We start from the raw sequence: 55669 nt of genomic DNA on the forward strand, positions 1-55669 counted from the left end.
TCTGGCCCGGGGCCTGCTACTGCGGGGGCTCTCCATGGCCCGCAGCCTCCTCCAGGCCACATCCACCTGCTCCACCGGGGGCTCCTCCACGGGCTGCAGCGTGGAGATCTGCTCCATGTGGGAGCCATGGGCTGCAGGGGGACAGCCTGCTCCACCAGGGGCCTCTCCACAGGCCGCAGGGGAACAACTGCTGCTGCCTGCCTGGAGCACTTCCTGCCCTCCTGCTGCACTCACCTGGGGGGCTGCAGGGCTGCTTCTCACTCCTCTCTCCAGGCTGCTGTAGCACAGCAGGTTTTTTTTCCCCTTTTCTTCAATCTGCTCTCCCAGAGGCCCAACCAGTGTCTCTCCCTGGCTCTGCTCTGGCCAGTAGCGGGTCCCATTGGAGCCAGCTGGAGCTGATGCTGGTCTGACATGGGGGCAGCTGCTCACAGTGGCCACCCCTGCAGCTGACCTCTATCCAAACCTTGCTACATAAACACAATACATGGTTTATGAGTTTTTTTTTTTTTTCTTCCCTGCAGAGCTAAGGAAGCACAACAGCACTACAGCATCGTTGTCCTTTTCAGTGATGCCCCCTCAGCAGCAGTCCTGAGAAAGTTGGCCCTGCTGGCAGCATCAGTCTTTGTTCTCACTGTCAGCCTTCCTTCTGCAGTTTTATTCTGCTTTGTCTTCATGCCAGACTGGAAGACTCAGCTGAAGCAAGCCATGAATCTAGGGAGTATCCAAGGATTACATCAACCAGTAATCTGGGAAGTGTTGCTCTGTATTCATTTCAGTGCCACGAGTCTGATAGGTTTGCTTTCCAATGTGTATGTATGTGATCCATTGGGTTCATAAAAAGTCTAATTAATTGTACTTTAAAAAGAGGAGCTAGACATGCTGTTACACATCTGTTACAGGCTGGCAAAAATAAAAATCTGGCCCTAGCATCCAGGACATCTCTCTTGCCTATTTGTCCCTTTTTATATAGAGTAGAAGTCAGCATTCTCTTGTTCTTTGGGTCATGGCAGTAACAGCTCCAAGCTTTTGATTCCCTGTGCTAACGTCCTGCTTTCTACACAAGAGTGGTGCTGGCCATGTTCTTGGATTTGCTGCTTTATTAGCATCCTCTGGAGGGTGAGGGCACAGTGTCTTTTCCTTTAGCCTGTTCCTTCATCACCTTTACTGTACTGCACAGCCACTGCAGTGCAGATAATGCAGTAGCCATGCAGTTTCAAGAGGGAGTATGAGTAGACCATGTGCACCACCTTAAAACACGGATGCCTGCCAAGAGAAGGCAGATAACTGTTTTATGCTTGAAAAGTTAAAGCCAACATGTTTAACTCAAGATCAATACTGTATTAAGTAAGAGAAGAATTTCACTAATGTGCATGTCTTTAATTCAGTTCTTGCTTGAAAAACAGCAATGTAACAGTGATGAAGACAGAGCTCCATATAACTGCTTGGGATTTCTTGTAACTCATTTTTCTGTTAGGAGGGATTTCGCTTTTTTAAAGATAGGAATATCCTACAAAGTGCTTGGAGAGCACGTACTCAATTTTTCCTTCTGCCGAGCAAGTAGCAGTACAACAAACCGTGCCCTACAGGGGCACACAGCCCCATGGTGCTCAGTGGAGTAACTGGGAATGAGGACTTTCTTTCTTTGACTGGTTAATTGAATGCCATCTTCAAGGGACTGAGTTTAAATTCTCATGCAGTAATTTTTAAACAAAACCAGCAATGTGCAAACCTGCCTGCCCTGATTAAGCAGAAGAGATACTTCAGGGGTGAGTAAGGCCCAAAGTATGCTCTTCCAACATGAATATTTCATGCAGTGGAAGTACTGTTGAGATGCTGTTTCTTTCTTGGGATCTCCAGGGTCCAGGAGCCTTGGAAGAGTATCTGGAAGAAAAGCATACCATTTTCCCACCACAGAGATGCAGGTGTCCTGGGAATCCCACGCTTTGAGGAAATGCCTGATTTATTGCTCTTTAATTGCCCAGGTGATCCACATGTGACCAGCAAGCCCAGTCTATGCAGGCTCCATCGAACTTATCAAATCTGTGCAAAAATAACTGCAGACCCACACAGCAAAGCTGAGTCTTGCTACATTGCAATCACAGAACATAGTATCAGTTTCTGCTTGAGAAGCGTATAGTAGAAATATATGGCCCTAAGCTAAGATGCAAACTTGAACTTGGGCTTAGTGACGTGTTTTTTTTTCTCCTACTCCCCCACTACCCCTGTCTCCCCAAAATGTTACTATTTAAGCCCCCAAATCCGCTTCCATGCCCTAGAGAGTAATGCCCTTTTGTACTTAGGGTAGACTATTTATGTATTCCTGTGTAATTCTGCTATGATTGAACCTCAGAAAATTCTTTACCTGTCTGAATACGTTCTTTGCTTTGAAAGGAAAGTCTTCACTTTGTACTTTAAATACCGATACAGATTATTTCCTAAATTCTACCAATCATTTAAGTTATTTGCAAATCTAGTTGCACATTTTGCACATAGTATTTTTATTAATATTTGTTTAAGAAAAACAAACAAAAACAAAACAAAAACATAACCAAACAAAAACCAAACAAACAACAAAACAAACAAAAACAACGACAACAACAACAGCAAAACAACAAAAAAACCTTCATGGTTAAGATAATGATACTAGTAGCTACTAGATAGCCAACGTGGGACTCCAACACCAGTGGATGCTGTTGGAGCAGCATGCATAGCTCTCTCCCTTGTCAGCAAGTATTCAGAGCTCGTTTGTATTCAGTCGTGTTCCAAAGGTTATAATTCATTCTATAAGTATCATTTTTCAGTATTTTTTTTTTCAGAAAAGCAGACAGACACATATCTAAAATACAATCACAGACTATGTAATCTCTTAAATTCACCTCAAAATGTAGTTCTCTTCTTTGCAGTTGATATGCAAATAAGAGTTGTGGGACTACACGTGCGCCGTGCATTCTGAGCCAGGCTCATGACATGGTGTGAGATAGGTTTTCACAACATCACAAGGTTGGTCTACACAAAATAACGCTCAAATGAAGGTCTCCTTTTGCCAGCCCCAGCATTGAAAGTCACACTGGTTTATTTGTTCAGCAGAAGCCAGTTCTCTCCTGTAGCTGCTTTGGCCAGGGGTCCAGCTCTCCATCCCTCACTCCTTGGTAGTGTGGTAATGTTTTGGCAGGTTGAAATTCAGCTGACCACTGTCTTAGCTGTGTACGATAAGCTATGGGCTATTTCCCTCTCTGCTTGCAGCAGTGCTTCTCCAAGGCTGAGAAAAACATGTTTTAGAAATACAGTGCCTTTGTAATACAAGACCTGAAAAGGAAGGTGTCTTTCTACACAGACATTTTCCAGAGTGGAACTGCACTTGAAAATACACATATCTTAACTGTTGATAAAATCATTGTAGTGGAGATCTCCTCCACCTCCTTCCAGGCTGTGCTTGTGCTCCAGGAGATGCCCTGCAGAGTGGTCCCTGACCAACAAATGCTACTTTCCACTATGGCAGAAAATCGCCAAACTCTACATGAAAAAATGAAGATACTTTTCTACTCCCATCTCCCTGCCACAGCACATGGCTGGAAGCAGAAGAGACACTCTCACTTCCTTGCTGGCTGTGTAACTATCTGAGCATATTAGCTTTTTGAGAGCTAGCAAATCCTTCAGCAAAATGAAGATAATGCAGTAGCGATTCTAGCACAGAATGTAGTTTTCCAAACCCAATTTAAACCTCAATACAGCAGAGGTCCTATTTATTATTCTGCAATGAGAACAGTTCAAAAAGATCATAACTTTATATTACTCTAACACCCATTGCTGCGTACCTATTCAAACCGCTGCTGATAGAAATTGTTATTCACATGTGCATCACAGACAATATCACAGTACCGTGGATTTAGCAACAATTTATTGGTAGTGTGCCTTACTGGGTATATGTCTTACAACAGCTTTAGTGATAACATGTAATTAAGCTCCACAATAGTAGTATTGGGAAGGGGGAGGATGTTCTTAACTTCTAAAATAAGGCATCAGGGGACCACTTTCAGTACAAACATGTTTAAATTTTAGTGACACATCCCTTTGTAAAAAGGGCTCGCATGAGAGCAAAGTTGTCCCTGTATGCAGGCACAGCATGTGCCCTCTGGTTTACAGATACATGGCCAAGCTCCTCTGCCTGATGTTGCCAGGAAGCATTAAAATCTTTCTGGAGCAGAAAGACCTAAGCAGGATTTGTGGATCAATACTACAGATACTAGCAATATTCCAGCCTGGCACTGTTTTGACAGTAGAAATCAATGTTTCCCTCTTACAGCCAGGCCTATATTCTCATTTCAGAGCTTGATGGTTTATGAGCCTAATCTAAAACCCACTGAAATGAAATCTTTCCTTTTAATGTAATATGTTTCAGATCATTCCAAATATTTATTAATAATAATTGCAGTGGTAGGTATCTACTTCCGTACTTTCAGAATGAAAATAAACCCCCAAATATTGGTACTCATTTATGGTTTTTTCTCTAACTCTTAAAATATAATCCTATGTATTTCTAAGCATGGACTGATGATCAGACAGCATACACACACTACATAACTCTGCCAGCATTTATACAAAGGCTTAGCTACTATTAGCCAAGCTAACGTCCTCTGCTGGAAAGTAAGTCACACAATTTTTAATATATTTCTAGTGCTAAATTCATGAAGTGCAGGAAAAATACAGTGACCAGGAGTTGTTTGCCCTTTTTTTCTCTGGTGTGTGGCTACAAACTACAATGTCCAGGAAAAATGGATGCAACAAGTCTCAAAATCTCAGCTCATCTGAACGGAAAGTCAGACGGACTTCACTGTTATATTCAAATGTTCAGGGATAGATACCCTCTGGAAAGTGAGTTCCTGAATGGTGCCACTTCATGCCCATCAGGTAAATAAAAAATAAGAGCAGATGTACCTCTAGGTTTTCCAAGGGCAGGAGAGTTTGCACCGTATATTATGATAACTAGCAGCTTGATTTTGGCTTTCAGGATCTGCTTTCCTCACTAGTATGATTTTTCTGCCTAAACCAAATCTTAAGTCTCGCATAGTGTTTTTTTGTTTACTATACACTGTCTTCCATCTCTCCAAACCAGGATCCTGTCTCCAGGCATTACTTTGCTTGACATGGCTTAGTGCAGACCAGATTTAGAAAGTCAAATTAGCTTTTTTAGGGTTGTCTTCAGTGACATTTTAAACTCCAAATCATTTATCCAGCTTTCACGTAAACATTAACTACAGTTTTTGATACTACCCAACCAAAAATCTGAGCCTTAAATAAAAGTTGGGAAGAAAACAAAGCAGGTATGTTTTTTTGTTGTTGATGGTGGTGTGGCTTTTGTTGTTACTGTTGTTGCTTGTTTGTTTGTTTTTCAGAATGAAATACATATTTCTAACAATGAGGTGCTTTCAAAAACAAATTTTGCCAAGCTGAAATGTTCTGGTAGTTCCTGAGTAGCAATGTGTGGCAATAGTTGAAGCCTTAGCTTTTTGTGTTAAAACCACAGTTTACTAATACACAGTTGTGTTTGACAAGGCAATTGCTTCTTGCCTTAATTGAAAATCTACCCAAATAGTTTCATGTCATTTTGTTCTCCTTGCTCTCTGCCCCCTCGGCAATATGTCATGTTCGTGTTGGTGAAGCAATCCCACCCTTGGGACAGCAGCAATCAGGGAGGGGAGAACACAGATACAACTGCCCCAATGCTGGGATTTTTCAGATTTGGTTCAAAGCCCCTTGTTAAGCTCTTGAGATAGCCAAACCTCTGGTGAGCTCAGTGGTGGTGGGAGCCTGAGGAACACACGCTGCTGACACCACTGACCTGACACTTAGTTTTTTACCATCTGCTCCGTGTGAGCTTCCGTCCTGCTTTCTGCCTCCACCTCCTCAGGCTTCATGATAACATTGCCCCCAATACCCTTGCTGTCTTTCTTTTCCGATTAATCCTGGACCTTTTTCTCACCATTCTCCACACTGCTACAAAACACCCTTTTGAGCCAATAAGACACTACCCTGCTTTTTGATTCCCTTCTCTCCCCAGCAAGAACTCGGAAGTGGCGCTTTTTAATTGAAATGCCAAAAAGAACTCTGGCTTAAGATAAATGGTCACAGGATCTTGTTTATCTTGCCTCAAACATCCCACCCTAGCCTGCTGTGACACTTAAAGAGTGTGCCTTCTCTGGGACACTGAGCATGTCTCATTAAGCAGGTTAAAACACTCGTCTAGGTGGTGTTATACCATAAATTAAACAGCAACAGCAGGCACCTCCTCTGAGCATAAAAAGCAGAAGCCTTATTGTAACCCACTGAAGTTCTCTCTTCAGAAGCAAACCCTTTCTATTAGGCTCTTGAAATCTGCTTTTCTTCAGGGAGTACGGCTCTTCAGCTGAGCGCAGAAGTGAGTCTGGCAAAGCAGTCCCCTATGGCAGAAACTGCCAGAGCAGGCACAGCATTAAAACAATCACCCACGTTCCCTAAGATTAATTTCTGACCAGCATTCACTGGAGTTTGGCACCACTGGCCCTCATGTGTTCTGCCTTTTGGGCAGGCAGGAAGAAAGCAGTACCACTGATTTGTGTAGTGCTTTGAAATTTGGTTTGAACAAGCCAAGGGGAAAAATCAGCATTCTATTCCTCTGCTGGCATCAACCATACTCAGCCTGCCTTGTTCAACCCCCCTGAAACATTGCATCTTGCTGATGTGGTTCTGGTGCTGGTGTGGATAACTGGGCAGAGCACAGCAGGCTCACAGAAATGTCCACAAGCCTGAAATTAGAAGCATCAAATCTGCAAGTGCAAAGGCAAGAAGCAGCGATGGAAAAAGGGCAATCCACAAGAAGGTTCCTGGTAATTTGACTGTTCTCTAAGGTCCCAGGTGGCAACCTCCCCTTCACCACTGAAACCATTCACTCAACAAATTGAGGATGAAAAACATGGGAAAAGATTTCGACACTGATGTTATGTTTCCTCATACATGTTTTTCATGAGTACCTATTTACAGGTACAGATATTTACTGAAACACAGTTGGGTTGCTTCTGTTAGTCTGCTGTGAGCAGGGTAGGCACGTGTTGTATACTCAAACTTCACACGACTGATGTGGAGACTACTCTGGGATTCACTTGTTTTGCAAACAGACAGATTTCTAAGTTTCCAAGTTTTCTTGTGTATTTAAAGAAAAGAGTTGGTCAATAATAACACACGATATATTAACCTGCAAGATGTTGCAGTTATTGAAAGTTTTGCACATTTTTCAAACACATCATCTTGGATTCGGCTCTGATTGTCCTGGCAAATGATGAAATGATGTTTTTTTCTGACAAAAGAAGTCATGTATTGCAGTGAGAGACGCATTTATTTCATACACAGGCTCATCATCAACTTTAAAAAGACAGCAAGCACTGTCATTATCTTCACAGGGAAAGTACATTTCCCCCCCTCTTAAAGCTCATATCTAACAAATCATTTTTTCCTCCTCCAAAGTACTGCTGTGTATATCACTAGGTGTACATTCCACCTGAAGGTGCTGTTTTCTCTCTGGGCTCAAGGTGATTATGTGGCTGAGCACTAACTACAATTATTGACGATGTGAGGGAGAGCCATGCACATAGCATTCATCAGAGAAAACTTGACATCCCTCCCTGACTATCCCCTTTCCCTCCCTGACCCTAACACTGTAACTGTTAGTATTCCTGAGAGTGTGAAGCAGGGAATTAGCTGTGCTTCACAAACTCTGGCAGCTCCATTCCTGTGTGCAGGGTAAGCACTCCAGCCTTCTCCAGGGCAAAGGCCGGGTGAGCAGCATCAGTAAATTTGTGCCTGATGGCAAACAGCACCAGTCCTCTCTCTGCATTGAAGAATAACAGTCTGCCACCACTGTAATCCAACAGAATGCCGATCCTGGCTGGCTGTTCTGTCACATGGACATCGCTCATCATGCCCGTGTGAAAAAATCTGTAAAGAAAGCTGCAGAAAAATGGAAATTAAATACAGTGAGCCTCCTCATTGTGATTTAACAGAAATAATGTACCACTTAATTCCCACCTATTAACAGCGTATCACATGGCAACAGAATTTTGCTCAGTGTATAACCTGCCTACCTAAGCAAATACGGCATTGCTTCAAAGCCCTGTCCAGCATGTTGATGAGTCTTTTCATTCAGCATCTTCAAACTCTCATGCTGAAATCTGACTTGCTAAAATTGTATTCATCTGTATTTTTCTTATTATATGTCTTTGTGGGGATTTAAGCATGAGCAATGCTATGGCAAAGCCCTTCATATCTCAGGTGTTTCGTTTAGCTGGTTATGTTCATGCATTCACATGATCTCACACCAAAAAACCACACTTGTTTACATCAAGAGTACCTTCACATCATTAAGAGACTCACAAACCTCCACTGGCCTCCTGACACTGGCCTACTGAAGACTACCCTGCAGTCCTGCCTCAGTAGCAGGTGGGTCCGTGTTGCTGTGAAGGGCAAGGCACCAGAAGGCATTCCCTATAGAGGCTTGAAGCTGGAAATAGACTCTGTAAAGACTGTGCTTAAGGACTATGGTGACATTTTGTGAAATGGTTCAGGATATGATCCTGGAAAGACAAAGCAGTAATAAATGGGATTTCGATTCATTGGCTGGGTAAAGGGAGGTAAGTTGGCCTGGTTGAGATTTTTTTGAAGGTGCACTATAAGATTTTTTATTAAGAGGAGGAGGTTTTAAGATACTTTGTAGTTGTCCTTTTCTTGCTACAAAATTTTCAGAAAGAAAGCAGACAGGTCCTTTATGCTCTTGACATTCTTGAAGCTCGCCAATTTTGTTTACAGGACAGACAACTTCCCAAGCAGCCAGACTCACTCAGGCTTACCTGGTTTGTGTAGGACAGCAGTGCATGCACCAGGAAGTATCACTCAGTCCCAGGACACTGCTCTGAGGTGTTGTCTCATAGCAAATCCCAATCCTGTAGCTTCTGCAGGCAGAGACAACAGTTTCCCAGTAATGACGTCCCCGAGCAGGCAGCGGTTCACCCAGGACTGATGGAAACCTATTTGTGGAAAAGGCACAGGGTAGAGTGTGGTGATAGACCAACCATATTGTGATATTTGTTATAGTTACATCATGAAGCATCACCTAAAATTACTAATGGATTACAAAGTGAGGAACAAAGTGAAAGGAGAGATTACTTCTAGCCACAACATATTCAAAAATAAACCAACAAATCTCATCTTTTCAGTGCAGGAACAAGTTTCTTTGAGACTATAGTGCACTCAAGGATTAAGCAGTGACCAAAGACCCAGGCAAACTCAGCTGTCCCAGTAGGTAATTTCTCTCTGACCATTGCCTTTGACTTTCTGTGGAGATTCCTCAGTTCAACATTGAACTCTGCCTAGCACCTACATCACTGCTGCTACCAGCGTTATTGAAGGATTGCAATGTTTGAAAGGAGGTCTGTCACATAAGGTACAGGGGCTGCATGACTGAAAAATTCAGTGCTTCTACAAAATTAGTTAGTGATGTGTGAAAGCTGCCTATAGAGAAAAGCAAGAGTTTTGCCCATCCAGAATCCCCCAGGCTGGCTGCGCTCGGCATGCTGCTACTCACCCAGTGAATTTGGCTTTCTCGGGAAGGCAGATCACAGTTGCATCAGGGGAGATTTGCAAAGCGGGATGGGCTGTGCCACTCAGTATGTGAAATCGAGTTCCTGGTATAATTCACAACAAAGAAACGCCAGTTCAGAGAGGCTACCAACATCAGCATGAGATGAACCATAATATATTAAATAACAACTACTGTCACCTTAGCTGGACAGAGTTGGGCCTGCTGGCAGGTAGGAGTAACAGAAAGCTGCAACAATGCAAGGACTCTTCTGGAAACCAGGCCCAAGGATTGTAACAAGTTATACTATCCAAAAAAATAACTAGTTAGGTGACAAAGAAGTCTTTTGTGTTAAAGATTGTTGAATTTTCAATGAATTGCTTTTTCAGAATAGCAAATTTGTATTTTGAGGCTGGTTTGGAAGAACGATGGATGATTTAATCATTTCAATCTCTGACAGAATTAGAGAATTCAACAGTTTTGCTTCTGAGGTCAAAACACTTTTAAATTGACAGACAACTACCAACTTCAAGTAAAGTAGTCTCAGATTGTGCTAATTTTAAGGAGATAAAATATGGTGCCTTTTATCTCAATAGCTTTCTTGCTCCCATAACGGAAAGTTCAGTTATGATTTCTGGAGGAAAATTATATACTCTATATGACTGCTTTGCCCACTTACCCCATTGTTTTGACATCAAAAAATGGTGATATACCTTTAGTTGAGATGAGAGCAGCTTCACTCTGTTCACTTGTCCCAAATGTGTTGACAGCCCTCAAGTAGAAGAAATAGTTCACATTGGGCTCCAGGGATACTTTCAATTCATTCCTCTTTATACCAGAAAAAGATCTGCAAATATTTAAGGTTTTCATACATGAAAATGCATGCAGATACACAAAAAAGGAAAGACTAATCTAAGCCACCTAAACATATTGTTGACTATTGAAGCGGGCACCATAGAGAAACTCCAAAACAGAAAGGTGATCACTGTTTTCTAAAACAAACAGGTTCTGCAGGAGCTTTGCAATTTTACTTGAGGTATCCTGACTACTTTGTCTGATAAATTTTCAGACCTTTGTTCCTTAACTCCTTTGCGCTCAGTGTAGTCATTTGGTGCAACACTGACTTTATGTTTATTTTGCAGGATAAGTCATCACATAAAATGCTAGCAGCACAGCATCAAATTCTCATCAACCTCCTGTACAAAGTCTGCATTACAAAATGAACAAGCTTATGAAGAAAAAAAGCTTGTAATTAATTCAGCTGCATGATTATGAACACTCTTGTTGTGTTTGTATTGTCGGGGCACACGCTCTAGGTCCAAAAGAAGGGATACCCTTTTCGAAGACCACATAGAAACCTTGCAGTTCTTGTTATGAATGCCTTGCTCACCAAGTGTTCTTCAACAAAGTTTTGGCTCTGTCTCCCTCGCTGTGACATGCGCTCTAACAGGCTGGTTTTGAAAAAGGCAGCAGCAGGAGAACTGCCTTTGCACAGTGCCCTGCTTTGCCTCCTCTTTGAGGTGTCTAAAAAGCTCAAGCCCTCGCATCCTCAGCCACTGAAGTATTGACACACGGCAGGGAAATGAGAGTCAGCACCCACTCAATCTGCTTCACAGGCACTTTGAAGCACCAGTGAAAGTACTTTGGATGGTTGGAAAAATGCCAATTTTATTTTATATATTGTTGGGAATATGAAAGATTGGCTTAACAGATTCTCACACAATGGGTCCTGCTTTTCCTCATTTTTGCATCACATGGCAAAGCCAGACGGTGTATACCCAGTGCACTGTATGCCTGTTGGTAAAGACTGTGTATCTGTAGAGATTAGACAATTTCCTCCAACAAATGCGTATGGAAGTCTTCAAGGCACGTATTTAATTTTCAAGCATAATACATGTCTTTTGAGATAACCTCCCTGTCCTCCAGGCTGAAAGACAATAACCTCAGTGGTAAGAGGGAGAGCTGAATGCAGGAGTGTTGCTCTGCACTCCAGCAAATTCACAAGCAGGAGATTTGTCTCTAGCGAGCATGCAAGGCACCTTCCTTTCCAACCAGGGTTTGAGAGCAGAGCTCAGGATTGTCTGCCTCCTGCAGGTAATATCTCCACGGGGAGCCAGATTAAACAAATCACCTTTACCACCACTAATTACTGTGACCCCAGAGGAGGTAAGGCAGGCAAGTCAGCTGTGAAGTAAGATCATTGCTATTCATTTGTTGTGAATGTTTTTCCCCGTATGTCCCACCAGAGAGCAGCACAATCTGAAGAATAATCAGTGCTCATCCATTAGGATTTTTAACACGCCTCCCTCTGCTGCATTTATCAGACAAAGCTAAAATCTCACATACAGTCCTACATACAGCGTATTCCTGTTAACACCACGTAGAGCTCTGTGTCTAGGACAGCATCCTGGGGAAAGGCTGGTGCCTCATCCTTATTAGTCTGTAACATGTATTTTGTACTGAGAGCTGACATTAAAAGTGATTGAATACATTGAGAAAAAGTGCTGGATGCCTCTGTGATCTTTCTGATTTGAAAGAATTTCAGACAGTTTGGAGCTCTTGCACGGTCAGCACTGGGCCTTGCTGCCTTGGGGAATGTGTTACATTAGTGCTAGAACTAATGCAGTAAACAAAAGAAGTGGGTTGCCCAAACATGGAAGCAATTGCACTCTCGCTTCACCCCTGTAATTAACCAAAGCCCTAACCATGACAGCACTTCAGCAAGGCACTGGGAGTTAGGCAGGATGATCACTTCTTCCTGGAAGGTTCAGCGAAGAGGCGCAACCCTCATGAGTGAACTTCACACATGAAACAGGAAAAAGGCTTTGTTTGTGTACAGGGAACACGAGAAAATGGAAAGATGAGTTGAACAAAAATACAACATAGGAACTGAGCAAGGAGGCAAATATAGAGGAAGCAATAGAAAGGAAAATGGGGGTGGAAGTGAGGTATTGGAAAAGAAGTGGACACCCAGGCTTTGAAGAAAGTTTCCATGCTTCCTAGATAAGTCTAGTCCAATCTTCTCTTTAAGAGCACCATCTTGACATCTTTGGTGTGGATCTGAAGCACAAATCACCAGAAAGAAGTTTGAGCAAGTAGTTGCAGGTGAGATGAGATGAAGGTACACTAAGCTATTCCTTGAAAGCTTTTTCTGGCAACGTGTAGATCCATGTGTCTTAAGCACAGTGATGCTCTCTTTGTGGTGCCTTTTTCTGTCTTCTGGAAAATGTTATGTAAGCCATTGCCCTTGCAACGAAATTAGGAAATATTTTCTTTTTCACTATTAGCTAGTTAACTGATGGCTACTTAGTAAAACAAAAAAATGCTTTTTATTCTAAGTAGGCATGTACATTTTAGTGCAAGAAGCAGACCTGGGATATTAATATTCTGAAGTGTGGATACCAGAGCCTGGATATTTAGAAAAGATTTGGGGTCCAGCTGATTGAAAACAGGGTCAGCCATCAAAGTTCAGTCTTGTGTTTCTTTCAAACCTGAAATTCTTCAAAGAAGAATTTGGTTGCATGTTTAAATATGAGAGCAGTAACATGCCTCTTTTCAGCTGTAATAGTGGGAAGGAAATGCCTGAACTTTAAGCAGGTCTGGTCAGTAAAACAGTGATTGGGTTTTCAAATAGTGTTCTCTGCTTGGCAATCTTTTTTAGCCGTCTCTAAGCTGCCTAAGAGTAAGAGTCCATCATTTTTAGCTATGATTAAAGCTTAAAAAACAGTACTGCTGCTGCCAACTAATGAAACTGTATATACCAACAAGAAGGAATTTCACTTGCAACACTGAGCCAGCTCCAAGCTCATGAAAAGCTGAGTGCAAAGAAGAAATAGGTTTTGCTATTGCCTTTCTGTCTAGAGGATAGGGTGAGGGAGGAAACTGAATACTGAGGGCTTCTCAGGCTCTTAGCAATTACTGTTGTTTGTCAAGCTTCAGGTTAACCATGTAATCAGTAATGAAAAAGTAAAGAGGAAAAGAAGGTATGATTACTGCCCAGCTTACAGCAATAGAGGACAAGCATGGGAGAAAGGAAGGGAAAATGCATTTCTAATATCCTGATTGTTTTGGATAAAAGCCTGTTTCATTTCTGAGTTCTTGTAACAAGCATTACAGGTAGGTCTTTCTCAAACTTGCCTAAAGTATTGAAGCATGTAATTTTGGCCATGAAAGAAAAAGAAATGCAACTGCAACCTTTTTTTTTTTTTTTTTTTTTTTTTTTTGTGTGGCACCTATTTTCTGCGTAAAAAATACTTCATAGTATTTTCATACTTCATACATAGTATTTTCATACTTCATAGGTGATTGGAAAAGTAATAATGTATTTTCGTACTTCATAGATGATTGGAAAAGTAATAATGTTATTGTCAAAGCATGATGCATTCTGGCCTTTAGCATAAATATTATCACATTTACACTTTCCCCACAACATCTTGGTATCATGATAAAAATTTCAGAGCACAGAAATTCAAGAAACATTGAATTTAAATATTTTATGTATCTCCTCTTTATCTTCCCAAGAATAATCTGTAAGTTTCAAAATGCAGGCTCCAAATTTCAGGTATTCAAAGCAGAGCAGAAAGGAGTTACATGCTTCTTCACCTTTAAATTGACAAGCAGAAACTGTCTCCTACATTTGTGATTTCCCTGTTTTTAGGAAAACCTGATGCTGTGTTTTGATGCATGTTTCTCTCATCAGCATCCTCATTTATTTCAAGAAAGCAGCATCTAGAGGATATTTCTTAATATTGCATAAACCCAGCAAATGATATGCATCGTAGTGATTCATAACACCCTCTGTGTTGTCATTGTAATTCCCACCCCCAATATCACACTGAAACAACACCTCCAGACCTGTGCAGGTACCACTGATACCAAGTCATAGCTGAAGGCATGCAGGCTTCCAAAGACAGATGCAGAAGCACACAAAAGAGGTACACCATGAGTGCAAAAAAGCCCTAGAAGCTAAATATAAAGAGCAAATTTCTCTGAGTTCCCTTACAGCTGTGCTGCACGCTTCATTTCCTCTCCTCTCTCCTGGCTCTGTCTGTCACAGTGTTAGATCAACAAAGCACCATCTGCAATGGTCTTCATCTCTACCTAAGATGTCAAACTCAGAACAGTCAGAGAGGAGGAAGATACCCTATTTTCTACACATTGCTTCCTGAGCTGGCTGGAGAGTGACGGGCAAAACAACAGGAGGGAGGTTTGCTCTCCTGTTTCCAGTGTTAGACCTGTTCTTGGAGTAGACAGAAAATTTCAGTCACTAGTGGTGTCAGTCTCCCATTAGTGGAGAGGATGACATTCAGTCACTTCCACTTCTATGAACTCACCGCATAATGTACTAATTTCTGTCTCCTTGAGTCTTACATATTTCTCATGATGTGATACATGGCTTCCATCTGAACAGCCCACACACCTAATCCCTGGACTACACTTCTCACAGTTATCCATCTTCCACCCACAGTTCCATTGACTTCTCAACAGAAAGAGTCTGAACAGCAAGAAAATAGCAGAGCTCTGGTAACTGAAAGAAACATTGCAAAGCTTCATAAAGATTCTGGAAAAGAATCAACCCAATGAGGAGCTTTAAAACCACAGCAGCAGGCCAGGGACCTGTGGTTGTAGAAGGTTTAACACCTTTTTATACAAAACCGTGCCAAGCTGGCAAAGAGAACCCAGAAAGGAAAATCTAGATTTTCTGATGGTATGTAGAAGAAAACATTTCATGAGGATTTATTTCTAGAGGTTCCTCAAGTTTTCTCTCTGGGGAGCTGGGATTGCTCAAGAACATACTGAAGGCTACAGTGGGCTAGTCCCATCCAGGGGCTCCACACACAGCCCCAGCTGTTTGATGGGGGCATTTCACCCTGCGTGCTCCCTTGGCAGTGTCCCTTGCTTCATGTGGGCTGCCAGAACAGCATGCATGAAAACAGCCATGCAAGCTGAGACTGAGTCGCTTTCTCCAAGTGAAGTTTGTGAGACAACTGAACATTATTGCCCACAAGTTCTCTAGGTGGCCTTCCCTCACTGCTGCTTACCTGCTGTGCCCCTGAGAACAGCTGTATGAACTTTACAGGGCTGCTGGAAAATGTGTTTGAACTCCCACCCAGTGATGGGGGAACTGCTCAGCTAAGGGACCAGGGCAAGCATGAGAGGCACAGGCTGTTTGTCAGAAGGCTGTGTGTTTGGCAGGTCCCCAAGACGAGTGTTACTCAGGAAATGGGGGAAGGACAAACTCCGAGCTTTCAAGGAAAGTAGCCAATAGAAACTATAGTATTTCAAGGCTCAAATGCTCCTAGGTGGGTATAAACACTATTTTATTCCACCTAGTATAGGTACTTGACAGAGTAACTCAAAGCTCCTTACATGTACTTCCAAAAGGCAACTCAGCCCATCTAAGACCTGACTCACCACCTGGAGCTATGTGTCTCACCGATCAGCTACATGAGGAATTGATTTCTAGTCCTAACTTGCACATCAATGGTGTTGGGAGCAATACAAGCAGTATGCTCCATCCACAAACTTTCTATTTTTTACACAAAAAATTAAACAGAAATTAAAAAAATAAATAAATTCTCCGTCCTTGAAATATCCTGTGCCATTATGGACTAAGCTTTCCAGGTTAATCTTAGGGGGGTTGCTTTTGGAATAGTAAAGAGAGGCAAATACGAGGGAAAATAAGTGGTAAAAGGTGGTGTTTGACACTGTAAAAAGATGTCAGAACCCTTCCACAAACACAGAGATTTTCAACTGAAGCAATTCTGAGAAAAGTCATGATTTTGTCCTCTGTGAATTTTTCATAGTTGTCACAGTAAAAGGACAGCTGCTGCCCACATAAAGGCCAAAAAGTCAAATGTGATTCCATATAATTATAAACATTTTAGATTTTGCACGAGCTTACTCGAAAAAGGGAATGGGTCAGTTCTGGCAGCTTGTTGCAACAGTTATCTCCACACTAGCAAATGGCTTGGTGTTAACAGCACTTCTCTCACAGATTACAGAAATGGACACACTTACTGGTTCAGTTTTGAGAAAAAGAGGCAATTGCAGTTAACAGCAAAAAAATTTAAGGACAAGTACACAGCCCAGATTTGGGGAGCAGCTACATTATCCCTGACCGACAGTGACTTTGGCAGTTTGACAGCAACCTGATGGCCTCATGAAATATGTATAAAACAGAGGAGGTCATGGCTGCCCTCTCAGAGAGCAGGAAATCTGGGCAAAATGCCTCCTCCTCCTCTTGTTTGCATTAACACAGCACGCTGGTACTGGGTGAAACAAGGTCTCCCAACCCTGCAGAAGCTTCTTCTTTCTGTTTTTAGTCTACTTTTCTAAGGAAAAAGATACACACAAATGCATTTACTTGTCTACTAGAAACTTGTGAACTCTTTAATCCACTTAACTAATTTTTATTGCAGGGGGAATTTTGTTGCTGTTGTTTTTTTTAAACAAACAGCAACAACAACAAAATACAAAATAAGGACATACAGACTACCATATAATTTTTTCTGCATTTCAACACAGCCAATGGTTTCACTGCTTAATGGTATCTTTGTACCTTCTTGGCTTCTCCTGTATGCCACCCACACTTAGTGTAGGGGAAACCAGAGAGAGTCTCACATAAGAGCATGCCACCCTGAATTTCAAAGCTGTTCTTTGAGTTGCTGCAGGCTCCTATGGTATTTTTGCAAAGAGTGGTGCAGACACACACATGCAGAGTAGGACAGCACTGGGATCTGTTGTGCTCTGAGAGGGATCTGCACAGGCACAGATGGGTCACCAACATTACCGAGATACCAGTATTGTCCTTCCTGTGTTCCCCAGCTGGCTCCTATCTTGTTCCCCAGAAAGCAGACAGCACACTGGGCTGGACTCCTCCATCCCACTCTCTCCAACAGAGCTCAACTGCCCTTTCCTGCCCTGGCTGGGGCCATCACAGCTGTGGGGGAGTGATTGCTTCCCCAGCCAGCACAGCCCTGCAACTTCTGGTTGATTGCAGACAGTGCAACATCTCCAGGGTTTTGACCCCAAATGAAAGGGATTGTCTGGTTAAGCAGAATAAAAAGGAAGTATTTTTATGCCTCTCAGCCTAATCTCATAGATTAGTATCCAGCCACTAAGTTCTTCAGCATGCAGAAGCTGATTTCTTTCTTGCACAGCTGAAGACAGAATAATCTCTTGCGTAATGACCCGCAGTCTGGGGAGCGCTCATTAACATCTGCCTAATCTGATTGAGCAACATTTGCAACTGCAGCACTGACCTGAGACCCTCTCCTTCCGGCGAGTGCTGTCGGCAGTACTCCAGGGTGAAGGACTCCGCTGCTGCTGAGCCGTCATGCCAGCGTATGGTGGCTGTATCCCAACACACCATGCAGTCTTCAGCCTTGATGGTGGGGATGGCGGGTGCTGCGGACACGGGAACACATTAGCTGCACTGCAAGGCGGGCACCAGCAGCTGCTTAGAAGCTGTCAATGGAAAAGAAGACTCATCTCCCCCCAAAACACCCAAAGGACAGTTAGCTTTACCTGTCCAGCGATGATCTTTTGCTTACTTGTGTTTCAACAGCAGAGGGTTACATTACAGGGGAAAAAAACATGCTGGGAAAGTCACTGTGAATATATGTGCATACCTTCACATCCTTAGAATGTCCAAGGAGATTTTTATGCCTTTACTCAAGCACATTTTTACCATTTCCACCGTTCTTTATGGAGCAGAGCATCAAGACTCTGCTATGTATAGCCCTGCCCAGGTTACCTCAATCCTGTCCTCAGCAGTTTCTGTATGAACTGCATCAGAAAGAAATGTACTGCGGCAGAACTGAGGGGTAATGATGAGTTTCTGCTTAATTATGTCCTGTTTATTTTTGCAATGCGGATTCTAAAAATTGGTCCTGTAATTTCTCATTTTTAGAGCCTTGGTTTAAGAACTGCAAGCCCTACTGCAAGACAGAAAACTGAATGTAAAGCAGTGCACTGAATGCAAGTAATCAAAAGCTATTGTGTAAAATAGCACACCCAACATCACAGACTGAAAATTGTTTAGTTTTATTCACTTACTCTATCTCTTTCCAGGGAACAGCAACATATGAACATTGCAGTTTGTTGTTGACTCTCAGATAAACAGTCTTAACACTAATCATTAAAATAAACGTTTTTAATTTAAAGATGTCATAGGAAGTTGTCTTGCTTTTAAAGTAATTAAGTTTCAAATAGAAGGCCTACTAGGTAAAAGATGGAAAAAGGACAATTTTGTGACAAGATAATCTTATAGAGGTGCAGTGAACGTTCAAGATGCGCTCTGTTTTTTAACAAAAATAACTTCTTATTATCAGAAAAGGAAACAAACAAACAAAAAACCAACAGAAGTACATATTGATTTCCTGGTCTAGTGAAAATCAGGTTCCAGGTTAAGATGCAATTTTGATGTTTTACTACAGGAACAGCTAATCTAGATACTCACCAGAGCAAAGAATCTGTGGGATAGATTCTTATTGACTAATAAATCTGTGCAGTTCCCTTGGCAATAGTCCTTTAATTCTCTTCTGACATACATGATTACTGTCTATTTTTAAAAGTATCTATTTCTAGAGAATGAAAATTAATAGCTAAATCTCCAAATGCCTGCATTCAGAAACGGACACACATACTCACATTAATGGATATGCAAACAATACATCACAAGATCTCACACATTTTTTATCTGAAATTATCTGTCTAGAGAATAGATGGAGTCAGAAAGCCAGAAAAAGTTGTTATTGTGCTTCTGAGTTTTTTAGCAAATTAACTGTAGTTACTCAAGCTGTTCTAATGAGAACACATATCTGATTTCCTGGTAATATTCCTGCACACTCATAAGTGATCTTACAAGATGCAAAGAGTGGAAATGGGTTATGTTCTTGCTCTGTCTCTCAGATACAGGATAAGTATCAGATAAGTTTTGAAAGACAAGTTTTGAGTTTAGGATTGCAGAGTTATCATCCAAATATCCCTTTAGATCATAGAATCATAGAGTCATTAGGGTTGGAAAAGACCTCCAAGATCATCTGGTCCAACTGTCCCCCTACCACCAATGTCACTCACTAAACCATGTCCCTAAGCACCGGGTCCAACCTTTCCTTGAAAACCTGCAGGGACAGTGACTCTACCACTTTCCTGGGTGGACAGATAGAAGGGGTGTAGGTGGATATTTGCTGCCCTCACCATCATTCCCTCACTGAAAATATTTCTAGGAAACAACGTGTTCCCAAGGAGAAAAGGCTGCTAGTCTGGGAGGTGAAGGAGCCAGAGACAGGGGAAGCTCCTCCTGCCTTTTCCACAGGCCTGAGAGTGCAATCCCAATGCACTGGGGGAGTTCCCAACAACTGGAAGAGACACAGCTTTGATCCACTATTAATGTTCCCATAACTGTATGTACCAGCAAATGGTTTTCTCCTACAGACTTTTCATCTGAAACACTGAAAATAAACACCTTAAATTCTTGCTTTTGAGTTCATATGGCTAAGCGGGCTATCTGAGGTACCAAAGTTTTGGGTGAGACGGGTGAGAACCTCTTTATAAATAATGACTTAGCTAGCAATGATTCATTATTGTTTGACCACTTCAAAGGAATTCTGCACCATGCCCACAACTACATTGTTGATGTCATAACATTTGAATTTCTACTTTAAATTCTTTGGAAAATCTTTGCTAAAAATATGAACAGCAAATTGAATATCATGGAAAATTAACAAATTTGATGTCTAATGGAATAAGCAAGAGGTTTGAAGTTGTGGTTGTTGCCAAGTGATTTCAACAATACACTCAATGTTGTACAAAGTTATTACATTATGAAAATGTTGAGTATCCTTGTCTTTATTTTGTAAATTCAAGTGCAGAATGATTTTTTTTTTTTTTTTACCCTCTAGCACTAGAAAAATCATCTGGCATGAGGGCCTCAGATAAAGTCTTGAACACAAGATGCTTCATCTTGCTCGTAATTTAAGAAGCAACAGTTTTGTCAATACGAAATTAAAACTCAGGAAAATGAATCAGTCAAATGAAGCTCATAAACAACACTTGTCTAAGTACTCATCCCAATTTACACCACTTAAACAGCAGCAGAGCCTCTCACAGCCACACCTGAGATTTGTGTCCCACAGAGCTAGACGTGGCATGTAACCTCTGCAGAGCAGGCCTCCCCGTGAAAAGCTAATCATTTAATCAATGCAACATAGATGTACTTGGGAGGATAGCAGAGAGGCAAAAACATGCAGCTGCTGCCTCCATTTTCCACAGGAGAAGCAGTGGCAGTGAGCAGCAGGGTGGATTTCCCAGAGCTGCACTGGAGCACTGCAGCCCACTCAGAAGAGAAGTTCATAATGTGCTGCCCCAATGCCCCAGTCACAGGACCTGAGATCAGAAACATCTTCAAATCTGAATACTTCCAAATTTCCTCTCAGGAGCAATTATGTTGCCATCTTTTAGCAAAATGACTGTGAATTGCCTGCTATCCACCAGATGGACTAAACAAATCAGCTTTATCTGCTTTAGTAACAATATGGACAAAAATTTCCCTAGGAACCTGAAGCTTACCGTAATCAAATGCCAAACTATGTACATACCTGTTTTAAAAATGGCTTTTTCACTGGGCAAGCTACATCCTGTACAGTTCACAGCCATGACCCACACACTGTAAGTGCGATCTGGCTCCAGGTCCTCCAAAATGCAGTGGCTTTCCTTCACTGTCACTCTGTATTCTTCCACCAAAGCTAGGAGAAACATACACAGGCTGTTACACCTATGCATTTCACCGGTAGGGGCCTATAATTGCTACTTTCAACTCATATGTAAAAAACAGTGTGTTAAAGTCCAGAATGTGATACTAGCCAAGATCTCAATATTTTACTCCAGCTCAGTTTTGACAGAAAACTTTCGACATGCTCTTGAGTTGAGTGCATTCTCAGTCCTACCGAGGACTGAGCTGCAAACTGGGACATACAATCAACAATTATCAACCCTGGTTTCATTTCTTTAGAGAATAACCATTTCTTATAGTGGAATTTACATCCCATGCATCCTTTAGTGTGCACACACATATGCACATGCACACATGGATATGTGTAGCACCCAGGTGTTTTAAGTGACTCTGTGATCAGCCTGTGCTTTTTAATGAATGAGCATTTGAATCCTCTTTTCTCAATTTCCATATTTAATCTTTAAATAATGTAATGTCATTTTGAAAAAAAAAAAAATCTGGAACATGGAAATACTATGGAAATACTGATTATCTTTTCCTGTATTTTTTTTTTTATTAGGACACATTTCCGAAGTACATGCAGAGCCCTAAAAACCTAATCAGGTCCATCCTTTTGGGACCTCTGTCTGCAGTCCCCATTACTACCCATGGGGCAGCAGGGACACATCCTCTCTGAAGGTCGGGTTGCTTCATAAAAGCACCTAAATACAGATGGTGCTGTTTCTCTATGAACAACTGCCCTGCACTATGCAGACCAGAATATTAACTTGTATTTGGCATGAAGGAGAGAAGAAATGTCATCTACCTCATGCTCTCCTCCACTGTTATCTGTCCTATGTATGATTTCCTCACTGCATCCTGGGCCCTCCCTTGTAGCTCGGCCTCCCCTCTGCTGACCTGAGATCATTGGAGAAAGGGCTGCTGCTGTCATGAAGGCAAGACTTGACGCACCTGCCTCATCTTTGCTGGCTTGTGGCTCCTCCATACAATACACCTGGAAGCAATCAATGGCATCCCCTTCATTCACAGTCCAGTAGACGGCAATGGAGGTGCTAGTAGCTGAGTTTTGCTCCTGAGGTATTACACTCGGTGTCTGTGGGACTGAATGGAAAGTCTTCAGTTGTTACTCACACCCCTGTATATTCAGGTGAATTTACTACATGTTCAAGAGGCAACAAAGTTGCTTATTTTCCCAATGGTTGTTATTTTCACAGAACAAATACATCAAATATTTGAAATATGGACGATACTGGTGAAATTTTGGAGCAATAGGTCTGTCTGAACTAGAGAGGAAAGAAATTAATTGCTCAGAATAGAATCTGATGGCCCATTTCCCTCACAGTCCCAGCAAATTAAGATCCAGTTCTGGGACCACTTGAATCCAGCACAAAGCTTGCGTTCATGCATTGTGCAGATCTCAATGTCCTTCCCTACAGGACCATTGCACAGATGAGTAATTTCTTCTCATTTCAGACTTCCAGCAGGGTGAGGGGAGCAGCAAGCTGCCTCCTGGAGCACCACACCGCCTCCCAGGCCTGTGGCAATCATGGACATGCAGAACTGTCACAAAACCCCAGTGGCATCAAGGACCCCTCTCCTTTCCCCAGGAGACCTGCTCCCTCCAATCACAGAGAGAGCTTTCCACCTCTGCACTCCACTTCACAGGCACTCTACAGGCACATGCGCTGAAGAAACCCCAGGAGACGCCTATTACCTTCAGGCCGTCTCCTCAGATGGGCCGGGAGACCCTGGACCTCAGTGCAGGCTCCGTTGGGCGACTGCCTTCTACATTATCTGACCTCACCAGAGGAGTGAAAATCGTATGGAAAGGATGCTTGTGGAAGTGGGGACTGAAAGCACTTGTTTGCAGCAAGCAGCACAGGATAGATCACTGATGGGGAGAGGGAGCTTGCAAAAACAGACAGCCTCCTGCAGAGATGGACATAACTGACACCAGAAACACAGGCAGGGGAAAGGAGCTACCACACTGGGGTGGGATTCATGCAGAGTCTCAAATCCACTGATAGACTGGCAACAACAGGCATATGCTTTTAGGATAAGGAAGGCTCAGACCTCCTCCACTCTAAGCCTGAGGAGCAGGAGGCTCCTTGCTATCCCATCTGCTCAGAAATGGACTCATATTGCAGGTAGACAACTGGGTACTCCTGGCTGGCATGGTCCTTTCCCCTGCAAACCCAGTGTGGTCCGGATCCTTGGTGGGTTGGTGAGCCTGAATTTTGCCTTAGCCAAAACATCTACACCACATGAGACAGTCAGGAGCATCCCTCACAAAGAGTGCTTCAAAGACCAGCACAGTTCCCCAAATTTAATTTAAACTTTGTCTGCTGATATGCACAGATCCATCCCTGCTGAGATATTATTTCCCTCTAATATGGCTTAACGGAGAGGGAGGGAAAAGAAATAAGCAAAAAGCCCCCAAAGATGTTCATTGTTAAAGTAAATGCAGGTAACAAAAATACATGGGTCTTTATCCTCATCTAGTAAATTTCCATATTGCACGAACTCTGTTAGAATCTCAGCAGAAAGCTTTTACTTTTTCTCAGTTATCTTCATAGTAATGATGATGATCCCCTGTGGCATGTACAAGGCAAATGCAGATGCTGACTGTTGATCTATGCAGAGAGCTACCGGTACAGTAAGATTACATCTGTTTCCCACTGGAAGAAAACATATCTTTTTCATTGCTAAAAACAATACATATTTTGTCTTTTGACTGCATCTACTGTTGGTCAATCTAGAAATTGATCACCTTTAGGAAAGGACTTCCTTTTAGTGGACCCAGTGGGAAAATCAGCTTTTTTTTTTTTTTTTTTTTTTCCTGTGAAGTTGCCTGGAAACTGCCATTTATGATCACAGAAACCCCACAATTACAATATTTATTCTTATGCCAAATCTGAAGAGAAGCTAGCCTAATGAATGAGACTTCTGAAAAAAAAAACAAAACACAACAACAACAAAAAACCTTACGGATCAAAATTGAGTTCAGTAACAATAAAAAGCATTTGATTTCTAATTTACTTTTGCATAATAAGAAATAAACTTTTGAAAGGAAGTAATTTCAAAGCAAAAAAAAAGTTGAACTATTCTCTATGGAAACAGAACATTTCTGTGTTATCAAAATGCTGGTCCTTTTTAAAATGAATTTTAGTCAAACAAAAGAAGTATTTGCACCACAATTTTGACTAAGTTATATTTTTCAACAGAAAAGTGGGACATTTTCTGATCAGTTCAGTTTTCACTGAAGTGATTCACTGAAGTAAGGAAACATTTTGTTAATGCTACCTGATCTCCATGGCCCCCAGGTGAGAAAACAATAATCCCAAATATTTTATGGATATTTACACCTTTCTGGTGTAATAGTAAATAATATTTTCTTTGCTTCGTGAACTTCAAGACAAAGAGCATTTACATTCCTCTGTGATTTTAATGAATGATTGTTACCATCACAAAGGTCCTTGTCTTTTGCTATGAATGGGCAGCACTCACAGTGGGCTTTGGAAATAATGATTTTCTGATTTTGAAATGACTTAACTCCTCTTCTGACAGAGCATTTGTTCCAGTGTGACCAAGGGCATACTGCAAGGTTTTCTTTATGCTTACACATTTGTTAATGGGTAGTTTACATGGAAGTAGGAAGAATTTGAGAGAAAAGGACTTTCCATTAGTGGATGTGGAACATTTGGAAATAGAGGGTGTTTTGAAGGAAAGATGTTTTTGAAGCAATGAAAATAAAGTTCTGTGAAATTGTTCAGTGAAAGACTATTATTTTGAAGGAAAAATATGTTGATCGGAGAAACATAGCAAATTCACGTCTATTTCATCAAATGGCTTCAGTCAAAACAAATTCTGAGAGTGTCTGGCATTTGCCTTCAGTATTTGATAAATGATGTACTCAGAGCTTTAAATTCAAAATTGATTTCATGTAGGCATTTACATTCATTTTCCTTCAGGAAGGGCATAGTGTTGAAAAACTATATATATATATTTGCTCTACTGCTCACCAAAGCAAAAATCACAATAGCCACTGAAATACTTAGAAGTGGAAGTGAAGAATGAAAACCGTGCATTTTAGAAAAAAAGAAAAAAAAAAAGAGTAGAAAGCATATAAGATGAAGAGCCTTGAAGGCTGGTTGCTAGCTGTCATTTCCAGTTTGTAAAAGCAAACTTGGTCTGGAGCCATTTGGTGTTCAGTAAACATGGTAGCTAATGCATACAAAACTGAAAAGCAGATCTCAGCAATCTGGGGAAAAACATGTTGGAGTGACTTGTGGGAAAAGGAAATACAGCGTGTAATAATTAGGTCTGTTCTACTGTATGACCTTGACAGTAGATAGCAACCTAGGAGGAAAGCATGGTTGCACACAGGGGACTGTGACAGGGAGTCTAGGAACTAAACTGCAATAGATAGCACATTTGCAGTACTAAGTGAACACCTGGTAAATGCAGGTTTAAAAATTAAAAAAAAATAAAAAAAAATCTTTTCATATGATTTCCTAAAGAAATAAGGCTGAGGTAACACTGCACGCACAAATGCCTGCCTGACTTCACCTGAGAAGTTTGGAATACCTTAGGCAAATTCACAAACTTTACAGGGAAGTGAAGGTCTGAGAGATATGCAGTACCTCTACATCTAATAAAAACTAAGTGACCACTTGCAGGAGAGAGACAGTCTTCCCACAGTAACATTGCTGAGTGCACTCAGCTCATAATAGACACAGGAGAGTCTGCACAAGACAGCACTTCTCCAATGTCCCACCTGATAATCCAGCAAGGGAACAAAGCACCTAATGGAAATTTGTGCTCTAGCTGCACTGCACAGGGACCAAACATGAGAGAGGGGCATCACCTGGGTAGCCAGCGGCTGACTATGACGGCAGTGTCGCGTGTGACAGTGTATGAGAGGTCACAAAAATCATGACAGTGAGGTGAGAGATCCCAGAAAAAAAAACTTCTCTTGAGAAGGTTACACTGGACTGAGACCCCATTATGAGGAGCAGGGATCTTCCTTGACCGCTGACCAGAACCAGATAATTTCTATAGGTGTGTGTACAGACAGAGCAGAAAGCCTACACAGACAGGCTTTTTACAGTATATGCAATATGAGATAGAGATAAATAAATCTCTTTATCACATGCAGTTTTTGCCACTGTCCTCAGTAGAGGCTGTTTCCAGCTACAGTTATCACTAGCTACACCCAGCTACATCACATCCCCCCATACGGAGGGGTTTCAAGGTGGTTTCATTCACATGGCACAAACCCAGGGACCTCAGCCATCAGCCAGCCCCTTGCTCTCCTCCCCCCACCAGCACTGCTGGGGCTGCCCCCACGTGGAGGAAGCAGGCTCGGGAGACCGTTTGATTAAGTCTTCTGTCCCTGCCTGCAAGGGAGCAGAAACTTCTTTAGCCCCAGGAGATTTACAGGTAAGAGATCTGCTGCTAGTCTGAGATACTGATATTTTAAACGAGGCAAGAATGCGAGAATCCCCCTGTTTAGCACTTTTCCCTCTGCTCATCTTAATGCCCTGCTATAAGCCAAACACTTGTGCACAATTAGACTTCATTTTATATTCAACTCTGATTGCTAATTATATGGTTTGCAAATTTATACTTCTCAAATAGATACTGTTTTTAGCTTCCCAAAATTTAGAAAGCATTGCCAAAATGTTAGTTTTTGTTAGCTTTAAGATAATATTCAGAGTCTTACCAGCCACATGTTTTAAAGAGTGCTGGTTGCTTTTTCCTGGACTGTCCGCGTAGTGCTCAAACAGTGAAAAAGCACTGGGCACCTTTTCTAAGGAGAGAGTAGTATCCATTGCAGAAAGTAACCTATGTGGAAGAAAACATAGCTGTGTAAATCCCTTGTGGTGTCACATAACTTGCAAGGGCCAGAAGCAAAGCACATGCAACATGCGCTTCTCTAAATATTTCTCATGAACTTGAGGACAGCATGCAAGGAGAAGCTGTTTTCCTGATTTTGAGCATTTAGAGCATACTAAGATTTCAGATAAGGAGTGTGGTGAGAACAAACACAATCTTTATACACTTGATCCATGAGAACATGAGGATTTGAAGTTCACAGCAAGACTCCCAAGAACACAGGGGTTTGGGCTTGGTAACACACTGCCTTTAAAGGTTACAAACATCAGAGCTAAACTACAGCAGCTGACTCCAGAGACGTAATGTAAAGCAGCCGCTTGTGGCGAGCAGAAAAAAAGGGGGAAAAAAAAAAAAAAAAGCACAACAAGAAGAAATATAGATTCCACCTAATTAGCCTGTATTTGCTGAGTTCATTATAGGAAAAAACAAAAACAAATAAACAAACAAACAAACAAAAAACCCACATATTTTTAACTTTGAGGCAGAAGCTGCTTGAAGGGTATAAAAGATTATTTTTTCAAAGCAACTGAATTTTACCTTTATTCCCTGCTTTTTTTTTCAGTCACTGAAGTAGTTAATTATGCATAATTTTCACAAAGCACAACAAATATAAAATATATTTTCTTTAGAAAAGCATGCATTGTGATACAGGCTTGTTCCTAACCTTTTTAGCAAGTCAGGTATTATCAAATAAACTGATAAAGTAATAACCAAACCCATGCACAAAACAGAATCAACTTTAGGTTTAGCATGTAAGTTAACAAATAAAAACTAAGTATACAGAAAGCCTTGAAAAAAAAACCTACATGCAGACTGTCACATTTTGCTACACAGCAGGTGAGTCCAAATTAATAATCCTAATTCTGCAAATTAATGGAAACTGTGAATGGATGTTTGGCACATACTCATCAGACCATTCTCCTGGGGTTGTAATTTGACTATGAACTGGAACACTTGTGTCATTTTTACATCTCAGTCCAAAAACCCACGTCAGCACATGTATCACTGTCATGACTGAGGCAGCACTGACAAGGGTAGGTTTGCACCACACAATGCCCCAGCCCCTTGGGCAAAGTCATTGGTGGTGGTTTTTGAAAATGCACAGGCAAAGAGGAATTTCCCTTGGTTTGTGGGCTTGCACAGCAGAATCCTGGAGACAGCCTGTCTAAATATTCATAGTTCACCTTGGAAGATTTATTGGGCGAATATGAACCTATAATTGAACACTTCCCTCATGAAGGATGGGTGTCATCAAAATTACTCCCTTGAGGAAATCGCACATGGCAGAGAATTAGTTGCAATGTATGTATTTACTATTTTCTGCAGGTGGGCCATGATGCAGTTGTGATGAGGCGTGAACCCTTACACACATCCTGAATCAGATGGTGTCGATGAGGAGACAGGACAGGGTTGCCCTGTAGTCTCCTGGTAAGCTTTCGAAAGAGCAATGATGGAAAATGTGGATAAAACAGTTACTTAGTCACTTTTTTTTTTCTTCTGGAGTTTTGTTCACAAATACAGCCTATCGACCCCAGACATGTGAGTGATAATTTGCATTATAACCTTTCAGAGATCATGTAATACCAAACCAGACCAGTAAACAAAAATACATAATAATGATGCTAAGAGATGTGAGCATAGACAGAATGGTTTCTATTATACGTGTATATAGTAATAACTACAATGAACATGCTTAAAAAAGCCTCTGTAGAGATTTAAAATTGAGTTGATATTTTAAAATTCTACTTAATTGATATATCACAGAACGTGTGCAAAACACCTCAAAAACAGTGAATTAAAGCAATAAGTTTAAAACATCTCTTAATTTCATTATTTGCAAGGTTTCTAAAAGTTACTACTAATATTAGCAATGTAATTAGTAAATGAAGCATCCAGCAGGTGAAGCCTAGTATTCACTGCAGTGCACTTAACACACACTTCATATACCTTTTATTCAATTCTTTAGATAACTAAGGAGAGAAAGAAAGAAATGTATTAGCAGTTTTCAAAACCCTAAGAATGCTGTAGAGCCACTCATCTAGCAGTTCTGGTACTCTCCACAGAGATAAATACACACAGCTTTATTGACTTGGTATTGGCTGGGATGCTGCTCATTCACACCTGCAGAGAATTTGTTTCCTTAACAATATTTCACTTCAAAGCTCTTGCTTGGCAGGCTGATGAGTCTGTATCTGGTTTAAAACTCTTGAGGACTCAGTATTCAATATCTAGCTATAAAGACCAGGGCACAGTCGAATACTTTTCTAAATGAAGGCTGTAGCAGAAGGAAGTCACTTTTACATTAATAACACTTAATACAAATTCTGGCTGAAATCTCCTTCATTGCTTCTGATTGCCAGAAGTTGATTTGTACCCACAGATGAAGAGTTTCTCTCATATTTAATGAATCTTAGCTAACATCTCCTGTCTCAGAGAAAGAGAAGTTCCTGTCCTATATCACTAACAGTAAGGGCCAAGGGATCTTTTATGATTATATTTAGTTAAAACCTTGAGGGTTCTGGGAAATAGTTACACACCCTACAAAAGAATTTCAGATTACAAGGTTTTCTTTTTGCCAAAGGACTAATCCAGTACCTTGCAAAGTTCAAGAAGATAAAATACATTTCTCGCCCATCCCAAAGTAGCCTATTTTCCAAGGCACTGACTTGGTTACAGGATATTAAGTCACTGGGTAACTCAGAATGGGGAAAGCCAAGTATTGCTCCACCATTTCTATAACTGGTATGTGGACTGGGAGCTTCTACACAGTAAGCGGTCTTATTTTGCATGAATGATCAGTCTTCAAACAGTAATTTTAATTTTTCATTTTCTTGTTTCCCAGGAAAGCTTCTGCAAATTCCAAACTATTGGCTAATTCTGTAACAGCTAAAGACTGTTGTTCCAGAAATCCCATCCCCTCCTGATACACTTCTGTAGAGGAGAAAACGCCACAGCTGACCTGTGGGCAATTCTTGTAACACAAGAACAGTCTTGGAGGACCCAGGCCATTAACAATTAACCTGCAAGACTCTCTGAAACCAGCTGATAACTGTATCAGCCAGGTAACTCAAGTCATACAGATTCACAAGGTTTTTAAAATCCAGAAAGGACCATTACAGACATGAATGTCACATTCACATTTCTAAACCTAATCCATTTTGAATTTTTTCAGTAGTAAATGTTTATCACAGCCAATCTGAGTACATAACTACTCCCAGCGTCTCCTCATAAAAACACAAACAAACAAAACCGAAACCACCAAAAGAACCCAGTCTACTTCCAGGTTGGGTAACTTTCAATTATGCTTTCTTTCTCCACCTTTCTTTCCAACAGTAAAGTATCTTTTACTGTGACATTTATTATTCCTTAGTCAATAATTCTAGATTAATTACTGAGACGTCTCTCAGCTTTCTCTTCACAAAACAAAATAGATAGAATTATTTTAATGGTGTAAGGCATGTTTTCATCCTATGCATCATCTTTGCAATTCTCTCTGAGTGTTCACATGACAAAAACAACTGATCTGGCAGTTTCAGAGTGGAATAACTGAGCTTGCAGGATTTAGTGATCTTAGAAAAATGGAAGATAAATAACTCATTCTCAGCCTAGGCACTGTGTAAGTGTTTTCCTAACTACAATCATAAAAGCTATGGTGTGAATGCCATTTATACTTACATTTAGGAAAACAAATCCATCAAGTTCTTCCATTTCCTTTACTGTTGTCTCCAAAGTTTCCTTTGCTGAATCAACAGTTTGCTGGTAGTTAACCATCTGGTCATACAGGTATTCCATTTTCATCTTCTTCACTTCTTCAAAGTTCTCTGATTTCTCATCATATTGTGCTACCACTTTCTTAAGCATCTCTTCATTCTGCTTTTCCAATAACTCTGCATTTTTCTTACAGTTTTCCTGGAAAATTAAAACAAATGTAAATTGATCTAAAGATCAGACTAAAATTACAACAGTTAATGAATACACAGAATTACATGATCCATCCACCAGACTCCTTCTGGCATCCTGACAGTAAGAGAACTTTACTTCTGTAATCAAGCTCATCTGGGAGAAATTATACTAGAGAAATACACTTAAAACAATTGTAGATCTTTTTATTTATTTTTTTTTACTGTGAATGTTTAAAATGAAACTTTTATATTTAAGCATAGAGATGGGTAGTCTGATTACAAAATAGCTAAAAATCCATATTTTTAACTGAAATTAATACAGTCCTCAAGGCTTAAGAACTTACAGGCACTGGGCAACTCATTTAGGTATTCAACACAGGACTCTAAATATAGGCACAGTGTGAGCTTTTTAAACGCATAACCAAAATTAAGGGAACTTTTTCCTCCAGTGCTTGATAGTCACATATTCCATTTTGCAATGATGTATGAAAAAAGCGGTATTTTGTCTCCCTTAGGGTAACTCTTTTCTGCAGGAGAAGTCAGTTTGATGACTGGAGAAACAGCCCATTTTAGGAAATTAGCAGGAAAAAAATGACACAACAACAACAAAAAAGGCAAACATAATTTAGAAGCAATTTTGTAGAGGGAAAGAACTAGTATGAAAGAACACTGGACTTACCTCAACAGAGTTAAATAGGGATTCAATATCACTCACAAACTCTTCAATCTTCATTGACTTTTCTTCCAGTGCTTTTAACAATTCACCTAACTGATCCTGAAATTTAAAAAGTTTCAGAGATTAAGTATGTTGTTTTCACGCAAAACATACTTGAGATGAATATTTTGTTTTGCCATAATGGAACAATGGCTAAATTAAGTTCAGGCATCTCCCTGACTACAAGCACAGATATAGCAACTGGAACAGCCACAAAACTGTTTCCAAATGAAAAAAAAAAAAAAAAAAAGAAAGTGATCTCAGTTCAACAAGGTGCTCAGTTCTCTACAAGTTGTCGAGCACTACGAATTCTGCTGTAGCTTTGCTAGAAACAGAGGGCACTCCGAGCTTCTTAAGTGTCCTCAAGAAGATAAAGCCCATAAGAAGGAAAATATGGCAGGTAATTATGAGGTTAACAGATTGATTTTAAGACACAGGCTAACACTGCAATATTTTTAAAATTAGAAATTTGAAGATATTGTCTCTTAACCAGAATCCATCAAAACCACTGATTGAATTATATGTGCAAATAAAAGCAGTCCAAGAGACAACAGGTACCAGAGACAATTCAGAATTTTTTTTAGTGCTTCCTGACCTTTCATGAAAGCAAGCTGGAAGAGTGCTCAGGTAAAATTTATAATTTTTAGAAATACATAGTTTTAATTAGCTGGAATAGATTTAAAAGGAAAATTAACATTCTTTGGTAACAGCTTCCTATTATGGCAAACTTCTACAGTGACATCTGCTTGAAAACTAGCAGATTAGTTAATAGCTATTAACTATAAATGCACATTGGACAGTAAAACCAAAAGCTAACTTTATAAATATTTAGGTCCAATCGCCAATATTCAGAGGCAAAGTTCTATTTGTCAAGATAACTTCTAAAATCTGACAGGTGCCATCCATAGCTCATTTCTTTTATTGTGAAGTTATGTCCCTACAGCTAAAATTCAGGGAACCAGCATTTTGCTATTTTAATGTTTTCTCGGTAATTATAGAGAAGTAACAAGAAACATACAAACACAATCTCAAAGTAACCTGAGCCCTGAGTACTAGAAATCATGTGAAGCCAGGCCTGATTTGTGGCCAGAATTAATACTGGCTTCATGTCCATGATGCACAGCCAGGGAGTGATATCATGGGACATTTATTTGTCGCTTAACTTGACTTGCTGCAATGCAGGTACATTCGAGGGATTGCTGTGGTCTGTGACTTATTGCTGACTTACTGGTGGCTAATTATCACTTCTAAGTCAAGCATGAATGGCCATATATAAAAAGCAACTCTGCTGTCATACATCTACATACCACGGAGATAGTTTGCAAATGCTGATATTTGAAACTGGCACATTACTCCTCTACTTTTAATTTCTCTTTCTTATATACATAAAAATAACACAAATACCAGCAATATAAGCCCTTCTGAAATTTTAAGGAAATTTCACTGAACCTGAATTATGGACAACTGAACATTTGCTAGAAAAGAGACTTCACATTTCAGACATGGGGTGAGATTAAACAGCTGCTAAACAAGAAAGGAACATCTGTATATTTGTATATAAAAATCTGATATGGGAAAAGTGAAACATCACATGCATGCAGTTTTCACAAGCAGAACTGCAATTAAGTAATGAATGAGCTTCCACAAAAATGACAGCATTTTCACTAGCGTTGATAGCAAAGGTGTACTATCTTGAAATGGGGCACATTTCTATCTATCTTCTACAGTAGTACAGCTTAGAAATAGTGGGAAGAAGTAGGAATTGCAAAACTTACCTGTGGTATAGCTAAAATGATATTGAGGCAGATGAACATGAACTGAACAGAAAATGAGGATGGGGGCTCAACAGAAATTTACAGCATAAACTCTGTAACTAGTCTAACATATCCAAACAGCAACACGTAACTGGAATGGAGAACATTTTATGATGATGGTAGTCCCTGCATATTGAGGTTTCTGTACCTTGTCAAATGACATGAGCTGCTGTTACTAAAATTCTCTTCACAGAAATATCTTCTCATTTCTTACTCTACATGTACAAAACAGATGAATGTGCACAGATAAGAAGACTAGAAGATGGAAAATCTGGTAACAGTTATGTATAAACATAGTCATTCAAACTGCTGAATAAATAAGATCAGTTTAGAAAGCCCAGGACTCTTCAGAATACCTTAATGATAAGATACTCTCCCTTCAAGACCTCCGTGTTTAGGAATAGTTTTTATTTTATAGATATTGTGACAGTCTCTGGACTGCTCTCTGAGCCTTTGCACTGACTACACAAGAGGCCTAGAGAAATAAGGTTCAGTATCTCCTTCCCCATCCAGATTAATTCTTACCTTCATCTTGGTTGCAGCAGCATCTAGTGTTGTGACCTCATGGTCTTTGTGTTCTCCAAAAAGCTTGTCAATGGCAGATATTGGACATTTGCAGTGGTAACAATATGTGTCTGTTTGCGCTTTCTTTAATTCTCTTTGTGGACTCTCAACTTGAGGAATGTTTGCCGTTGATTTTTCAGGATACATCACCACAAAGCCTGAATCTTCAAGTTCAGCTGGTGTTCTTTGCTCTGGTTCATTAACAAATTCATAACTATCCCCAACGTGCTCGAAAGAGTCCCTGTCTTCAAATAATAGCTCCTCATGTGTGAATTCAGATGACATTTCATCTTGTAACAGTTCTTCTTGTGTAATCACATCATAGTCCATTGACTCAGCAAGATCTTCATAAGCATCAGGGTGCTGCTGCTCCTCTCTTTGCAAGTCTGTCTTCTCTCTTTGCTGAATGGTAGGAACACATGAGATACTTTCCTGGGTATACTGATCATCTTCACTGTCTTCAACAGGAGTTCTGATATATGGGACATATTTTTCCATTTGAGGAACTGCTGTTGTTTTGTGCCGTTCTTCCCGCTTATAGCCAACGTCTGGATGTGCAGCTCCCTGAGAATCGACTATTTGACTATACTCTTGATGACTCATTTGCTCTGGCAATTCCTCAGTGGTTTCTACAGGTACATTTTCTTCTTCTCTTTGTTCAGTAGTATCACTTCTAGCACCTGAAAGAATCGCTTCTCTTCCAAAAGGAATGGCATGCATTGGTTTACAAATTGTTGCTTTAATGTCACTATCTACCTGGACTTTCTCTGTCTCCACAACACCCCTTTCTGGCAGAATCTCAGTTCCTAAAACACCAGCAGACCTATACTTGTATTTGTCCTCGTAACTCTGAACTGAAATTCCTCCACTAAAAGACTCATCCTCTGGTATCTGATCCCTCTGTTGCTCTAAGACCTTACCTGGAATTTCATCTTTAAGAATGTATTTTTCAAAATATATTCCTGTTCCATCATCTGTGTCTGAATTTCTACTAGGAAAAGATGCATTAGAATTTCCACTCTCCTCATCAGATGGAGTCTCACCCTTTGTCTTTTCTCCTACTGCTTCTGCATAGAGATCCTTGTACAAAAATGACAAAGCAGGTGGCTCTTCTAGAAGCTCTGGGTTAACAGCAGCAACTGATGTTGGAAAAAATAGAGATCGTTCTAGCACTCCTTCTTCTGAATCAAATAGTGGGGTCCCTGGTGACTTCCGTTCATCTTCTATATTTGTAACTCTTTTACTGCTAATGTCAATTGATTTCTGCAGAGGTAAAGATTCTGGAGCTGCTGCATAGGCCTGCATTTTGCTTTCTCCTTTTGCAGTACCATAAAAGACTTCATCCAGATCCTCAAGTAGGGAAAACTCCTCTTCCAAAGTATCTACCTCTGCGCTTTCTTTAAAAGATGCAGCTTCTTCCACAGGTTCATTACGATCTTCTGTCTCAGGAAATGATGAACTTGGTCTTTCAAAATGTGGCTTAACTGGGGATTTGTCATCAATCAAGGTGTACTTTTCAAAATAATCCATATCAGCCATACCATTATCAGGATCCAACATCACATCAATATTGCTTTCAGGCAACAGTGGATTTTCCTTTTGTGTTTCTTCAGTTTCCTCAATGTCATCATTCTTGACCAATTCTTTTTGTTCATGGGTTTCTGGCTTTCCCAACATTGAGCTATCTGAAATTTCTGTGGTTGTTCCAGAAGCTAAGGCACTATGGCTATCATGACCTAATTTTCTTTTAAATGAAGGATTTGTTTCCAAGTATTCTAGTTTATCTGGCATGTGTTTACTTTCTTCTTGATCAACAGAAGAAATATGTGTAGGAGCATGAATATTGAGTATTTCATAACCTTCTGAAATTATATTAAATAGATCTTTTTGTTCAGTAGGTTCTTGATCATGCTGAGTGTCTTCTACAGCACTTGCTTTTTCCATTTCTTCCTCTTCTCTTGTCACGTAATGTTCGGGCACTTTAGACATTTTGTCTACCTCTGGATGTTGCACTGCTTCCCTTTCTGTAGGGTTTACAAACTTAGTTTCACTCTTTGGAGCTTTGTCTGGACCTGGATTATCGGCTTTTGGAGACAGTAAATCATGTCTTTGCATTCTGTAACCAGTTTCTGAGGGCACTCCATGGGAAATTTCACTTGACACTGAATCAGAAACTCTAAATGTATCTCCTTTATTGACAGCAGTGCCATGAACTTTAAGTTCTGCACAACTTCCAGCTGGGTGTTGTTTTGATTCAAAACCAGAAGTTCCCTTTAGAGAAAGCTGAATTCCTTGCTTGTCTACTTCTGTAGCTCGTATAGGATTAATTGAACGAGCTTTCACCTCTTCTGCCAGCCAGCTAGCCAAATCAAAAGATGGAATGTCTGTACTTGGCTTTTCATCAGAACTAGAGCAGACAGACTTTGACTCTGCTGAAGAAAGTCTGTCCTGTTCACCAGAATAATGCTGAGTTTTGTGTGTCACAGTTTCATAAACAAGATCTGGCGAAACAGCTTCCATTTGCTCTAAGGATGTATACTTCTGCTCTGCAAAATAGGGTTGCATTCCATGTCTATCCTCTTCTGTGTTTGTTTGGTTTCCAGATGTACCTACTATTTTAGATAGAGATAATGAAGTATTTTGTTTCTCTTTATCACCAGTGAAAGACACAGATACTGACTTTTCAGATGAAGTATGAAAAGGAACAAATGAATCTGATGGTACTGGTTGCTGGTCTGCTACAGCAGTCACCTTTGACTCTGTGCTCATCAATGATGGCACCTTCTGCACATCAGGTTGTATTTCTTGCTTATCCTGGCTGGCAGTGAATGTGGCGTGACTTCTTAGCTGCTCTGATGACAAGTATTCTGTGAGGTTTTGCTCGTCTTGTTCTTGTGTGTGCAACAGGGACTTATCCCCCATCTGTGCTACATTCAAGCTTGCTGTTTCAGGTGAATATAGCTGATCTTTTTGCAATTCTATTTCATCATGTGGTGGAATTACATATTTACTCTCTGATTGTGCAGACTGGGGAGTAACTAGCAGCATGCTTTGCTTTTTGTGTTCAGCTAGGGAGCACTTGGCAACCAAATACTCAGAGGTAGGTTTTGAATAAGGTGGAATTTCTTGCTGACGTGTTTCATCAACTGAATAAAATGGAACTGAAGGTTCAGTCTCCAGTTTTGAAGGTACAGTTAAATACTCTTGACCTTGTACAGTTTCTGTTTTATCTATAGAATATGATGTATTTAATTGTTCAGACTCTAATTGTTTAGTTGTGTGGAAGTAATGTGGAGTCTGTTCTCTCTCTGTTTCAGATGTAATTATATGTTCAGGTTCTGAATGTGCAGCCATATGCAAATGTGGATCAATTCTTGTATTCTCTGCTTCTTTTCTTGCAGAGAAGAAACTTGACACAGGCTGTGCAGTTTCTGACTGCTCTGTTTTATAATGGGTGTAAGATAAATCTAAGTGCTCAGGGGACATGCCTCCAGCTACAGGTGAAGACTTTGGACTTCTTTCCATTTTTGTTTTAGAAACAGAATGTGAAACACCCAGAGGTACAGACACTGATTTTTCAGTAAGAGATGAATAGGATTGAATTTTTGGGCTTGCTGCTTCCTCAGTGGAAAAGGATAAATCTTGTTCAGTTTCCCACTCAGTTTCTAACTGAGTAGTTAGAGATGAAGTAGTCCCAATGTCCCACTTCTCTGAATGTCCTGCTCTCAGTACAGCCGTTTCATGCTTTTCTGCTTGTTCAGTATAGGTTGAAAAAGATTGTTCAAACTTTGGTCGTGCAGTTTCCTGCTCCTTAGTCCTGCCAAAGGTATAAAATACAGAAGGTGTTTCGGGTTGCTCTGCTTCAACAACAGAATACTGCAAATTAAAACACTGCTCTTCAGGATGGGCCCCATCCTTCCGCTCTGTTTCACCCATGAAGTATGGTGTCTCTGGATGTTCCATCTGGGCAGCCTGTGGCTGCTCTTTTTTGCCATAGGAGTACATTAAACTCAATGGTTTCACTCCATGAGTTTCTAGTTTGCCAAGAGAATATGACAATTCTGGACATTTTAATTTCATTTGTTCTCTTTCCAATTGGTCTGCTTTTCCCATAGAATATGAAAAATCAGAAGGCACAAACCCTTCTTCTGCAGTTTCCTGTATTTCTGTTTTATCAAGCAGATGTGATAAACCTGGCTGCGTTGAGTCTAACTGTGAAGCTAGTTTCTGCTTTTCTTCACCATGTGAGTGCAAAATGGAAGGCTGGGCCATTGATTTTTCCTCTCGTTTGCCAAAAGATTCCAAAACCTCTGGCTGTTGCAGTACTACTTGGGCTGGTTGTGAATGTTCTGACTTGCCACTTGTATAGGATAAATCCATTTCTTCCAGTTCTGGTTGTACTATTTCATGGTGCTCTTTTTGGCCAATGGAATATGACAAATCTGTATAGTTTGATTTCTGATGTGTAGCTTCCTCTTCTATTTCTCTGACTGGATAAGATAGCTGTTTATGTTGCAACTCTGACAACACCATTTCTTGTTCTGTTTTGCCAGAAGAATACAGCAAAGCTCTATGTTCCAGTTCACCTTGCACAGTTTGTATTTCATCTTCTTCACCAAGGGCATATGTTAAATCTTTTTGTCCTATGTCTAGTTTTGTCCTTTCTTGTGACTGTGGTTTGCAAATGGAATAAGGTAAACTGGGAAGTTCCTGCTCTGGATGTGTCACTCCATGTTGCTCTGTTTTTACAATGGGATGGGGTGTTACAGTCTGCTCTGATTCCCATTGCACCGCCTGTGGCTGCTCTGTTTTGGCAACAGAACATGACAAACCTGGATGTTCAACCTCTGTTCGTGCTGTTCCTTGCCACTGTGTTTTACCAGGTGAATGTAGCAAGTCCTGATGTTCTGTTTCCACTTGAACAGTTTGTGCTTGCTCTGTCTTGGCAGGGCAAGACGATAAATCTGCTTGTCCCAACACAAGTTGTGCCGTTTCTTGTCTCTGTGTTTTATCAGTAGAATATGATAAACCTGAATGCTCCAACTCTTGTTTTGCCATTTCTTGCTGCTCTTTTTTGCTAGAGGAATGCAAGACGTCCAGGAGCTCCCCTTCCACTGGGGCCCTTTCTGGTTGCTCCACTGTTCTATGAGTACTTGACAATGTTGGCTGTTCTAATTTCAGTTGTGCTGCTTCCTCTGGGTGTAATGTATGGCTTTCCCTCTCCTGTTTGAAATCCAGTTGTGCACTTTGCTTTTCTTTGCTAATGGAAGAGGACAAATCAGGCTGTAGTACTTTGGCCATGGCATCTGAGACATTTGGATGTTCAGGGTCTAGTGCAGCAGCCCATGATTGCTTTGTTTTGACAGTAGAATGCAACAAATCAAGTTCTTCCAACTCTGGTTGTACTGCTTTATGAGGTTCTGCTGTGCCAACAGAGAATGACAAATCTGCATATTCTGATTCTGCTTGTGAGTTTTGCAGTACTTCTGTTTTCTGAACAGAGTACTGCAACCCAGAGTGTTCTGTCTGCATTCCTGCACTTTCCCATTGCTCTTTGCTGAGAGATGATGAAAAATCACCTGGCTTTTCCAGCTCTGGTTGAACTCCTTGTTGCTGTAAAGCACCAGTGGAATGTGATAAATCTGGACATTCCAAATCCAGCTCGGCAATTTGAGGTTGCTGTGTTTCACCAGCTGAGCATGATAAATCCATTATTTCTGTCTCTGGCTGTATAACTTCATGGTGTTCTAATATGCCAGCAGATAAATCTGAATGAATTGATTTCTGATGTGCAGTTTCTTGTTCTGCCTCACTAACAGAATAAGATAACTGTGAATGTCCCAGTTCTGGCTGTGCTTTCTCTCCTTGTTTAGCTTTGTTGGAAGAATGGAAGAAGCTTGACTGCTCCTCTTGAGCAGCTTGTGCTTGCTCTGTTTTGCCAGGCCAAGATGATAAGTGTGGTTTTCCTAGCCCCAGTCGTGTATTTTTTTGTGGCTGTGTTTTATCAATGCAATATGATAAATCAGGATGCTTCAGCTCTGGTTTTGCCATTCCTTTTTGTTTTTCTTTTCCACTATGAGGTGATGCACCTGGAACTCCTTGTTTCTCTTTTGCAGGTGGTGGATGCTCTGTTCTGCTGACAGACTGCACCTCATCAGGGTGTTCCAAGTCTGTATGCGCCATACCTCGCCGTCCCACTTTGTCAGCAGGGGATGCCAAGACTCTGTGGCCCAGCTCCAGCTGAGCAGGTGGGTGTTGCTCTGTTTTGTCATGGACATGCAACACATCAAACGGTTCCACTTGCAATTGTGTTGTTTCCTCTGCTTTGTTGAGGGAGCATACTAGACTAGGATGTTCGGGTTTCAGCTCTGTAGTTTTCAGTTCTCCTTCTTTGAAAACTGAATAAGGCAAGTCAGGATGTCCCTGCCCTGGCTCTGCTATTTCTTCCTGTTCTGCAGAACATTCTTGTTGGCCCACAGAATGGGCCAAATGTGGAATTTCCACTTCTGGCTGAGCCATTTTCTGTTCAGGTTTTCCAAGGGAGTAAGTTAAACCTATTTGCTCTGATTCTAGTTGCACCTCTGATTTATCCAGAGGATGTATCACATCAGCATGTTCTGTCCCTGGCAAAGTCCTTTTGTCATCTGGCCTGTCAGTGGGAAATGATAAACCTGATTGTTCCAAGTCCTCCTGGACATATTTTAATTGTTCTATGTTGCCAGGAGAATATGAAAACTTTTCTTGCTCTAACTGCTGTTTTGGGGTTTGCTGATGCTTTTCTCTGTCAACAGAAATTTTTCTGTGTTTCTGATCCAACAGTATTGCTTCTGGTTTGTTTGTGTCATTGGTAAAATGTGACAAGTCAGTGTGTCTCAATTCTGATTGTGCAGTTTCTGGCTTCTCAACTTCACTGAGAAAATACGTTAAACCTGGATGTTTCGAGTCGATTTGTGCAATTCCTGGTAAAGCTCTTTTTCGGGCCACTTTAGGCAAATCTTTACATTTTGACTCAAACTCTTGAGTTGATTGTTCTGCAGAATTACCAAAGGAAAATGATGTATCTGGATGTTTTGAGTCCAATTGTAAGGTTTCTTGCTGTTTTTCTTCACCAACAGAACATGACAAATTTGGATATTTAGATTCCACCTCCATGGCTTCATCTTGTGCTCCACTCAGGGTTTCTGGTGAATCTAAATATTCTGATTCTTGTTGCATTTCTCCCATGGAGTGTAACTTTTCTGGATGTTCTGACTCCTGCTGTATGGCATCATATGATTTCACTTCACCAGTGGTACATGAAAAATCTGGATGTTCCATCACCAGCGGTGCAGTTTCTTGTTGCTTCGAACTAAATGGCAAAGTTGGATGTTTAAACTTTTCTTGTTGTTTAGGTCCATGAGAGGAATATGACAAATCTGGATATTCTGAACTCACTTTCATTTCCAGTGGAGACTCTTTTCCACTGGAAGAGGGCAACAACGTTTGCTCCAGCTCTGGATGTGTTACTTCATCTTGTTCCATTTTTCCAGTAAAACATGAAAGAAGTGGTTGCTTTGATTTGCATTGTGTCACCCCCTCCTGCATGCCTGTACTTACATAAAATGTCTGTTCTGGGTATGCTGGCTTCATTTGCATTTCTTCTTGCATTTGTTCACTGAAAGAATATGGCAGAGGACATGCTAACTCTGGCTGAGCTGTTTCTTGCTGTGCCAAATCCATTTGGTCTATGTCTTGTGAATCTGATTTCCCCCAGGTTTCTGACAAATCTGAATACTGCAATTCCATTTGTGTAGCTTTTGGTTGGGCTTCTTCCAGTTCTTCCAGCTCTCTGTGTTCTGTCTCTTCTTGTTCCATTTTTCCAAATGAATAAGATGTATCTGGCTGGGCCAAACCCAGTGGTGATATTTCCTGTTGCTTACTGTCAGAAGTAGGATAGGAAGGAAATAAATCCTTCTGCTCCAACTGTGCTATTTCCCTGGAATTTGGTCTGTCCACTGAATGTGAGTATAACGATCCCGACTCTATTCCTTCTTGCACTATTTCTCCAGTGGTGAATGACAGATCCCTGTTTTCTGAGGGTAGTACATTTTCATTTTGCTCTCCTTCGCTAATGAAACTTGGCCATCCTGGACCTTCTAAGTCTTTGTGGACAGCTTCCTGTGTTGCTTCTCCCTGGGAATATGGGGCATCTGCGTGTTCCAACTTTGGTTGCAATATTTCCTGTTTTGTTTTGTCAGTGGAATACGAAGTATCAGCCTCTTCTGCCCTCAGCTGTGAAGTTATATGTTGCTGTTCTTTTGTAGTAGAATATGACAAAATTGGATGCTCAGACTGAGCAAGTTGAGTATTTTCTCCTTGCACTGCCTTGCCAAGTGAGTACAGTTTACCTCCAAGTTGTGAATCCTGCTGTACAGGCTGCAGCTGTTCTCCTTTGTCACCAAAATATGATGAAAGAGAACTGTCCAAATCTACTTGTGCCAATGTTTGATGCTTTGTTTTATCCATGGGATATGGTAAATCTGAATGCCCTGTTTTCAGATGCCCCATTTGCTGCATCTCATCTCTTCCAGTGGAATCGTATATATCTGGATGTACCGAGTCAAGTTCTATAGTGTTTTCTTTCTCTACTTCTTCCCCCAAACATGATAAATCTGAAGGTTCTAACTCAAGTTTTGTTGTTGTTTCTTGCTCTGCTTCTTCAGGGGAGTAAGACTCTGGGTGTTCCAGTTCAATAGGAATAGATTTTTGCCTTTCTGTTTCTTCCTTGTAAAAGGAAAAGTCCTGATGTTCTGTCTCCAGTTGTGCACTCTCTGATTCCTCTGTTTCTTCCCTGGAAAATGAAAAGTCTGGATGCTCCAGCTGTGCACTCTCTGATTCCACCATTTCTTCTCTGGAATATGAAAAGTTTGGATGCTCCATCTTATATTGAGCATTCTCCAATTCCTCTGTTTCTTCACTGGAAAAAGAGAAGTCTGGATACTCTGTCTCCAGCTGTGCACTCTCTGATTCCACTGTTTCTTCCCTGGAAAATGAAAAGTCTGGATACTCTGTCTCCAGCTGTGTACTCTCTGATTCCAGCATTTCTTCCCTGGAATATGAAAGACCTGGATGGTCTGTCTTACGTTGTGCACTCTCTGATTCTTCTGCGTCTTCCTTGGAAAGAGAGATGTCTGGCTGCTCCATCTCTAGCTGTGCACTTTCCATTTCCTCAGTTTCTTCTCTGGAATATGAAAAATCTGGATGCTCCATCTTATGCTGTGCACTCTCTGGTTCTTCTGTGTCTTGCCTGGAAAAAGAAAAGTCTGGCTGCTCCATCTCCAGCTGTGCACACTCCGATTCCTCCATTTCTTCTCTGGAATATGAAAAATCTGGATGCTCCATCTTATGTTGTGCACTCTCCACTTCCTTTGTTTCTTCATTGGCAAAAGAGATGTCTGGCTGCTCCATCTCCAGCTGCGCACTCTCCATTTCCTCTGTTTCTTCCCTGGAAAAAGAGATGTCTGGCTGCTCCATCTCCAGCTGTGCACTCTCTGATTCCTCCATTTCTTCTCTGGAATATGAAAAATCTGGATGCTCCGTCTTATGTTGTGCACTCTCCATTTCCTCTGTTTCTTCCCTGGAAAAAGAGATGTCTGGCTGCTCCATCTCCAGCTGTGCACTCTCTGTTTCCAACATTTCTTCTCTGGAGTATGAGAAATCTGGATGCTTCGTCTCCAGTTTTGCACTCTGTGATTCCACAATTTCTTCTCTGGAATATGAAAAATCTGGCTGCTCCATCTTACGTTGTGCATGCTCCAATTCTTCTGTGTCTTCCCTGGAAAAAGAAAAGTCTGGCTGCTCCATCTCCAGCAGTTCACTCTCTGCTTCTTCTGTGTCTTCCTTGGAATAAGAAAAGTCTGGATGCTCTGTTTCCAGTTTTGCACTCTCTGATTCCAACATTTTTTCACTGGAGTATGAGAACTCTGGATTCTCCATCTCCATTTGTGCACTCTCTGCTTGATTGTTTTCTTCAGTGGAAACAAAAGGGTGATCCATATCTACTGCTTTATTTACAACTGAACTTTTCTGTGTTTGTTCTTTTTCTCTGCAAACAGCATAGGAAATGCCAAGATATTTGGAATCTATCTTTTCAGGAATACGTGAATTTAATTTAACTCCTTTCTCCTCTGGTATCTGAGTGGAGAAGTCTTGTTCTGACTCTGTTTGCTTCTGTAAGTGAACATTTTGCATTTCTGGTATTGGGGTCCTTTGACTCTCCGTTTTTTTAACGGAATACAATGGACCTGAAAGATCAGTTTTTGACTGTGCAGTTGCTGACGAGTGACCCTCAGTTTCTTGCTCCTTTGTTTCATCTACAGAATGTGGTAAAAGCACATGTTCAGACTCTGATTGTGCAGTTTCTGGTGACTGAGGAATAATATCCTCCTGTCTTGTTTCGGATTGAGTGGAATATCTGAATTTAGCTGATAGAGCACTAGGTAAGTAAGACTGAGCTGCTGACTTCTGTATTTCCTTCTCAGAATGTTCTGATGCAGATGCTGTAGGCAAAATAGGTTCAGTGCTTTGTCTATCTAATTCATTAACAGAATCTGCTGAAGCAGGCTGTGGTGCTGAACTGGCCTGAGTTTCCTGCTCCTTTGGTTCATCCAGAAGATCTGATGCTGTCAGCAGTGATTGGTCTGTTTTCTTGTTTGCAGTTTCAGCTGAAGGAATCAGCACTTGTTTCTCTGATTTGTCATCAGGCTCTAATGCAATGGATGTTGACTGCTCTGTTATTGCCATTTTGGCCACCGGTGAATAGGAGAAACTTTGCTGCTTCCTTGCTTCTCCAGGAGGGCAGGACTTCAGTGACTGTCCTGATACCTCATCTGGAGTCTCCAGTAGAGATTGTCTGTCTTTTCTTTCTTTATGCTGAAGAGTTGTTTTTTCAGCAGAGCTTGAAAATTTGCTTGGTGTATCTTTCATTTTAGTAGGTTTAATATTTTGAAATGAAATATCTTTATTAGTATGTTGTTTTTCACGATGTGTTGTTGAAGAATAGCTTTGATTTGAATGTGTTGCAGATTGTTGCCTTTGATTCCTTCTTCTTTCTGATGGTGTTTCAAGATTTCTGCTTATCCTCTGGAAAGGTTTTGGATGTGTTGCTTCCGAAACTGAACTGAACTGATGCAATCTTTCTTTTACTGATGTATCTAGGAAGTGTTCAGAATCTCCTGAAACTGAGCTCTTTCTTTGGAAACTAGTTTTCTCTAGTGTTTCAGGGGCTGGCCCAGTTCCTCCAAAAATGGAGTTGAACAGCTGGATTCTAGCTTTTACTGGTCCTCCAAGGATCGGCCCTACTTTTCTCAGTCTGTTTTCTCTAAATATTGATCTTATTGGAGCACGTTTTACTGGTTCTTCTGCAATGTTCTCCAGATCTTCTTTGTCATCCAACATTTCCTCATCTGTATCTCGTGTTTCCATCTGTTCAACATTTAACACTGAGCCCTGCACATCTCCTAGAACAGTTCTTGGTTCTTGTCTCTGCATTCCAGAAGAGTCACGTTTTTTGTTGCCCTGGCCTCCTTTCAGAGTTGTAGGCAGTGGCACCCTATTTGAAGGTTTACGCTTCCTTTTCCGAATAATTTTACCTTCATCCATGATAAAGATAACTTTTCCTGGAGGAGAACCTACTGGCGAACTTTCCATACTGTAAAGATCAGAAGTTGTACTAGTTTCTGAGGTCCAGGGAGTAGAACATCTGCTCGAGCTGGTTTCCCAGGTTATTCCACTATCTTCACTTTGAACTGTTACCATAGAAAAGGAGGGGTTAGTCATGATGTACTGCAGCTTGGGTTTCACATCTTCACTTTGGATAAGATCTTTTAAACTGGAGAAAAAAGAAAGAGAAAAAAAAAGAGAAAAAATGCCATAAAATCACATAACATCAAATTACTGCTGTGAAATCCAGTGCACTAAAACAATAATGTTTTTCAAACTTGTAAAAATACTGCATGTGCATATATTTTGAAACACAAGCAGAAGCAAAGTCATATTTCATCTGATGAATGTACTTTAGAAACATTTTTCTAAGTGTGCATGTTGCAAGGTTAGTTCACCGAAGGAGAGGTGTTTAAATGCTCTTGACAATGCAGCAAAAACAGTCTTTGATCTGACCTTGATTTGCCAGTGTGAGACTGAATGGATTCCGGGGCTATTCTCCAGTGCCTGATTATCTCACAGTATAATTTAAACCTTGCACTAAACATTTATAAAATACTGTCAATATTTTAATAGCATCCACATTTGCTTTGATATAATGTGCAAAGGACTAGCAAATCTAACTTGTTACTGTCTTCACCTATGTTTCATTGTCTAAGCACTCTACATATTTAACAAAGTAATTTAGAATACGTTCAACAATCTAAATATTCTGAAATAACGTTTTATAAAGCTAACTTGAAACCTTATGATATGCATGTGACAGTACACTGTCACATGCTGCAATTAAATCTAGTCTTAGTTTCAGAAAAAATGGATAAATGTTTTCTGAGAAGCTTTGGAAAAACAGTCTTAGAAATAAGAACGTAAAAAATAGCAAAAGCAATTAAAAGACATTGACACATGGTGCTATTTTTAAAAAAGTATCTTACTAGGGTTGCAATAGTTACTTCGAAAAACCATAGAAAAAGTGATCATAACACTCAACCCCCATATTCGTTGAGAAGTTCACTGGGGGAAATAGTGTTAGTAGCTAAGGGAAAGAAATGCAGGGTGCCCGCTGGCAGAGGCAGAGGCTTCAGCAGAGCAAAGCTGGCGAAGAAGGGGTGAACTCAGTCGCTCCCATAGAAGGGTGCAAACCTCTGGTTACCCAAAGCCCTGCTTCCACTAAACTCACTGTATGTGATTAGGATAGAGTGCTTAACAAATGTGAAGAAGTCTGGCTCCTGAACATGGGCTCTGAGCTGCAGCACCTGGCTCACCGACTGCTGGAAGTGATGACCCAAGTGATGACCCAGCTATGACCATGAGGGTGCCTAAGGCAAGGGTAACACAGGCGTGGAACTCTCAGCACTGCTCTGCATGGTGCTGAGCAAATGCCAGGAGGCGAACATCTCTGAGGGAGGAGAAAAGGAAATTCTGCAGAGACATCATCTCTCCATCAAGCAAACTTTGTAAACCATAAAGAATTCGTAAAGATCACTCAGCAAAACTGCTTAGTACCTACCAGAAGGAAAAAAAAAAAAAAAAAAAAAGAATTCTAATGCTGCTAATACTTCTAGCACTGCTAGTGTTACCTTTCCCTAACGGGGGGAATTTGGTCCTAAGACCGCAGCACAGGAGCTGTCCTGGGCTGGCCCACACTGAGGTTCGTGAAGATTATCTCTCTGATGTGCTTGGTGCTACCCAAAGACTGAAGTCACCCATGGGACACAGCCTGACGAGACAGCGGTGGGACAACACAGTGCTGAAGTCCAGTGACAGGACTTAAATCCAGTTGTGGTGACTGGGCTGGCCTGAAGGCTGTGCTTAGCAGGACAGCTTGGAGTAATGCCCAAAGTTCAAGTCTGACAGTACGATAACAAATAATCACATCTTAGCCAAAAACAAACAAACAAACAAACAAAACACCACCAAACCAAACTAAACCAAAACAAACAAACAAACAAACCAAACCAAAACAAACAAAAACATAATGCAATGCCCAGCCCACAAACCAAAGCAAAACCAAAACAAAAATGCAGCATGTACAGCTGATTACCTGGCTAGGTGTGGTACTCCCTAGCAAGGCTAGCTTCATAAGGTAAGATTTATACTGTGGAAGAACAGACAAAGCAGACAAAATCTACATCAATTTTGCTGGTACCACTTCCTTTGCCAGTTTCATGATTTGGCATTGGGTTGACTTGGGCATAGCATAAGCAAATAAATAAATATATAAAATCCATAGCATTAGTACAAAGGAAGTACATTCAGGTCCTATTTGAGTCCACAATAACAGAAGCCTAATCTTTTTATAGATTTTTCAACTTCTGAATAGCCCTCATATATTTTTTAACCTTCTCTTCTGCACTGGTGTTATTAAATAAAATCCCACACAGAATAGAGCAGCTCTCCCACTTCTTCTGGTTTTAATCATTAAGAACAGGCTGCCCTGGCTCTGCCTATGCGAAGAGCTTCAATTATTCAAGTCATCCTCTCTTTTCCAAAGTTGCAGTCACAGTCCATCTTCCTCTACAGCACAATTTATGTATTTAAGCCAGAATGAAAGACATACAACTCAAGCATTTTCATCCAATGTACTTCCAAATGCTCCTCTAGTTTTCTGTAGAATTTGTATGCTGTACAGCAGTAGGCTTCTAGTCACTGGAAGTGTCTGCCATTGCAAAAAGACATTCCCAATATTCCAGGTGCATAAATAGAGATGTGGAAGTGCTGACATCCAGGGACAGAAGAAAATGCTGCTTTTTTCCACACAGACATCTCACACCCAATCTTGTTGGCAGATCAGTCAGTCTGTTATTTCCATGCTAGGCCAATTGCTCAAACCTTCTATAGTTCTTGAAGACACTGACGATCTGTTTCGTGCTTCCTGTTATAATAGCCCAAACCCCAGAGATTTCTTCTCTTCTCCTTCTGCTTCTCGCAGTCTCCTGCCTCTCACCACAGCTTGCATGCTGTGCCTGCTAGGATTTCAGATTTCTAGCCCAGTGTGGCAGGCTGGGTACGTGCTCCCTTGCGTATCGTGCTGGGGAAGACTTTTCACCTCCCCGGATGCCAGAGCAGTCGGGTTCAGACCCAGGGAAGTCTGCCCATCTCTGCTATATCACTGACATTACAGAGAAGCACTGCCAGCCCATCAGCTTTGTACAATCCTCCTCTTCGCATCAGACCTCGTCACTCCTGGTACCTTCACTATTTGTTGTTGTGCTGCACGACACCTCGCAAAGCGAAAGCAACCGGGATGACACGACTGAGATGTCACGACTGAAGATCAGTGGGTTATTTATACTGACCAGGATGTGATGCCTTACTCCAGCTTTATATTGGGTTCTGATGTCGTGTGTTAGTCTCACTACTTGCATAACAAACTATGATAGGAAACCAAATTGTTTACAGATTACATTAAAAAGCTTAGTAAAACCTGAACTTTTCTGCTTTATGTGCAGTCATCATAATTCTTGGGCAAGCCATAAGCTCTGCTGCAGCTTTATGCATTTTTTGAACACTCTAAAGAGACTTATGAATTAAGTGGTGCATTTCCAACAGGAAAGCACTTTCTATCAGAGAAGTATAATTTTCTTAGTCCTCAGAAGTGCTCTCAGTAACCCATGGGGGTCTGATAGCTGACTGGCGTTTTACCTGTGCTATGGAAGGGAAAACAAAACCAAACCTTTACCCTGGCCTGCCGTCAGAGCCCTGTACACAGGCACCTGCTCATTGCTCAGGCAGCCGGTGGAGATTAACAAGACACAGAAGACAGGCTTCTCTGCTGGAAGGGGCACGCATGAAGAAAGCTGCAGCAAAAAATGTGCCCGGCTCCGTAACTGCTGCAAAGGAACACATGTGGAGGTGGTGCAGGTCAGCCAGGGCTCGTACAGTGACGTGAAGGGAGCAGGGGAACACCGAGACTCTTCTGCTTCACTTCCTGAAGCACTTCCCGACCTTGGGCCAGCCGTTGTGTTGCATAACTCTTTTATAAAATAGGAACGAGAATATGCATGCTCAAAAGATGGAAATAGAAGGAGCCAATGGGGAACTTCCTGCTGACTACAATGTTGCACAATCAGGTGCCATTCAACTGCATGTAAAGGAGGAACACAAAAACGGCAGAGAGCTTGGGGCTGTTAAAAATAAATCAGTGACGACAGGGGCCAGGACAGGCTGTCTTCAGCCAAGTTTGCATATTGGTTACATATCCTCTCAGCTACGTTTTCAAAACACCAGAAAATTATGTTCTGCATCCGGGGCTTTAAAAAATGTTTGTCAACCAATAACTATCTTACAGACTCAGTGAGTACACGGAAGGGGCTTCGCCCTGCTGTTCTTTCTTAGCTAGTACTTCCCATGAATTTTGCCCGGGCAGGAAGGCTTTAAACTCTACTAGCACACTGACGTTTGCAATAACAAATTTTAAGCTGTTAAAGAATTCGTTTTATTTAACTTTAATAAGCTATTTCTGAGTGCCCAGTGCAGTTACTGTGTCTGTGCCAAAACCAAAATTTTGCATTTCAATTAGCCTAATTAAACTAATCAAATGGAGTTATATACTCAGTTACCACTGGCCACAGCTGTTAAAGAACTTACTGGTAGACTCTGATCTCTCTTATTAGTAGATGGTTAAGGGTAGGTATGAACTCTGGAATTTGTAATATAACTGACTGCTAAAGGGAATGATTTCTGTGATTTAATTAAGCTTTGCAATGCAATGCCTGAGCTTTGGTTGCAGAGGCTGCTAGCCAGAAGCAAGTCGCAGCTGTGGGGAGCTGCAAACAGGCACCTGAGGAGAAGTCGTCCTCCCATCGTGAGCAGTAAATAACTGCAGTGCTACATATAGACATGTATTTCCATTCCTTTAATGGAAAAGTTAGCCATTCCTACTCGTGTTGTGTTCTACAATTTGAGTTTTATTATTAGCCATTTAATTGCAGATAGCATTAAAAAAGAATCCAGGCTGTTGTGTTTTAGCTGTCTGCAGTGAGTAGCTCCAGCTTCAGCTGGTTTTCTTGTCAGGTTACGGCTACGCGCAGGTGTAAATACCATTTATAGTCATGTAACCCCTCTCACTGCCAGTGTGGACCCGAGTTAACGTCTCCCCTGGGAGAAAAGCAACGTTACCTACAGGAGGCATCCCCCCCTTTTTGGAAAACTAGCTCTTCATTCTCAGAGCACAGAGCTTTTCCAACTCTCCTGAGCTACATTTCCCTGTTTAAATTTCACTCCTGCAGGACTCAGGGTGGTTTAGGCTGCACAGATGCTGTCCCACCACCTCTCTTCGGCCATCTCTTTCTGTCCCAGTGAAGCCCAGTGAAAATGAGAAATGCTTTGCACTGTTATACTCAGAGCAGTTTCTAAATGCAGGATGGCTCCACAGCACTTCGGTTTTAGGACCTGTATGACCAAAATTTCTTACAAAAGTTCTTTCTGAAAATATCTTAAACTGTCAACAATAATGTTATCGGTTCTTCCTAAAGTATGCACCCCAAACTGGTTGGCTTTGCTCAAGAAACCTTGCAGCCTGGTACAAAGGGGTGGCCTCTCTGTCTCTTTATGAAAGTAACAGCGTTTGCATGGCCAAAGGAGATGTTAGAGTGAGTCAAGTTGCAGACGCCCCACATCCAGTGTGGGACCAACACCACACACTGTGTGCTGGGCCAAGTTCCCTCTCCTTGTTTTCCTCATGGTAGAAATGCAGTGTTAGGACAAAAACAGCTTCCGTGCAAGAGTTAAAAAAAAAAAAAAATCAAAGTGACGCCTCTTTCCACCCAAAAATCAGCCTCACAAATCCTGATTGTTAGTGGAGAGCGTGTAGAACAAGTTTTTACTTTTTTGAGAAAAGAAAGGACTGATGAGGGAGGGACGGGAGTGAAGGCAGAAAAAAGGAACGAATTTAAATGGACCATTATAATATTTGACCGTTTTCTCTCCGACAGGCAAATCTCCAACGCGTCTCAGATCGAAATGTGACAAAGAGTCAGCCAGAAAGGGAGGAGCAGAGGGAGATGCCACTTGAGCTGGCATGCCAGAGGCTCTTTAAATAGAAAAGCTTTCAGGGAACTCAGGGCCGGCACTTGCTGCACAAAACCTAATTACGGCCATCCCCACCCAAAACACCCCCCACCTCATATCTGCAGCAATCAAAAAGCCCCTGCAGAAGTGGGAAGGGGGAAGAGGGACTGAACCAGGCCTACACCCAAACCTTCGCCTCCACGGGTCAGTGCTGTCAGGCGAGGCCGCCAGCAGCCCCGAGGCTGCGCAGCCACAGGGGAGGCAGTACCTGTTAGACAGTTCCTCTGCTTCCTCTGGGTCCACAGCCTCTTCCTCCTCCTCATCCTCTTCTTCCTCCTCCTCCTCCTCTTCCTCTTCTTCTTCATCCTCTATGAAGGAGGAGGTCTCGGATGCCCGGTCACACTCAGCGCCACGGTACCCCTCCATTCCCTTTCTAGCTCAGGCCCTCGACGGTGATTTTTACCCCCGACCCTGTCCTCCCCAGGGTTGCCTGAAGCAACTGTCATCCCCAGCAGCTCTCGCTTCTCCTGACTCAGGGCAGTCTTTAAATAGAGGCAGTGAAGTTGCAGCACCGACTGGCTGCCGGTCCCACCCCGGGTCCTAGCACCAACCGGGTGCCAGGGCACGTGGCGGAGGCCGACAGCCGGCCGGCTGGCCGCGCGCCTCCCCAAAGAAAAAGGCCACGGGCTGGGGAACGGGGCCCAAGCCCCAGCCAAGCTGCTCCAAGCGGGTCTTATTAAAGAGCTGAGGGTGGGGGGTTGTGGGGGAGGCACAAACAGAGCGAGTGTTTTCTCGTGCCCCTGCAGAAAAGCTGCTTTTAGCATGCCCAAATGCTATTACCAGCACGGAGCCCAGCTGGGGACATGTGGTGGCTCAAGGCAAGACCTCCTGGAGCTAGAGAGGTCACAGGAGATTACACAGAGGGTGAGACTTGGACGTGCACCTTTAGTAATTAATGCTGTGCTCTGAGAGGTATCGGGTACACTGTTGATTTTAACAACATGTAGGGCATATGTTTGAACCCTGAAATCCACTGATGTATTAAATCCCAGGACATCTCAAGTATCTTTCTTTGGTGGACTAGAACCAATACTAATTTAAAGCAAAACCAAATTGTATTACCATGAAGAGTTAACGTCAAGCCACATTTGTCCTTTAATATTCTGCATTTTCACTCAGAAGGCAGTGCTTTTCACAAACAAAATGGAAGTATTTCCAAATCACTAGCCAAAAAAAGTCTTTAAAAATAATAATAATAAAAATAAACAAAACAAAACAAAACAAAATGAAAGAGGGAGAGAAAAGCATCTATGCTCAGATTCTAAATGAAGAACTTCCAAATTATTTCAGGTATATACAATGTTTGTATACCCAGCACAACTCTAATCTCAGTAATTTTAGTTCTAAAAGACAGTTGTCAAGCAATCAGCGAACTCTTCCTAGTGTTATAAGTACAGAAACACCCAAGCAGGTATTTCTAAGTACAAGCTCTCTCTGCAGTGCTAAATTAAAACTTTACTGTCAAATTCACCTGATATAAAATACTTCCTAAACAGTATGTGTGTATAAAAGCAATCTGTTCTCCTGACCAACCTACTGACACCAGTGGTACACAATTCACAAGGTCAAAATGTAATTTCTCAGAGTACTTGAAATGCATACTAAACTTAAACTCTAGATTTTAGTATGAGTGCAGAGAAAGTGTATGTATGGTAGATGAGCATTACAGTCTGGTAGAAATGGATCTATATGAAATGTGTGTATTGCACAAGTTTTGATTCAGTCCACACACAGTGAGAGGAAGGTGACAACAAGGTGACAACCCTTTCACCAGTACCACTCCAAATTATTTTCAGAACTTGTTCTCTCCTTTCTGTATTTCTCACAATTTACTTTAGCCTTTAAGTTGACCAAAATAGCATATTCTTTCATGCCTTTCTTACAAGCATCAAAATCTGTAGAAGGGAAAGATTTATATCAATACACATAAGGATTAAAAGATCAACTGAATTTCTATAGAAAACAAGACAAACACAACAAAAACAAACACTACAAAGTACACGTGAGATTCCCCAGAGCAACAGTACATTAGATGAGGAGTGACATTCTCTGAAGGACTGGAATTTAACATCAAATAAATGTACTGTGAATCAAGTTCAGTGACCTAAATTCAAATAAAGCATTGTTTACAAACAGGCATTTAGAATGGTATTCACAAACACTACCTTTAGGTGATCCAGAATTCCTCTTGCATCCTCCTGTTATGTCTGCCTATTTATTCAAAATAACCATGTAACCCTTCAATTTGGGTCTTAAAATTGTTTCATATTGAATTCTTTGAGCAACCTGGTCTAGTGGGTGGCGTCGCTGCCTATGGCAGCGGGTTTGGAAATAAATGATCTATGAGGTCCCTTCCAACCTGAGCCATTCTATGATTCTTCTGAATGTATTTCTTAAAAATAACTCTCATATTGTCAGAACACCTTAAGATACATAGAGCATATTTTTTATGCCCCCTCCCCTGGTTACTTCAAATATCACATATAACGAGAAGCAAGAGAGCTAGAAGATACATGAAGTTTAATATTCACAGCATACAGCCTATGCCAATTCTGGTACTACTGTTATTTAATTGGAAGCTGTTGATAACATTGAACTGGGAGCTCTTGCTCCCATACGAATCTAAGCCTATTAATTAAAAGCCCTGCTAGAAGATTAAAGAGTTCCTAAAATCCTAGATAAGACATTAGCAGTTTCTGACATTGTATAATGTGAGAAGTGACAGGTGAACCCAATGCCAAAACAAGTACACAAAACTACCCCTAAAATTACAGAGCTGAAATAAAGCATTTTTTGTGTAGATAGTAAGAGGCCTCAGAGATGTTAGTGTCCTGCACACACATTGAAATGTTGGTCAGCAATGAAAAACAGATGTTTTACTATAGACGACCCAGAAAAAGTATTCTTCCCAGAGTGTACACCAAGATGTAACAAAGATTTTTATTTTGAAGTTGAGGCAAAAGGAAGACTTCATGTTAATGCTAAAATTTACAGTAGCCCTTAGTGCATTTCTTGCTCTGGATACCTACCCTGAGTAGATGAAAATCTAGTCTCAACAACTTCCAACTATGCAGAACTGAATCCAAAGTGAAAGTTCAGTTCCTAGTCCTTATCCCAAAACTATTTATACTGTGGTACTTTAACTGAAGTTTTCTGTCAAAAGTTGCAGCCCGACATCATGTCCACTTGTTCCAGTTGTCTGGCATTTCCATGGAAAGTAATGACACTTGTTTGCCTTGACAAAAGAATAATATAAGGGGACACTGGTGAAATTTGTTTTCTGGACCTCTCAGATTATCTTTTAATACATGAAAGTATTGCCACTGTCTGTGCTCTTGCTAGATACCCACTTGTCCAATTCGCTTCTTTCACCGTAACATAAACCAAGTCACATTAATTTGCACGTCACAGGATGGTGCCTGCAATTGAGCTAACACAGCTAAGTGCTACGTAGGTGTTAAATTACTGGGGAGTTTTCTCTTAAGAGAGGATGTGACAAACATGCTTGTCCCAACATTTGCAAAAACTAACATCTAGACTTTACATTTTTGATTATAAAAATATCTTATCAGAAGTACATAAACTTTTTTTTTTTTTTAAAAAAAGTATTTTTAAGGATACAGGCCATTGTAAGATTGTATTAAAAAGATTACTGAATTGGGTCAA

General features: G+C 41.1%; 1 protein-coding gene across 2 annotated transcripts; it reads right to left on the bottom strand.

Annotated features, from left to right (window-relative positions):
- Nucleotides 1-7363: 7363 nt before the first annotated feature.
- Nucleotides 7364-52457, bottom strand: CMYA5 (cardiomyopathy associated 5). Of its 2 annotated transcripts, XM_040541666.1 has the most exons (13): nucleotides 52212-52457; nucleotides 34196-46103; nucleotides 31821-31916; nucleotides 30915-31148; nucleotides 29187-29209; nucleotides 27067-27188; nucleotides 22293-22442; nucleotides 21208-21354; nucleotides 17869-18013; nucleotides 10318-10451; nucleotides 9611-9710; nucleotides 8877-9053; nucleotides 7364-7980 (listed from the first exon to the last, which is right to left on the bottom strand). In XM_040541666.1, exons 1-13 carry the CDS (start codon nucleotides 52367-52369, stop codon nucleotides 7728-7730), a joined length of 13647 nt encoding a protein of 4548 aa, XP_040397600.1. In that variant the 5' UTR covers nucleotides 52370-52457; the 3' UTR covers nucleotides 7364-7727. The 2 variants fall into 2 exon arrangements, with proteins under 2 accessions (XP_040397600.1, XP_040397599.1); XM_040541665.1 differs by lacking the exons at nucleotides 7364-7980; nucleotides 8877-9053; nucleotides 9611-9710; ... (3 more) ...; nucleotides 27067-27188; nucleotides 29187-29209 and having other exon boundaries at nucleotides 22303-22442.
- Between the last annotated feature and the right edge of the window lie 3212 nt (nucleotides 52458-55669).

Source organism: Cygnus olor, chromosome Z (genome assembly GCF_009769625.2).
Source record: "Cygnus olor isolate bCygOlo1 chromosome Z, bCygOlo1.pri.v2, whole genome shotgun sequence".
Taxonomy (NCBI): domain Eukaryota; kingdom Metazoa; phylum Chordata; class Aves; order Anseriformes; family Anatidae; genus Cygnus; species Cygnus olor.

What these genes read in the sequence shown, in the direction of transcription:
- CMYA5 (XM_040541666.1), bottom strand. Translation starts at nt 52,369, where the DNA reads ATGGAGGGGTACCGTGGCGCTGAGTGTGACCGGGCATCCGAGACCTCC. An exon ending in GCAGAGGAACTGTCTAACAG is followed by an intron (nt 46,104 to 52,211) that starts GTACTGCCTCCC and finishes TTTTTTCTCCAG; the next exon opens with TTTAAAAGATCTTATCCAAA. An exon ending in CCGGAAGGAGAGGGTCTCAG is followed by an intron (nt 10,452 to 17,868) that starts GTCAGTGCTGCA and finishes AAATATTTGCAG; the next exon opens with ATCTTTTTCTGGTATAAAGA.